This window comes from Dicentrarchus labrax, unplaced genomic scaffold (genome assembly GCF_905237075.1).
Source record: "Dicentrarchus labrax unplaced genomic scaffold, dlabrax2021, whole genome shotgun sequence".
In the NCBI taxonomy this organism is placed as follows: Eukaryota; Metazoa; Chordata; class Actinopteri; family Moronidae; genus Dicentrarchus; species Dicentrarchus labrax.
Genome location: NW_026136723.1, coordinates 7,263,680 through 7,324,627, shown reverse-complemented (window position 1 = coordinate 7,324,627; position 60,948 = coordinate 7,263,680). Strand labels below are relative to the sequence as shown.

The following is a 60,948-nucleotide window of genomic DNA, read 5'->3' as shown; positions in this document are numbered from 1 at the left end:
GCGTTCATGAGAATTCTGCTCGCTGTTACGGAAAAATATACCTGGCACAGCAAAAAAAAAAAAAGTAAAGGGCTAAAATCCAATTATAATTTTCCAGGACAACATAGATTATTTCTAGCATATTTGGTCATTTGAATCAATTTCCAGGTGTATCTATGCCTGGAAAACTAGTCCCGGAATTTCCATGTTTTCAAGGACGCCAGGGAACCCTGATCAGTGGGTTTTAATTGTAATATGAAAGACACAAATGAGGGACTGAAGAACAAGCAGGGGGGACTCAGTGGGTTTTTAGAAATATTGTGTGTGTGGGCGGTAGTGTTGAAGGTACGGTCTCTGAGATTTGCCACCAGATGTCCAAACAGGACTTCAGAGCTCCATCATTTGCCGTCGTTCCCCAACACAAGCCCTGAATGAATATTGTGAAGTATAATGAAGTGTTGTGTTCAGCCGCCCTGCTCATGCTGATCTTGTGATAGGGGATAGGGGAAAAACACATTCCCTCTGCATTACTTGCCAAATGTGTGTGTGTGTGTGTGTGTGTGTGTGTGTGTGTGTGTGTGTGTGTGTGTGTGTGTGTTGCACTGGGGAATCCTGCATTGAAGGAACACAATAAATCACATTTTAGCAGGATCATGTGATTAATGGAGGGAGGGCAGTGAAGCATTTGGAAATCCCTGCTGACCGGGCTTGATGACATTGTGTTTGCCACTTCTGAAAAAAACATGCGCCAATTCCCAAAGTAGTGTGTATAAAAAGAGCAGGTTATCACACAGGGTTAGAAATCGCACAGCACATATGCCCAAACCCATTCTACATAATGAAATCCGGCTACAAAGAAAAGGTCTAATCCGATGGGCAACGGCCCCACCTGCAGGACAGAAGTGTTGCCTACACCTGATTACAGACATTGAACAGAATGTCAACTTTATTGAGTATAATGACAAGTGATTATACAGAATATTGCGGAAGAAACTTTATAGTGACAACTGAATGTCATCAAAAATGTAAAAGATATCAAAAATGGTCCCTCAGAATAACTTGTGTGTAAAATATAATAAGGCACTGCTGTTATAAAACTGACCACTAGAACAAAGCTGTGCAATAAAAAAATAACATGCATAACTAAAATCTAGTCTGCACGATTTGGACATCCATGCTAGAGCTGCAACGATTAGTCGATCAATCGTTTAGTTGTCAACAATCAAATTAATCACATTCAAATCATTTTCTAAAGCCAACAACAAAAAAACAAAAACATTTTCGATTTCTGCTTTCTTCAGTCCTCTCTGAGAGTAGTTTTTTGTGGAAAAAAAAACTTTTGAAGCGTCACCTTGGGCTTTGGGAAACTAGTGATCAACATTTTTCAACAGTTTCTGACATTTTTTTTTATGTTTTATGAATTAATTGAGAAAATGACTGACTTATAATCGATAATGAAAATCATTGTTAGTTGCAGCTATAGTCCATGGAATCCAAGTGATTTAAAGGAAACAATATAAAAAGTATGAACAATTAATGTTAATGTAGTGAAACAAAGCCTAAACATCCATTCACCATAGGGATCAACTAAGTTTCATTTGGTGTCGTCTAATAAAAGCTGTGTAGTGCTCTCAATCAGAATCTCAGTAACAGTGGAAAGGCAAAATAACCTGAGGTGGAAAAACTGGTATGTGTGATTAAATCTCAGCTCAAACGATTCTTTTGCTCATTTCAACTCCAGCCACAAAAGGCAACATTTAGCTAACACGTGCTGCGGCTTCAGGTCAAAAACAAAACACGTTTTCCTTTCATTTCCCAATTTTAAATGTGGTGTTGCAAGCAAATCAAACGGATCGATTTAAAGCTAAAGCTATCCTGGTGCAAATAACAAGAGGCTGGCAGCCACATGTTAACAGACTTCACCGTTTTTTAGTTGAAGTCTCTGTCGGGGAGCACCAGCGGGGCCACCAGGGTCCAGAGGTAAATGGCCAAGCCGAGCCAGCTGGAGCAGATCTTCACCCACACGGCCGGCATGGTGGTCTGCATGGCGCTGTAATCGGTCCCAGGTCTGATGAGCCAAGAACAGAGAGAGGTCAGTGTCTGGAGGAGTTAGCAGAGTTTGACAAATAACAGATACTTACTTGTACCAGTTGGTGAGGGTCATCATGATGTAGAGGGAGGCCAGCAGGAGGCTGAAGTGGAAGAAGGAGTAGCTGTAGGTAACAGCCTCCTCTTCGTTGTCCACAGCCCGTCGGGCTCCGTCCTCCCCCTCAACGGACTCGACGGCGGTCAGACCCTGGCCCTCCTCAGTCTGCATCAGCTTGTTCACCTGGGCGTTGTTGGAGGAGCGGATACTGTAGCAGGTGAGAGCGCGAGAAGTCATTTTGACATATAGTAACGAATGACAGGAGAATCTGAAATGTGTCATTTATCCTGTCTTTCTGCATTTTTTCAGTTCTAGCACGCCTTAAAATGAGTGAGGAACTTTAAAGTACAATTAAACATTTCCAGGACAATGTAGATTATTTCCAGGATATTTGGTCATTTTAATCAATTTCCAGGTGTTTTCATGACTTAAAAACTAGTTTATAAACTTCCGGGTTTTCCAGGACGTGTGGGAGCCAAGTGTGAAACTATCGTGACGTCACCCATTGGTTTGTGGGCCACGTTTTCAAACCTCGAGTTTGGCCTTATGGTTGTCGCCATGACAGTTTGTCGGAGCCAGCGGAGGTGACGTACTGCAAATTGAGCAGCTCTCATTGGCTCGCCTGGTCACACACAATCTGGTATTACATATCTGGTTAAACAGTACACCACCAGTAAATATGTTTCTGAAAGGATTTTAGTCGGGTTATTTCTCTGTCTCTTTCTAAGACTGCATGGTATCGTTTTTTTATTGCAGCCAATGGAGCTGCCCCCTGCTGGCCAGTACATAGAATGCAGGTTCTGCAGAAGACACTTCAGTGTTGGCTTCACTTTACAGACCCGGAAGCTCTGTCTATTATATGTACTGTCAGTGGTGGGAATTAATGCGCAGTTTCTGACTGCAGGAAAAAGATGCAACTTGCAATAAAACTTAAAAGTCTTATAAGTTATTTAAATGTCTACAATCTTCTTGTAAAGGCGAACCATGACCATGACAGGAAACCTAAAAACCAGCAGTAACAGTGTAATACCTGGCGTAAAGAGTACAGAACAAGAAAATGAGCAATCCCACGATGCTCTGTGCGTCCCACCACTGGATGTTTTGATGAGGAGGAGCAGGACCTGGTGCTGGAGTTGGGCTGGCGGGCTGGACCAAACTCAACAGACTGGGGTTACACTGCCGATCTGAGGTTGGAAACAAACACGTTACAGCAGACAATGGGGCAACTAGTTGTTATTACAGCCACAGGGAGTTTCTTTATTGTCCTCCCCAAAGTTAATTATCCTGGTTCAAGTTCTGAATAAAATGCAGTCATGTTGTGACTCCTTGGACTTACTGGGGTTGTTGGTCATGGCTGACCAGGTGATATACATGGTGTAGAGGGAGATGAGAGAGGCCTGGAGCAGACCTGAGCTCGGCTGGGCCTCCTGGGGAGACATGGGATGAGTCGAGAAATGAATCATTGTGCCAGACAGTAAGACACAACTCTGTTCATTCCTCACTCACAGAGAGAACCAAGGCTCAAGGCTAGGACACATTTTATTTGCATATTAGCTGGTTTTCTGGATTGAGCATCAAAAAGCAAGTATTCTCATTTCTTGCAAATAAACATACATCATTGAGAGTGGAGTATTATACAACAAGAACTGGGGCACAAAATATCAGCAGCTTAGTAGCCTCAGTCCATAAATATCCAGAACATCTGGCTTTTACCTGAACTTTAGGCAGAATGGCCACGATGGACACAATGATGCAGAATATGAAGTTGAGACTGATGAAGACCTTGTGCTCTGTGCAGCCGTCAGGCTGGGTGTAGAACACGTAGAAGAGCACAACAGCAGTAAAAGCCAAGGCGAAGTTGATGAAGGTGACAGAAAGCAGAGCTGCGAGGAAAACATGAGCAAAGGGTAATGTCATTAGACAATTACATAAAACTCAAATGTAGTTCAGTCAGTGTTACCTACGTCTGCATCTTATGTAGTTTGATTGATTCATCACTACACTGGTACACAGACATAAACATATCTGTCCCTCTGGGATTTTGCAGACTTTCTTTGGGATTGTTGTGGCCTAAATTGCTGGATTTGCTGGCAGTTTTCAAAAGAATTGCGATGCATGTTGTTACATTCCAGGAGAAACTGAAAATCAGTTTTGATTATTATTAGTTTTTAGTATAATTCATAAAGGCAATTAAAGGCAACTTGTTCCAGTGAGAATACAATCCCACTGTTTGGACAGGGTAAATATAAGATGTGTACATGTCTCCATGGTCTGCATCTTCACAACTAGAAACAAGAAAGTGAGTTTGGTGATGTGCGACTCAAAGTTGCTGTGATTGGACAGGCCTGAATTTTATACTTGCACTTTAAGGACCAGTGTGTAAAATTGAGTGGCATCTAGCATCTATCTGATTCAGATCCTCCTAAATGTTATACACTGGACCTTTAAAGGTTCTTTGTGATAAGTGGAGGGTGTGCTGCCACTCTACCTGCAAACCAGCACTTGCTGTTTCCCTCCTCTGCCCTCTCCAGCCAGGACTGGTTCCAGGAATGGGCGAAGTCCACCAGCAGGATGAGCTGGATGACGATGAACATGAATGAGCCCACCACGCCAAAGTAATACCACACTGAAAGCAAAAGGATTCAGGACATTTGTTCAGAGGGTTATTAGGCATTCATTTACAGTTGGAAAGAGGCTCTCAGTACAGTGTGTGCTATTGTAGGTAAACAATGATCAGCTGTGGTTGTTATATAAACTGATGTTTCGCTTATTTATTAATGAACATCAGAATTGACAATTGAATGTTCACTTGCGTGGTTACAAGTGGTTACTTAACATGAACACAAACAAAAATTTTAAAAAAGTAAAATAAAAAATGTATAGGAAATTACTTTTGTTTGTTCAAATTTGTCAAAAGCATATTGTTCTCTACAAAACCCTTCTTTTTAAAATGAAATCTAAATGCAAGCAGTCGTACATAAACGTATGATTCCGAAACAAACTAAATTAAAACAAAAGACTTTATGATAGAAGAATAGAAATCTAAGCTTCCATATCGGCACTTTTTGTAACTCGCTTTAATTAGTTTGAAGGTGTGTGAGCTGTGTGTCAGCTTCATACCTGTCGTAAACATGCCGTCTGGAATGAAGAAAGCTCCCACAGTTAGACCGACAAGCACCAGGAACTTAAAGAACCAGAAACTGAGAAAAAAAAAAGTTACTCTCAGTATGTACAGAACAAGTTTGTTTTTTTTCTGTTTTTGATGCAGTCCCCATGTTTGGCCACCAGAGTGCAGCATGCTTTCATCACACAGGACTGTGGTGCTGATGTGCACAGTACGAACCCATTTTGGATGGCGGCTCGGGGGTCCTTGCTGCTGCGCACTCGGATCATGATGATGAAGAAGAGGAAGAAGAAGCAGGCCATGGCGAAGCACATGCGGTACACTGACTTGTAGCCAACAATGATGTCACAGTTCACTTTGTTCTCCATGCCGGGAATGGTTGTTCCGCCAACACAGAACCCTGGAATCTGACAGAGTGGGAGCACATGAAGGAAATAATGGGTGGGGGGCAGGCAAGGACTAAAATTGTAAAATAACAATCATAATGCAAGCATCCAGTCCAGCTGCTCTATAGCATCACTGTCGCTGGGTTACAGCCTTATGAAACCTATCAGAATTATTTTCCTATTTTGGCTTGAACTGGATATGACCTGTGGGTCCATTAAATGAAATGAAACTCGTGCCTATTAAAGAGTCTGACGCATATGGAGCATTACATTTTATCTAGTCTAGTCTTATCTAATGTACCTTTTTAAGATGTTCCTCCATGCCTGGGAGAATCATAATGACAGACACCATAGTCCCGAGCAGCATCAGGAAGGAGAAGGCCAGTCGGCTCACGGTGGAGTTGTACGTTGATGGGCAGCATGATGACAAGAGGCAGGGGGCCGAGCCACACAAACAGGACGCCTGGAGAAGACAAGAGGGAGAGAATTAGCAAGGCCTTCTTACAGATTCATATTTTATGAAACTCAGGGACAGGGCTCTGGGGTGTGGGATAATCAGGATAATGCATGCATGGCTTGCAACGAGTGTGGAATTGAGAAAGATTCAAAATAAATAACAGTGTGTCTGCTGTCAGGGCAACAATCTTTCTCCTTCTCCTGCACGCTTCCAGAGAAGCAGAGACAAATGAGTTACAGTGGCAGTAATCAGGCCTGTGATTAGAGCTGCCATCATAACAAATCCTTCCCTCTCTGTTTCTTATCCAGCGCTGTGAACGGGATCACAGAGGAGTCCTGCATGATTCAGATGCACACTGCTGCTCAGAGGTGAGTGAAGCGCTGAGGCGGAGACTGTAGCTGGGCTCAGCCATCCTTCACTAAGTATGAGTGTGCACCAGAGTACACGAGCCTTGGGTGTAAACACTGCGGCCGTAACGAGAGGATCCCTGTTTCCATGGTTCAGAGCGGCCTACTGCCTGGGCAACAAACAACTCTTACACACAATTCTAATCCTATAATCAGCAGGGATGTACCGATATATCGGCTGAACATTGGTATTAGCAGATATTCGCTTTGTTGACTGACAACAGCCTGTTTGTGTTTCAAAATAAATATGCAGCTAGGTTTAACATTTTCCAGGATAACTTAAGATTATTTCCAGGATATTTGGTCATTCGAATACATTTCCAGGTGTTTCCATGACTGGAAAACTAGTCTCTTAAATTTCCAGAATCGGCGCGTCCCTAAAAACAGTCAAGACAAAAACTACAAAAATACCAAAACAAAAGAATATTACAAAGAACTCATAGTGATAATAACACAGGATATTAAAAATGACGGTGCACATATAAACTGCTTTTTACATGTTCTCTTTTGCTCAACTAAAAAGGGCTGAGTATCTAACCTCAACAACCTCACAGCTTCTTTATAAAAAAAGGAGTTTTGTAGAAGAAATTATGTTAAGTGAATAAACAGAAAATGTCAAGACCCCTGTGTTCACCAGGGATGATTTGTTGAGTCAGATTTAAAAAAGGTGAATATTGTTGTACAGCAAGTACAGAGCAACACAACAGTGACAGCGCTCCGAAGGGGACGACGTAGGATCCGGAGTAAAACCCGGAAATTGCCTTTTTAGAAAAACACCTTGCTAATGGGTGTAACATACAAAGCGAACACAGTCATTCGAAAACAATAACAGACGGATTATCGTATAGGAGAACTGTAAATAACGTCAAAGGACGGCACACATACGCCACCGTTATCACACCAAACTCTATTCAACAATCTGGCCGCCTTTATATCGCCTCGTAAGAACGTCATTGTGCGAAAACATTTCCGGAATGGTCTAAGAGTTAACTTAACTTGGGTATAACGTTAAGTAAACGAAGTTGGCACAGGTTTCTTCTCTTTGAATGACTGGTCCCGCGTTTTCACAACTTTCCCGCAGTGGAGGACGGTTAACAAACTGAAAAACGTCCGAGCAAATTTAAGTAACTTTAATGTCTTAGGTTACCTGGTTTATAATAGTGAGGTAACTTACGCCGAATTGAACAACTAAGTATTTAGTAGTATTTAATTCTTCCTAAATACATATATTATGTCACATGAGACGTTTACATATGTTTGCTCATAAGCAGCAGTAAAATGTCTGATTCTAAAAGCTAGTTTGACGTTTCGATAACATAACGTAATGTTGCCTTGGCTAAACAACGCGTGAACCCAACGCTAGATAAATTAGTCAAGGAATTGTAAGAAATACTAAGTTTACGTTTATCGTGTAGCAAACACTACAGCCGGCAAATGTATACTCACACAGTTGGCAAGGCAACTCACTGCCAAACAAGCACCCATTTTGGTTTAATCCACAGTTCTGATGAAAGTCCTAAAAGCTTAAAAACTTCAGGAAGAAACTGAGTCAAGATGGCGATGTCAAGTCAATTAAAAAAAAGACACAGAAATCCGTCTAGGTGCTTCAAAATAAAAGCTTTCTCATGCATACACGTACAGAAATATAATATGGTATGCACAATAACGGGATATGACACTATTTCAGTTGATTTATTATGTATTTTGGGGTAAATATCAATATGGAATGCGACGAATCCACGGGCTATCATGAAAGGTGTTATTGTCTGCAGATATGCGTTGACGTTCTCAGTTTTATTTTGAAGGCAAATTCTATTCTATCTTCTTCCGGCTTTGTTTGGGTAAATTCGGGGAAAGAAAATACATCTGTGAGTTTTCTTGACAAAGGGCGTTGCAGTTAAAACTGTTGCTTGTTGACCAACACCTAGACTGTGATTGGCCGAGTGAGTCGTCACTCCAAAAGTTTGACCAATTGGATTTTAATGCGCAAAAGCGAAACCATCAGTACAGTACAGTATATTGTATGTAGTTCAGGTAAAGTTAAGTTTATTATGTTAATTTTTTAGACCACATATTTCACTAAACAATGACTGTCACTGAAAAAAAGTCAACATGATGGAAAAAACTCAGTGTTGAAGATTAGATAGAAGGTTTTTGCTATTTTACTGTATGAAAAACCCTTATGTCTTAATACACTGTTGTAATCAATGTAAATTGCAATCATAATAAAATGGATTCTATTTATTCCTAATTTTATTGTGTATTCTACCGTTTTTCACCTTGTTAGGTCTCGTGATGTGTTTGTGGTAATCAAAATTGTGATTACTGTGACTTTGTTGAGTTTTTGCCTCCTGCAGCATCTCATATTATTCTAATTTAAGAAACACAAACTGGTTGGTATTAAAGTCTGCAAATCAGCCAGCGTGCTGCAGTCTTTACTCCCCACTGGAGTTATGTTGTTATTGTTCTTCTTCATAAATTGAAACATTTCATACTGAAGCTTTATATCCTATAATAACCACGCTGAGCCAGTGAGGTTTGTGCATTATTTTGAAGTCTGTGCCAGGATATTTACTACAAGGATATTATAGTCATGTTGTTTCCAGTTGCTTGCCTCAGTAATACAGATTCACACTTACTTCTTGTCCTCTAAAGCAGTGGTTCCCAACCTTTTTCCTTAACAGACCTCTTGTCTATCACTCAGTAAACTGACGACCCCTGACCAAGTGACATATTTTGGAGATATTTCAAATTATATTAAAAACTGTAGAATGAACCCAAACAGTGAACTCAGTAACTGCAGGACATTTGTATAAAATGAGTGATATGGATACATTGGATTTTTAGCAGATTATTTCCTCTTAAGTAAACATTTTACACAATTCTATGTAAGTCTATGTATTTTTTTTTTTTATCATTTTTATCAATCATACAGACTTAATAGGTTTCCTTTTTGAGAAATTCTTCTCATTGTTCTATCAGTTCTTTGCTTTCTTCAGGACGAGGCTGTTTATGAGAGACTGAAGGCTCTGTGAATATAGGTTGTGTACAGGTCTTTAAAGTTTGGATCTTAAATAATAATCTAAACTAAAATATTTGTTTACTTTACTTTAAATTGACTTTTCTTCAAAGAAATGAACCAAATGCTGAGATATTGGCCTACAGTGTATATTTTCGTTTTTGTACGTTTTTGGTTCTCAGCCCCAGGTTGGGAACCACTGCTCTGAAGGAAGACTAGATCATTTTTGTATACTTTATTTTTAAATGAATAAATACAGCAGTGTAACACTCAGGATACGAGCGTTTACCATTTTAACCTGATTCTGTTCAGTGTGGTGACACAGCCAATCCATAAGGTTTTTGGATGTTTGTCTCTGTTGTGAGTCTGACAGTCATTAAAGCTGAACTGTGACACTCATTGGGTCTTCAGAGGAGCGAAGGGGAAGTCTGATAAATGTCCTCCAGTGATGTCAGAGGAGTACTACAGCCTGCTATTCCCTTCCTGTCCAGCGGTAGTCCTCAGTGTTCTCCCATCATTTGTCATCATCCACCTGCACACATGCTCCTGATTCCCTCATCTGCTACCCATAATATTCCTGCAGATTATCTGTTGTGCCATCCATCCATCTGCTTATTTTGCCTGGTTTGTTTTTTATCCTTATTTGGACACTTTCCTGCCAGCTTATGGCTCTTTGGATCTGGTCTCTTGTTGTGATTGCCTGCCTTATGCTGAACCTTGTTCTGTTCATAGACCCAGTAAAATGAACTTTGACCTGTTTGGTCTGTGAGTTGTGCATTAAACTTCGTTTAACTAAGCCATTACATTGACAGCCTCACTGTTTTTTTGTTCCCTTTTGTTTTGTTGTTGTTTTTTTCAGAACTATACAACCCTTAAAGACATACAGTATATATAAACAATCTGCTTGGAACAATGATGTGTGTCTGACATGTTGTTCCCACAAGAAAAACACAATTTCCGTATTAAAATCTCCTCCTTCTACCTCATTAAAACTTCCAGAATCTCTGAATATGCAAATGTTGTTCATTTCTAAAGTGTTGTGTTTTTTGTCTCCCTCTTCACTGTAAAGTCCATTCTCAGTGGATGTGCACTGGTGGCTTCAAGTTTCTACATCACACTGTACAAGTTCCATACTGGACCAGGACTGACTTCATAAGTATTTGTGATGTCACAAATCCTGCTGGTAGGCCCCGCCCCTTAAAATCTGATGTTTAATGAGCTCAGAGAAACTTTCCACTTTCAGCAGATGAATGTGAAAACATCTTTCTGGTGTCAAACTCTGCAAATACAGCATTCACACAGCTCACTGTAGGGACACAAACTTTTAAATATCACTGATGCAACAGAACATTTCAGAACATTTCTACTAAAGAGAAGGGAAAGGCAGTAGCAGCCCACATGCATTATAAAGGCCACTGCAAAGTCGCTGTATAGCCCAGTTATATGGCTCAAATCTAAGTAATACTGATGTAGTCTGACCAGAGGTAGCACGCAGTGAGTAAACAGGTGTGACAGGGAAGGTCAGACACTGAGTTTAAAGCAACAGGGGGGGGGCAAACCTCCATCTGTTTGTGTCTGACCTTCAGAAATACAGCGAAGGTGTTCACCTGTGAATAATCAGTGCAAAGATAAAGCTTCTGCTCCTCCACACCTTCACCTTCCTCCAGTCTAAAGAACAGCAGCTTCTAATGTACTCAAAGGAAAGCAGATTGGTTCACATTACTGCGTGGGTTAATGAGCAGTCGAATGAATCTGATGTTAATCAGGTAACAGCTTCATTACTGGTATTATGCCATCATTCCTTGAGGGGCTGAAAGGGACCTTACATGTCTGCTTATGAGGCTCCCCATCAGTCAATAGTATGATATATACATGTTCCCTATCATTGTCCTGTGGCTCTGTTGCATGTTACCATCTTTATTGGTACACTGCAGCAGTTTGATCATAATACATATATTGAGAATGTAGAAAAGCCTGTTGAGTGAAGCAACCGCAGCCTTGGATGGAATATCAGTTGACTTTGCTCTTACTGGACCACTGTTTTCTATTTTAAGGTGGTTGTGTCTACAATGCTTGGGTTTGTTATCTGTGTAATAAGAATGAGATAAAGAGATCAAGTAAAGGACCAGGGCTGAGGACACATTACTGAGTGACTGGCTTCTATCTAACCACAGGTGAAAAGGCGATTCCATTTCCTAATATTTGACTGTGTCTGTACGGTGCACCCCTTAACAAAGAGACAATGGTACAAACCTTTGAGCAGCAGCGGCAAGGCAAAACGGCCAGAGTCAGCGACAATTACACCGGAAGCTGGACCACCGTGACTTCAAAATAAAACAAATCATGACAATTGAAAAAAATGTTATCAAAAACTACCAGTAATAATAATAAAATAATAATTTCAATGCTAATGAATTAAATAATAATTATATAGGCTGTAGTATCTATTTTGAATGTCTAATGAGTGAAACTTAAACATAGGCTCAGTGGTATTATTGAAGCATTTCATTGCATTATGGTAAATGGTGTTTTCAGTGGAAAAGAACTGCGTTTGGCTGTGATAGGCCTGTAGCTTCAGGTCAGACAGAAAAGCCGGCGATGAAATGATTTAACATTTTAGACCTCTAGAGCAGGATACAATACATTATATAAAATGTTACCAAGCTATAAAGAAATCCGTTTATTTTGGGCAAAATATTCCCATCATCTTTATTGTTGCTGTTATTATTTATTTATAATTGTTTTCTGTGCATAGTCTGATAGAGTGTGGTTTATCTGCTGCTCCACTTCATACTTAGAACTAAAGCTTCTTTCCCTCCATCTTCTCTCCCTCGACAGCTTTTCTGCTTTTACTTTGAAGTAAACCCCTCCGTTTCCTGTGTCCTCCGAGCTGCGTGCGTGCCCCTTGACGCTCCTCCCTGTTGCTGCTGGGAATGAGCGCACGGTGAAGTGCTCGGTGGTATCGGCGCTGAGTAGTCACTACGCCGCGGGTCCGGCGGTGTCAGCTGGAATGAAGCAGTGTGATGTGTCGCACCGGACGGAGCCCCTGACACCCCGCACTCTCTCTTCTTCGTCCCCGCGGAAGATGGTGGCTGGCGGCTAGTTCCAACTTCGGACTCCTTGGCTTTATTCCCTGGCGAAGCGCGCTGAAATCACTTGGTGAGTGTCCGTCGTTGCGCACATACACTGTCACCTGTTCTGCTCCACAGGTAGGACATCAGACTGGCGGCTGCTGCTGCGCGCTGACGTTACCGAAACCTTTGAAACAGCCAGAGGCATGAGGGCTGGAGAAGAAGCTGCTGGTTACAGTAGATTGCAGGGCAGGCAGGGAGGAATCAATGATGCATGCTGGAGCCGTTATCTGCACTGAAACTGAAAAAAAAAAAAATAATATAAGAACAAACAACAAGTCATGATCATGTGACCAACCTATCCGCCAACACCAGTCATATCTGGCATCAGCTGCAGGCTTGTTCAGATTTAAAAGCAGGCCAGCTCTAGCAGCCTACCTGTCACCTCCATATGGACTCTCAGCATTGTGTGCATCAGCTGTTCTAATGAAAATGCCACTGGCTCCCCACAGAGAGCTCTATGGCAGCTGGATTATCTGCTCTGGTTTATTAAAAGGTGCGTAAACAGTGACCTTCAGATGGTGAGCATGATATGGTGAGCTGGGTCTAAAACATTTAACAGTTGTGATGTTACTACTACTGAGAAGCGTCTGTAATTACACCATACTTTGGGTTATTATGTCACTATGACTTACACACAGTCTAGTTGGTTCAGTCAGGATCCGTTTTTAAAGGCCACGTCTAAGAGCCATTGGACTGAACTGTCTGCCAGTGTTCACTGTTTTAAATGTGACCACTCTTCATTCCTAAAAATAGACGTCATTTTCCACATAGAGCATCCTGTGTTGAAAAACTCCCAACTGGCGGGTATAGGATATAATGTGTTATAAATCTGCTTACGGAAACTGTCCCTGAAGTAAAAGAAAAAATGTTACACTGTATGTGCGTTCATGTCCTTATCCTTAGGAGAGCATCTAGTCACACTCAGACGAGTGCCTGTTCCACGTGTGTGCAGAGGCCTTGGACGAGCCTCAGTCTCTCTGCTTTGGTGAATGTGGAGCAGAAAATGTTTCCAAAAAAGCCCCGAATGTAAAAACCTGTTCGTCTGTCTGTGTGTAGTTGTTATAATCCTGGCTTTCTTGAATGTGCTCAGTGAATCATCAGTGTGATACACAATGTCAAATGGTAAAATGAAGCCAGGGTGTGCTGGGGTACACAGCAGCTCCTCCCTGCTTTTAATATTCATTCTAGCTCCGAGGCACTTCCTTTAATTTTGTGATTTCACCCTGTGTTAATTACACATCCATGAGGTCATCTTGGAAAATCCGACTCAGTTCTTGGTCTTGGCTCAGCGGCTGCTGCTTTTACTGATGCAGTGATCACATGTCAGTCAAACAGTGTGGGCGATACTAGGACTTACTGGTCCAGTGTGTAACATTTAGCATGATGTACTGGGAGAAATAGAATATAATATTCATAGGTGTGTTTTTGTTTGTGTATAATCAGCTGAATATAGGAATTGCTGAGTTGTCGTTGTCTTAGAATGAGTCGTTTTTATCTACTTGTCCACTTTAATGGAGTCTGCCATATTGGACCACCAGGTTTTTACAGTAGTCCAGAACAGACAAACTCAACATGGTGACAGTTTTACGGCCCCTAGATGCCACTGAATCCTACGCACTGGTGTATCTATTGGTGTATCCTCTATATAGGAGGATCTACTGGCAGGAATGGAACATAATATTCATGTGTTCATGTGTTTTCATTAGTGTATAATCAGCTGAATATAGGAATCACTGTGTTTATGTTACCTTAGGTTTTTGTCTAGAGAGGGAGCGGTTCCTCTTCTATGGAGTCCACCATGTTTCTACTGTAGCCCAAAATGGACAAACCAAACAACAGTTTTTAGTTACCGTAGTTTCTCCTACATGCTTGGTGGAGACGAGGGGTTTCCCTTGTATGCAATGTGCAATCTCACTGCTAGATGTCACTAAATCCTACACACTGTTCCTCTAAAGCTACATTCATTGTTTTTTCTTTTTCTTTTTGTCACTAGGGGGCAGCAGACACAACATTGACATATTATTACCTTTTATGGTTACTGTGTTTGCCTATTCACACTTCCCTCAGACATTAGCATTCATATGAAGTTGTGTTTATCTTATCCGTTTGTGGCCGCCTGAAGAACATTCACTTTACTCCTGTTTTGGTCTCCACCAACTCCTGAGAAAAATATCTGGCTCCTTAGCAAACATGCTAAATGCTATGTGCTATGTTGCGTACAGTGGGATTATCTGAGCTTTTTTGCTGAAACCAGCTGGGAATGAGGATAATGAGCGGTCAGAGTAAACCAAAACAGTAGATTTCCAGGCGGACAAACCAAAACAATGAGCTAAAAGAAGCTAAATAGAGCTGAAGGGAACTGTGGAGTTTAACATTACACATAATAACTTGATCCATTGTAGCAAAAAATTACCCGTGAGCTTTAAGTTGACCTAAAATATGACATTATAGTATTTCAGATACACAGTGACCCAAACAGCTCTGAAGTTTGCAAGCTACAATATGGGTGTAAGATAAAGATGGGGAATCTTTCAAATGTGTCTGTGTAATTGTTTTAATGATGCAGCAATATTGTTCTTGTGGGAATTCAGCCAGTTCTGGTACTATTTAAAAACCCTTAGTTAATATTGTGTCATGGGAAGGGAAGGTACATTGCTCACACAGCTCGCTCTGTTCCGTCACCGCTGGGTGAATCATCTGACTTTCTATCAAATGTTCTTCTTCTGCATCCTGCTCCTTCTTGGAAACCAGGCTTCATGTCACTGCGAGTTATACTATGATGGCAGACAGATGATGACATCGCACCGCGCGCCCTCCGCCCACGCGTTCTGATTCTGGAGTCCCAGAGGTGCCAGACGTGACTGGCTGCTCAAGCCTTTATCACTGACCTCCTGAACAGCCTTATCTTTATCTTTCACAAGGAACAAAGGCTGCCACTGTTATCGGTAAACAGGTAACTGCTTTACCTATACAATCTGTTTAATCTCCAGTGACCTGAGCAGCTACTGAGCAGCTTATCTTCATCGGCTGAGCCAAGACAGATACATAAACTCTGTATTCAAGTAGAGTAATATGTACCAATATGTGTGATACAGATATTTAATTTTTTTGGCCTTTTCATGCCTTTACTGGATAGAGACAGCTGAAGATTGACAGGAAAGGTGGGTAGAGAGAGAGGGGATGACGCGTAGCAAAGGGCCACAGGTCGACTGAGCTAACCAGGCGCCCGATACAGATGTTTTTGACTTAGGTTGTCAAAGACTCCTAGATGGTTTGTTACACAGAACAATCTGGGAAGTCTCCTTTGTTAAAAAGGGCAGGTACTCGGCAGGTGATTGGATGATCACCGTCTATCTAGGCGAACTTCAACCAATCAGATCAACGTATTTTAATATAACGTAGTCAAAGTCTTACTGACAACAGAAGAAACGTCTTTTCTATAGGGAAAAGCCTTCAGAGCCGTTCTTTGCTCTTCTTTCAATGAAGAAATTCTCTCCAGTTCTGATAGAACTGATGGTAGCAGCATGTACGCTGACCTCTGTGGTAGCCATCATTGTTGTTTGACACCTAGTGCCCACCCCATAGCTGCCAGTACTTCCACAAAGGACGCTGATTGGTCCGGCGTACTGGCCACAAACGCAAAGATTAAAGCCTGGAATGACGGATTCTCGTGCTTCCAGCTGCCTCGCAAGGTTAGTCAAATATACAGTATTTTGTGTTGCACATCAAAAAGCTTAATAAATGACAACTTTGGTGCTGAAATAAAATTGATTAATTAATGAATTAATCATTGGAAAATAATCAACAATAATTTAGATAATTGATCTCCAGACCCCTTTCCTCTTCTGCTTGTCTTCAAGTCATACTGTACAGGCTCTTTGCACATTTTTGCCTCAGTTTGCACCACTCAGTTTCAACACAGCTTTAGAGAGACAGAACAATGTGGAGACATCACAATAAGCTTTGGGTGATTGTGGTTGGCATTTTCCAGTATTTTTTGACATTTTATGGACTAACATTTTCAAAATTCTGTAACACAGAATTCCATCTATCCCTTGGTTTAAACCCAACTACTACCAACTTAGTTATTTAACTTATAACGCATATCCAGAAAACGTTTGCAGGGGCTTGATCTGAGATGAATAAATAAATGAAAAAATGGTATCGCACCTTTCCTTTCAAGTGAAAATTACATAGGCATAAGTCAGTGCTGATTGGTTAGAGCAAATAAGTACCCCTCCAAAACAAAAACAACTGACATGAAAAATTCACATTGTAGTTAAACAAAATAGAGATTTAGTGGGATTATTGCTGCTGTAAGACTGTATTTTAAGTCAGTTTAATGAAAAAATGGTTTGTTATAAGCAACACACCATTAAAGTAAGCTTTCAAAAAGTGAAGCATTTTGCTATGAATCCCCAATCTCAGGTATTGTGTAGCATCAAACAACTTGCCCTGCTCATCCCTGCTGCAGACAGAGTGTTTGAGATGAAAAGAGGAGGAACACATGTTGTTTTGGGCCCTTTTTTACATCTGCTGTTTGCCATAAAAAGGCTTTGAAGCAAAGAAGACAAGTGCTCTACACTTTTGAAATGTGTCTCTTTGCAGCAAGATGAACGACAGCCAAGTGCCGCCTGTCACTTACAATTTTACCACCCGGCACCAAATTCAATTCCCATTGATTGCGGGCCTCGCCGCTTTGAAGATGGAAACAGTAATTTCCCAGGCTAAATTCCAGTCATTCATTATTCCTCTGTATTGACCAGTGACCTATAAGAGTTTAGTCCAAGCTGGTGCGTCTGTAAAGCGCATTGCCCTTTACTGTGACCTATGGCTGTCTGCCATTTGGCTACGGCGACTTTTATCTCTCTGCCATTAAAACGTGCCAGTCAATTCTTTCCCCACCTGGGTCTGGAGGACATATAAGACGCCGGACGTGTTTTGCAGAGATGTAAAGGACGGAGGATGATAACAGGAACAGAGGGGACCTGTTTCCTGAAGAAGCTGTGTTAGACTGTTCTGACCTCAACCTCTCTGTGCCCATTTTCCCAGCAGCCCCAGCCTTGACGAGAGGCAGCCTAACTCAAATGACTTCCCCCAGCATGCCTCTGCCCGGCTCTATGGGAAAGGACTGTGGTTGGTCAATGTCATCTCTCCTGCTGCCAGCCTCTCCATACTGATTAGATGGGAAGGGAACTGTAGGTGAGATGGGATGGGATCCTCTGCAGAGACAAAGGCTTTATTGTAATTCCCAAGGCATCCATTCAATCCACAGATCAGTGACCTTTTCTGTGTATCAGACCACACAATGGAATCAGCTGCTCTGCCCCCCCCCCGTAATTACCGCGTGGAATTCCGTCTGCCCTAGAAACAGGCACGGCATCTCAAAGCGGTTTGTCAGACATCACCCATCTGAAGTGCTTGTTCTGTCGATTGGAAAATGGAGGAGCTGTAAGAGGGTGAGAGGTGCAGTGGCTGTTTGAATTGTATTTCAACAGGGGCACCGTCAAACACGGTTTTCACTGAAGATGCCTCTCTACGGCTGCACCTGGCAACTTTTGCATCCTCAGATGGCAGCGAGAGGGACATGTTTGACAGTTCTGAGTATCACCAGTTAGAAAACAAAATAATCTTCATCCATCAGATCTACTGGCGATTCATCCAGAGTTTGGAATGAGTAGAGAACACTGGCACTAATGTGTTACGGCAGAACTTAAAGCAGCACTAATCAATATTTTTATAACCACAATGGATCAAATGACTATGTGCGGTGTTAATGGTGTGCCTCGGAATGACAAACCCACAGAGAATTATCAAACAATTTGTGTTTCTTTTAGTCCTTTTTGGTCTCTTTTCACCCATTGTTTTGTTTTCTCACATAATGAGAGTGAAAAATTTACCCACTGTACGCTACCTGCTCAGAACCAACACCAGACAGAGAAAGATAGCGACCAGCACTAATATAGAGGAGCATTTAACAGCTAAAGAGGCTTTGGTAGAGACCAAAAAAGAGTAAAAGGGAGAGCGAATATTGGACTTACATTTGTCTGGTGGAAGGGCACACAAGCAAATATGCCAAATATTCTCTAGTTCCTAGGAATTTTGAGGATTTGCCAAATTGTTTTGTCTTAGGTGATAATAAAGTGGATATCTTTAGTAAGTGTTGGTCAGACAAAACAAGCAGTCATCCTGGTTGTTTTTTGTGACATTGTGACATCTGTCCACTGTCTTCTTATGTTTAGACCAAACAATTAAAATTAATTATTTAAAACAAAAGGGATCAATTGAGAAAATACTTGTCCATCCAATACTTGTTACTTACAGCCCAATCTGATGTTGGTGGGTTAGTCCCAGAACACACAGATGGGACTGTATCTCCAGTCTGGTCTGCAGGGTTTTTGCAGGTTTCAACTTTTTAAGACAATATTGAATGCAATTTAAGATTTTTACGTCCAAACTGTAGTTGTTCTAGCATGATCAATACAAACCTATTCCCAAAAAGACATTTAAACGGGAAACTGGAAAATTCTGCTTTATATAAGTAACATTAACCATTAATCCAATCCATTTCTAATCATATTTAAGACATTTTAAGGCCTAAAATTTAGATGATACGATTTTAGACTTTTTAAAACCCTGCAAACAGCCTGGGTCCTGGAACACCTTGGGATTTTTTCAGGAGTAGCTGAAAGAAATATTGGGAAATGGATGTCAGTCCCTCTCTGTTCATTTTGGATCTGTATAAACTGCAGGATGAACAGACGTGGAATTGGACGGGTAGAGATGAAATCCTCTTGTGTTGCAGCTCCTCTGCTGAGTGCAGCTTTAATCACAAACACAAATGCAACACAAGAGCTTGACACTTGTGCTGATGCGGGGTGACAATGTGTGTGTGTTGGCTTTATAGCATTTTGTGTGTGTGTGTGTGTGTCTCAGCCGATGCCCCATTTGCCAGGGTTTGTTGTCAGAGAGTGCCAGAGGCCCATGGGCGGTAGCCAGCATGCAGGAGCAGCACGTGCAGCCGCAGCCACCCGGACCGCATCGCTGTTGACACGATGGTCTAGTTCGGAGTGCCCGGGGTAGAGGACAGCCTCGGTTACACTCTTTAAAACAACAGGCTTTGTGCTGAAATACTGGCGTGACGGCAGCACACACTGTCCTCCTGGTGTCACACATGTATCGGACATGTGTCACACATACAGCAGATTTATTCTCCTGGCCTTGCTGCAGCTACGGGGGGGTGCAAGTGATACATGGATTCTAAAAGGTGATGTTTTGGATGAATTGTGTGCTGAAACAATTTGTAAACCGACAGAAAATGATTTGTCACAATCTTGATAAAATAAACATTTCTGATGTCATTAATGAAGAAAAATGCAGAACATTCTCTGCTTGCAGCTTCTCTAATGTGAATATTTCTGCTTTTCTCTGTTTTATATGGAGGTAAATTCAATATCTTTGTGTTGTGGACTTTTGATTTGGCAACATTAGCATCTTAAAGATGTCACATTACAAATGTTGATGGGTATTTGTCACTATTTTTGACATCTTTTAGAATAAAGGATTAATTGTCAGATCAATAGGTAATGAACCAGTAATAGTTGTTGGTTCCAGTCAGCGGAGCATTATCGAACCTCCGTACTGGGCATACTTTGAATTTGGGTTGAGAGAGTACACCATTATATCTACCTGTATCGGTTCAACCAACTAATTTATCTGTATCTGTACTCGGAATGGGCGGAGCATAAACCAGACATGGAAGTGACTAACTGGAAGTTGTTTACCTATTAGGTAACAATTTTATGCCATTCTGAGCAAAGTTCTTGTATGGCTGCTTTAACATTTGAGAACTTAAATGAAAAAAAGGCTATTCTATTTTTTATAGTAACTTAGGTATCCCTTTGGAATTAGACGAATGCTTCATTCATTTAGTTTTGCACTTCCACAAGTGTTGGGGAACTCACAGTAGACAGAATAAAATGGTCAAAATGATAGAGCAAAGGCAGAGATATCCTAATTTCTGTATGGGTCAAGCTCCAATAAAGCTGGTGCCTACACTTCCCATAATGCAACTCAATAGAGCCTTTTATCAGACTTTGCTACGCTCCTGCAGAGCCCAAGAAGACATTTCCACAGGCTGAGTTGTACTCCAATTGACGAGTAATTGACTTTGATGCAAAAAATGGGAGTTCCCGTTAAGAACTGTGATTGAACCGAACAGGTAGAGGCTGGAGTCAGAGGCCACCAATCCATGCTTACTTTCTCTCAGTCTAATTAGACTGAGTAGAGACACATCAATGGCAATCAGTGCAACCACCACCAGGCAAGAGTGGGACATTCTGTAAAATGGTAAATGGACCTGTACTTGTATAGCTCCTTTCTAGTCTTCCGACCTCTCAAAGCGCTTTTACACTACGTGCCACATTCACCCTTTCACACACATTCACACAGTGATGGCAAAGTCCATTGAACAGAAACTAACATTCATATGCATTCACACACCGATGCACGGCATCGGGAGCAATTTGGGGTTCACTATCTTGCTCAAGGATACTTCGACATGTGGCACCAGGAGCGGGGGATCGAACCCACAACCTTCCGATTAAGGAACGCTCCACCTCTGAGCCACAGCCGCCCTGTATGGTTAGGACAGTGTGCTTTTCTCATGTTTGACTTCTTGTAATGGATTAAATTGGAGATCCGTTTGTGTATGGCCGGGATTAGTTGAAGTGTAAAAGTGCATCCTCCGAAACAATCTGTTCTTGCTCGTCGTGTTCCTTTTCTTCAGATCATTCCTGAGGCCTTTGCCAGCGCTTCCTGCCAGCCATTCTTTACGGCTCTCTGTCAAGTGTGCTAATTGCTGTAAATAGCTGGGTGCTCTGTTGTTGTGATTGACCCTCATGAAAAGCCGTTCAATCTGTCTCATATTTGGCAACGTGGAGGGCACTTTGTCGGCCTCATTTCGTATAATGGCTTGTTGTTGTTATTGCACATTAAACACAGTTAATTACAGAAAGGGCGGTTTGCTTTTACGTAGGTGCTATTTCAATAACTGCGACGGTGCTCTTTGGACCTGTGTACCCGCAAACAATACAGCTCAATGATATCTGTGAGTGCTTGTAACTTCCCTTTAGTGTTGTGGGGAGTTTCTGAAAGTAGGCTTTGAGGTTTTCAGCCAGTATTCAGCAGACTGAAGCTGAGAGCTGATCATTATAATATTATTGATATTGCTACGTGTGTCAAACGTTCCTTTCTTTGCTCTTAAATGAGGTAATGGCTACATACCTACAACAAAAAAAACCCCAACTTAGACACATTTTTGCTTTGCTGTTTGTAAATCAGTCTTTGGTGCAGAGTTTATGGTTGCTAAGCTAAATTTGGGCAATTGCTAATCTGGGATTGAATGATTCACTCAGAATTGAAATCATATTTGAATGGAAAGTCCTCTGAGACAGAATTTAGTGTCCTATTTACCACAGCACACTAAAAGTAATAATATTGATGTTAATAATAAGAAAATATCCATCCTCAGATTATTTGAGGGTTATATTGAAGGGTTGATTTCTAACAAAAGACCTGGAAAAATCCAGACATTTCTCCAACCCAGAGAATTACCTGGCTGATATTGTACTTGCGCACAGACCTGTAGCACAAGACCTTGACGATTTCTCTCTCAAAAGACCTCCTCCCCCCTTTTCCTTTAAGCAAATTATCTACGCAGTAAAAGCCTCGGCTGATACGGTTTTGTCTGCGAGTCCTGAAACATGAAAGCAGGCAGCCATGGTGAGAAAAAGGGCTGTGTGGATCAGCAGAAAAGACGGGAAGATGTGCCCGGGATGTTTGCAAGATCTGAAGGGAGGCTGTGATCACGCTGTCTCATTAGATCAGTCTCAGCTCTCGGCTTTTCTCCCTCTCTGCTGCTGCTGCTCAGGAAAAAAACTACAGCTTTTTTGAAAATCAACTGCTGATATCAGAGTCGTGCTTCACCTTCCAGCTTTTGTGCATATGTATGACCTCCTGTGCACCTGTTAATGTGAATGTGATGAGCGAAGCCCGTTTCCTTTCTTCACATTTTTTTTTCACAGTAGCTATATTTTGCATATAATTTCACAGTTTTGCACTGCATACATCTCATATCATTATATTTTCACATTATAAACGCTGCATTTTTCATCAATCTTTTTCTATTTAATCAGTTTTAATAGCAATGTTTTATATTATACAGTCCCATACAACAGTAATAACAGTATTTATTCTGTTTCTGCATGGTTGTCATTGCTTATACCTCCATCAACAAGCCCCACAGTTAATGTTAACATGACATCTGATATTGGGATAACAAAAGATATCTCCAGGAGCAGAAAAAACCAAATACCAATGCAGTATAAAGATACTGTGCTTCTTCCTGGGCTCCCCTCCTCCACTATATAGCTGCCTTTATAACAATGGTGCAGTTTCCATGGCAGCTAGAGCATGTTAAGCTTTAGGATAACAGTGAAAAAAGTGGGGAGAAGGACAGGGAATAATCACAGGGTATGAGGGACTAAAAATAGCAAGGGACTTAATCCCAGCCATTATTTATTCATCTAAAACTTTTCGTGTCTGCGCCGGCTGTGTAAACATCATTTCTTCTGCAGTTCCTCGTCAGGCGGGGAGGCTGTATCTGACCTAAACCACCACAGTCTTACTGACTGACTAATACCATGACTATAGGGGAGGGGAGGATACAGTAGCAATACAAAGACAACACACTCTGGATGGACATATAGGGGTGGGATTTGCTGTGGTGGGGCTGTCGGGAGAGAGAGAAACTAGTTCTATCTATTACTACTCCTACTCCGTCGTTATGAGATGAGAGTTACGAACAAGCCCAATAGAGAAGGAAATGAGCAGAAAACTATTGCTTTGTCACTGTAAAACATCCACAGTGACAACATGCCAATTTGTAATCAAACATATCTCTAAATGATGCCACACTGTGAGCAGAAAATGTGATCATGTTTCATTCAATCTTTGCCAGCTCATGTGCTACATGCACTGACTTGTAATGTATGGACGATAGTGAAGCTGTAGCGTGTGCAGTGACGGTGGATGCTTCTCTGTGGCTGTCACGCTGCCAGTGTTAGACTGATGAGACACAGAATAGAGGTCAGCCTCAGGCAGCGGGCAGGGCCAGGCTGCTTGGCTCGGAGAACTGATATCCATCATCGTCTCTTGTTTGGAGAGAAGAAAGCTTTGACAGATATGGCTTTTTAAAGGCCAGTACCAGTGCTGATATTTTTGTACTGAAGCTGCCAATTCTGCTTGTATTTTGTGCCAGTATTTTACATGTTTAAAAACAGTTCACGACCAATTTTAATGCCTGAAACCAATTGAGTAAGCAGAAGTAATATTTAATGTAAAAATATATCTTACGGGTCTCTAATTTATGAATAGTTTTCTAAGAAGTTTCCTGGAAAAAGAACTGTTTCTGAGTTAGTTACGGGGCAAATAGAGACAGTCTTCATGTGGTACACGTCCATTAAATTCCAATTTAGTGTAGCCTGGAGTGTCTTTTAGTCAGTGCACAATAGAGCTGGTCTGATAAACTGGTCAGGCGGATATATTTGCCAATATTATATTATTGTAGATTTTGCTAACGGTGTATATTTTGGCAGATAAATAACAAAGCATTGCAGAACAGAAGTGCCAAAGATCATTAAGAAACTATGTCTGTCCACCAGAGAGCACTGACAAATAGATTTTTACACTATAAAATCAGTATGTATCTTTAAACACACACACACAAATCTACGCAAGAGATCAAGATTGTTTGTCTTGTCATGTGTTGATGTGCTACTGGTCAATATAATTGTGAAAAAAATGTAAACACCTGAGTATCGATATCTATATTGGCCTCAAAAATCCAGTATTGGTTGGTCTATAGTGCAAAGCATGCATGTCACCGCAGCTGAACATGCAAAAATAAAAGATCTGTCTACATTTAATTCAACACACATAAAGAGTAAGGTCTCCAGTAAAAAACAAATGATTTATTCATATAATACTTGAGTTCCAGTCGATCCTTACTTTCAACGAAATATACATTTTCCCTGTAACTAGTGCAAAATGATATAGTTATTTATATAAAACTCCATGGGAAATTGAAACAATGAATTTTAGTATAAGATATTGCACAGTCTAGGTTTACTTACCGTCTTTTAAAAGGTTCTTATGGAACATTTGACCGTATTGCATCAGTGAATAGAAATTGATTAGTGTCATCAAGTGACCTAAATACGGAGTTTTGGTCTGCAGGTGGTCTCACATGGGAGTTCATACAAGTTCCATTTCATGCAGAAGACCATGAGATAGAGTCAAAAGCTCCAGGAAACAACCTGTGTGCTCAAAATCAAGATCAAAATCAAGAGAAACTTAAAGATCCCCTGCAGACATGTATTAAGACAGTCTGATATGTGTCTGATTGGTTTGCACATACAGTACAGGCTGATACTGATATGATTAAAACCAGTATATAATAGAAAATGTGTAAGCAAACAATAGTGAAATGATCACACCAAACTCTTTGATTATCAGCCTGTATGCACACCTTACACACACAGGGGTGTGAAAAACCACCACCAATATGCTTCACTGGTGTGACAATCTAATACATTCTCAATCCAGCGAAAATAAGGAGTGTCTGAGATTGTACATTTCACTTCCATTATGAAGTCATTGCAGTATTCAGCTTCACAAATATGTCATTTTTGAGATGAGAATCAGACATGGAGTTTTCCTGACCCATTTAGAGAGTGGCTTTCTCAGCACTTTATTACGAAACACAACGCTGTTTCCAAGAGTCTGCAATCACTCAAGGAGATGCAGAAAACACGTTGCATTAATTCTGACATAACCATCGACTCTAATGGACATGACATTTTCAAACATCTTCGTTCGTGCATTTTTTGTACCATGGTGGATCCCTAAAAGCTTCTGTTATGCACCTGAACCATCCACATGCCAAGAATGACACATATATTGAATTAGGTTTTGATATTCTAACCGATTACTGATAATAGATTTTTCAAACCCAAAACCCATAATCTGACCAGAATTTCCAAGACACTAGAATTATATTTGTTAATAAAAGATCAAATGACTAGGGATGAGTGAGTAGACCATTATCTGCATCTGCAGCCGTACCCAAAATGGACAGGGGTGGAGCTTAAAGCCTGAAATTGATACGGGTTGATCAGTTGCTATATTTATTGGAAAACTATTTATTGAACAGCTTCATGGCAACGTTTATGAGTATGGAGAGTGACACATTTTACTCATTATACTCATTTCAGTTTGAGTTTCCGGGTAATGACCTGCCTTTATTGTGAAAGGACAGACAAAGTGAGCAACTAGCTGGGGAGGATAATGTCACATTTAGAAGTTTATGTCAGGAAGATACCAAAAACAGTTGGACTTACATTCATCAGGTGGACACAAACACTGCTGCAAATAAATGCTGGATATGAACAATAAATAATACAAGTAATAAACTGTTTGCTAACACAATAGCTATACAATAGTTAGCTATTATAATATATTAATTAGGGGATGAGCAAGTAAACCATTATCTTTAAGCTATCTGTCTCTTTTCAACCAACAAAATTTGTATTGATAACCATACTGAATGCTGAAACAGGATGTGGATGGGACTAACCAGAAGTTGTTAGATCACAAGTTGCTATATTTATTTATAAGAACAAGAACAACCTCAGAATGCGTGTGTGTTTAATTCAGGTTCAACAAAGTGTTTCTGTCAAGTATCAAAAGCTGGCAGCAGCTGGTCAGATTTGTGCTGTTCTTAAACTTGATCAGAAAGTCTCTGATTTAATTTCTAATTTGACCAAATTAAGACTGTGTTCATGCAAAGTTACTGTACAATCGCTTGTATAACAACTGACGTTTGAAAAAGAAACCGCGTTCTTTGGAAAAACAAAGCTTATATTCCTCTATGTTATGTATTGAAGAAATTAACATTGTGGTATTGATAAAAAAAACTATGCATAATAATGTATCGCAAAGTTCCAAACAATATCTTGCCCAAATTATTTCGTTCACGTTACAAAATGCATTACTGTGGCTTTAAATAGTGTTTTGGTGGCAGACGTTTGTTGGAATGACAAACCCAAACCCCCCCCCCAAACCTTCAGTGTTACAAGAGCTTCTTGGGGTATTAATTGTACACTGAATTGGGGAGTGGATCCTGACTCTTCCTGAAAGGTCTCCAGCCAAGTTCAACAAGATGTGTAGCAGCGTTTGTCGATACCGATGGGATATTTACTTGCCAGCTTCTTGAATGGAGTTCGATGGTGACATTTTCTACACACAACAGAAGGGGCAACAGTATGTCTGTGCTGGCTGCATGGATGCACAAACTCCATGTTATCAAGCTCTCAGCATCTCTCGCTCTCTTTCTCTTGCTCTGTCCGTGGTGCTGAAAGCCTCCATTCTCTTTTGAGACAAGCTCTCTTGCTCAGGGTCCTTGGACTTGTATTTCCATTTAGAAAAGCAGGCGTGCTCTCGAAAAGCCAGCAAGGCTTCTTCTCAATAGAGCCGCTCTCACCGGCATTGTGAGGTTTGAGAGGTTTCGGAGACAATACCCTGTGCTGTTATGGTATAAAATGACCCTTCATCATTGAATGTGAGGGGCTGTTTAAGTTACAGATACAACAGGCATGCTCTGTTAAACACACAGAAGAACATGGGTGACATGTTTCATTTGCATGTTCAAGATATGAGGGGATCATTTTAGCTGCATTATCATTTACATAGTGGCCCTGCAAGATAGAGGATGTTTCAAGTGCATACTGTATCATTTGTTGCTATATTATAGAGGTCAGTGTGTTTAGAAATAGCCTAGGTAGCCATTTGCAGCATGAATTAGCTTTTATTTAATAGCAGTTGTCACATGTTGGTGGTTTTAAAGAAGGACATATAGGCTTTTTGTCCTCTCTTTTTACTCTGCATCTTTGCACCATCTCTGCACAAACCTTGACCTCAGACAGTTCTTTAGTCAAAAGACTTTTATAGCGCTACCGTGTTGCGTAACATACCTGCGGCTTGTTCCTGTGTCTGCCTGAGCCAGGCCAGAGCAGGCTTCATTGTATCTAGGTCAATTTTCTTGACAAGATAATCCCATCTAAACTGTTGTTGGATTACCAGCTAAAATAAACCTGTTCAGATGAGGGGTCACTGCCTGTTCAATGTTTAATCCAATACCTTAATGAACGTTACCAAACAGATGTTCTAATTAGGGCTGGACCGATGGCTGTTATTGACACTGATAGTTTGGGATTCAAGCCAGCATTATGTTGGCAATTGTTCATATTTACCCCATAAAATCTTCATTGGATGCTAAAACAAAGCCACCAACTTTTTTTGAGTTGGGGAAACTGCTTCTTAAGGTGGGCTGAGGCATCTTCCACTCCGGGTTATACAGACTAAAACCCCCGAAGCTGCTGAGGAAAATCCTCCCATATCGTATTGGAAAGCTGTCTCATCAGCAGTGGGTGTTTGAGGCCAGTATCTGGTATCAAATGTCAATACAGACCTGATATTACAGCACGTCCTTATTTCAGCCAAAGTACACAATAGTTTTAATCATCCAGATTTCACACGCAAACCCTAGCTTTTCATTGATAATCAGTTGTTCTTAGTCCTGATTAGACTGTGGCCTCTGATCCAGGACAAAGAGCAGCTTTGTCACGCGGGGCAAACAGAAACAATGTTCTGGCTTCCCGGGACGCCTACAGTAGGATCCAGCTGAAAGGCCAAGTTTGGTACAGCATCTAGAGAGCACTTCAATTCATAGACCTGAAATTGGAGGGGTCATAGAGGACACTGAGGACACGTCCTTTGTATTTTTATGGGAATTTGGGTTGTTTGGCAGACAATCAATTGTTCAACCAATCGTTGCAGCACTGCAGGGCTGTCACTGTTTATTAAAAATTCAAAACCATCATTCAGAAGAATAAAAAAAATGATTAAATGACGTACATTTTAAAAAAAAAATATGCAACAGCCTTATGGTGGACCTTTTTATAGGCTGATTCTAGTATTTTTAACTTCATACATTTAAATTTGACTACTTTGATGCCAATAAAGTAATAACTGAAAAGGCTTCAGCATGTCTCCATCAGAATTATATTTCTCACAGTGTGGAGAAGGCTTTGAAACCCCATATAGACCTTTATGACTAGAAATATAAATAAAATATAATGGAAGCGTTAACTGATAATAATTACAAAAATATATGTATCAAATGTCAATTTCGCATTTCCAAAGATGCCGAGGGTGGTGGGGGTTGGGTTGGGAGGACTCATGATCCCCTGATCGGACTGTCGAAAGGGTGTTTGACAGGGCATGACAACATTAAATGTGCAACGGTATTTGGACATCAATAAATCATTACTGCATGAATTACTGTCTGTTTATCCTATACAGTAAAGCCAATGATGCTGTGGGGGGAGGGGGGACGTAGGCTTTCTGGGCGATTTGGTCATACATTTCAAAACATTCACATTCTTTTTGCTGTTAAATAAAGGCTATCAATCATTTATGGTAATTGTACAATTCATTTGATAATTATATATTGAGATCCACAAATGCTACATCTGTCACCTTTAATCAAACACATTCAAAAGCTACAATTTCAGTGTTTCCTCCCTCTATGTGCAGCGTCATGGATTTAGTTAGCAACATGTGATTATGTGAGCGTGTTGGGGAAATATGTTTATGCTCATGGAAATCTTTTTTTAAAATAGGCCACTATGCACTACTGTGGCTTGAATGGGCTCAATGGCTAAGCTACAATAGCGCTCGAAGCTAACAGATGGCCAACCTGTGGCCCTTTTTCTGGAGATCTAGATTGTGTGTGTGAGTTTATAGCTGCAAGTACGCATTACCTCACATGTCAGTCCTTTGTTGAAAGAGAGCGATGGGAAATGGGATTTTGCTCCACAGAATGGTATGGTTATTTAAAGCGAGGCAACACAACAAAAGAGGGAGACTGGGAGAAGAAAGTGAGATAGTGAGAGAATGGATTTGAGTCATATGTTTACCTGCCAGTGGTGCTTTTTTCTGTATTGTTGCCATAGCAACAGCGGCTCGCTGTATTGGTGTATGTGCTGTGCTTGTGTGTGTGTGTGTGTGTGTGTGTGTGTGTGTGTGTGTGAGACAGGGGATGTAATTCTGCCTGTCACCAGTGTAGCCTAGAGCTGGCTCCCCAGCTGCTGGTTGCCATGAGACCAGACAGACACATCCTCCGCTTCAATGATAAATCTTTCCTCTTGACGCTCAAATCACTAAACAGATAACATTTTGTTTGAGATATGTCAGGATAAATGGTCACTGCTGTGCTCCGGATTACTCCAAATTGTAACATAGAAATCATTTCAAAAGTAATGTCATTAGAATGTCATTAAAATGAACAGGGTAAACATCGGCTTATAGGGAAAATAGACTAGATCATTTCAAATGTACTGGAGTAGAACTTGGTTACTGTACAGGGTTTTCTGTTCCCATACACGCCACAGAAGACAACAGCACACAGACCAATTTGATGATAATAGAAACAACACCCTCAGCCTCATGTAATTTATGTCTATCTGTTAGAAATCAGGCTTAAATGCACATTCTTCAACATTAAAACATCTCTGCTTTTTTTGCTAATAACTAACCAACTGTCCAGTGCATCCGTTAACTAGCTCTAGCCAACTCTGGCTAGAGTAAATTAGTTTTATGGTAAAACCAAGCAAGTAATCCAGTAATGTAACTAGTTAGCTAATGTCAATTCCTTCATGTCGGTTACTTTACTACACATGGGTTTTCCGATGCACGCTAATGGACAAAGGCAATGGAACATTGTTGATAGTAATGAGGATAAATTCATTTTCTTTCATTGTATATCAACTGCACATCCTTAATGTTCAACAAATGGCTACAGTTGTGTTTCTTTGGCTATTAACTATCAAACGTATGATTGATATCATGACTAACTTATTTTTCGACATTGCAACAACTTTTCTTCTTTTGCTATTAGCTAACCAACTGTCCAATGACTACAGTTGTGTTTCTTTGGCTAATAACTAATAATCACATTTATGACTGATATCAGGGATAACTTTATTTTTACATTGAAATATAGTCGGTTAATGATGTTTCCACTGCATGCTAGCACAGAAAGATGAATTTATTGAGAAATGTATGTTATTTATAACACACACTGTCCTTTGTGATAAACCCGGAGGTTCTGTACAGAACTGCTACTGTAAGCTAACAAAAGAGTACTCTTTCTTACTTGTTGTAGAACATCCTTTTCAAGGGCAGGCACAAATGTAACATTGTACTCTGTTTTTATCGCAGAGGGGTCCTGAGATGACAGAAGTAGAGCCTGTGTTGGACTTTGCCTCCTCGGGGCGCTCGGGGAGGAGAAATGCCCTGCCTGACATCCTGGGCTCTCCGGCGGGCGTAAACCCTGGCGACCTTCCTCTAAAGCTGGCTGAGCTGTCTCTCAAAGGTAAAGTACACAATGTTTTATTGTTCATTATTATAATATTGAGAATATTGAGCTGATATATTATGAATGTAAGGAATATGAATATTAAGGTCAATTCAAACTGTAATATTGAACTTAAACTTAAGTATGTAGTGCAAGAGAATGTGTCAGTATGGCTCGATTCTGTGTACAATGTGAGAGGTCGCCTGCTGTGAACTTCGGTCTGACTTTAACTAGCCACATCTGGTTGTGTTAGACAAGGAAAATATGATGGGAAATGATTTAATCAAACATGACAGTCACCCAGGCCTGACACTGCTACCTAGCCTCACTCGGCTGTGGGACTGGGACTGAACACTTAGGGTTGTGAATCAGCTCCAGTTCGAAACATTAGGCCAGCTTTGGGCTAGGATAGCTTCTTGGGAATTGGGTATAACTGGCTAATTCCATGCCAGAATCATAAGTCATTCATCACGACTCTGGCACGAGTTTGGCTACCGGACTTGCCAAATTTAGACCACTGTTGGGCTGAGTATTTTTGGCTACATGGGTTGCAAGCAAATTAGCATGCTGCTAAATAAAATATAATGACGCAGTTTGTCTTACTCTTTGTTCGCTCTTCTTCTATTCTTATAAGCCTTTCTTTGTGCACTCGCAAATCGTGACTTGCAGACTGTTTCCCGGCCAATTCTGTTTCGTGCCTGCACAATACTTCTATTGCCAATTAACTAACAAGTTTTTTGCAAACTAGCTAAAGTAAGCACGCACGTACTTGTTTCCCCATCGTCCCCCTATGGCCCCAAATTAGGGATCCCAGTTACATGAGAAACTCACTTGATTATTAAAGCGAATATGCTACTTTCAGTGGTTTTGAAACTGGCTTTGCAGTTCTTTTTCACACAACAGGAGCCATTGAATGACTCCAAGGCAAAAACATTTCAGCGCTGAAAGATGTAATAATCATTTAAGTCACTGTTATTGATCAACAGCTTCTGACAGTCTAATTCTTGCTTCTTGCCCTTGAAAATAACTGAAACACATTTCTTATTGTGTCTTTTTGGGTTTGTGCGCAGATGGTCCGGGAGGGGCCCAGTCACCCACGGCGGAGGAGCCTCCAGCACCGCCGGAGAGCTCAGAGGGGAAAGAGGGATCATAGGGACTCGTTTATTTACCTCCCCGGAGACCTGCAAAGATAACCTGAGAGATGGGATGAGGAGCGAGATAGAGGGCGACCTGTGGGAGAGAGAGTGATTATCTGTGGAGAGTCAGTCTGTTTGCGAAGCAGCTGAGCCATGGAGGGAGAATGACGGACCGACTCCCGAGGGACTGGAGCCAGGAGCTTTTTGGCACTCAGCGTCACTTAGTTATGAACCAATGAGTGTGTGTGTGTGTGTGTGTGTGTGTGTATAGTTGAGTTATACATATACCAGACACTACACTGAGAATCAAAGGGACCACGACAGATTGTATACTTTACACTACTATTTTTGTATGATTTATTTAAAACTAAAGAAAAACAGGAACTCGTAAGTCAAATTGTAATATGTACCATTCCGTTGCATTTCCTGCTGATTTTTTAACTCTACAGTGGTGTGTGTTATTTTACATTGACAATAGTAAGAAGGAGTTTGATAGCAGCCTGTCGTGGCTCAAAGCTTTTTAAGCCAGCTCGATGCAAGATGGCACACGTGACATAAGAATACAGTAGAAGAACAGTCTTTGTGTTGTCTTGCTCACTTATGCTTTTACACTATATGTGTATGATCTACTGTATGTTTTCAAATCTGAGGCTGTTGTACAGTATATCTCCATTGTAAATGTACAGTTTTTACCCCTCTTCAACAGACTGTTTGATCCTAGCAACAACAACCAGGGATTTGATCCATTTTTCTAGGCGTCCATATGGTGCGAGGTGATAACGTGGAAGAGCCGTCCATATCTTGAGACATTCCTTTAGAGAATAGTGTCCCACTGCCAGCAGTGTACACACTGCTTCATTATAATACTGAGAAAGTCAGATTTCCTTTTGATTTTTTTGCTCTTCACTTTCCTCTTAAAATGTGCCTAGTGGCAGTTCACAACCGAAAACCTGTGTTGTGTTCTTTCTCTGTGAAGTACTGTTATCGACTGTTTCTGGGCTACTGATATTTCCTCAGTTTTAATAGGAGGTATCATAACACCTCATCACTGCTTGAACTGTAAATGAAAGAAAACAACACTTTTGTAACGTTCTAAAGACCTGCGGCTGCAGATCCTACACCCTGTCAGGAAAAGCATTCCCTTTTGTGTAAACTTCAGCAGGGCTTTTTTTTTTTTTTTTGCAGCGCGATGCTTCTCGCACGTGCTTCTTATAGCGACAGCAGCATATGCCCGCGGTCTGGGCATGGCAGCAAGCAACGCTGCCGCCGCCGCCACCGCAATGTGTTTCGAGTGTCAAAAATGGCAGCACAGTCTCCGCACAGAGGAAAGTCTGTTCACACTCATCAACACATAAGCAGAGCTGTGAATAGGATGCAAGACAGAGAGCGCGAAACACAGCGAGAGTCCATATTTGTCAGCTGTCCGCTCACTGCTACTGTATATATATATACCGTATTTTAGTATAACCCATGTGTGTCATACATGCTGCCTGTATGATTACCAGACTTTACTCACATACTGTATCCACAAACAAATGATGTTCTGTAATTGTCTCTATTTGAAGATGTTTTGCTGGTGGCTGTGTCTTTATGTGGATGTGTTTCACAAATGCAACAAGGAAAGTCTGATGTGCTGCTGTCCAGCCTTTGTTTATGCTGTACTACTACTAATGCTGATGGGAACGTGTTCATGGTCTATCTGAAGCTGTATGATCAACACTTTTTTGGGGGGTTGATGAATCAGAGGTGTATTTTGTAGTGTCCTGATCTCTAAGTGGTGCATATATTTTACTTAGCTGGATTGAATCCCGTATGTTGATTCTATCTGGTGGTGAAAATTGCCATATTAAACCCACAAGCTTTACATATACATCTGTGTGTTGAACAGTGTGATTTCTGTGTAAGGCCCTTATACCTTGTGCTTGAGCTTTACATTTATGTATGTTGGAAAGAAGGATAATATTGAAATGATTATGATATCATTTAGCCAAGTGTTGCTAGCCGGGCTAGCCACAAGGCAAGGTCAGTACACCTCCATTCCAGACTGAAATAGCTCAACAACTACTGAATGGATGGATAGCCATGGAAATTTGTACAGTGTTGATCCCCTGACATTTCGTCTAAGCCACCAGTAGTTTGAAGTTTGTTCAACAGACCTTTTCACAGCAGCCATTTTAACACACAGGTGTTACCAATGATAATAATTGAGTTTCCATTCAGGTCAGACAGTCAGGCTGCTGCTATCGTGCCCATTGGCTCACTGGAAAGGTTCTGCTACACCGAAGCTTAGTTATTGTCATTAGTAATAACTGTGTTTGCCCTACTATTTCTTGTCACAGTGGCTGCTGTGAAAAAGGTCTATACTTCGGTTTACGAAATACCTGCCAACTAATGTCATTGCCATTAAATTCAGCTATACTTTGTGTTTGGTGCTGATTAGCAAATAGTAGCATACTAGCATACTAAACGAAGATGACCACTGTAAACATTACCTTCCAAATATTAGCATGTTAGCATGGTTAGCATGGCATGTTAACATACTGACATTGGCATTTAGCTCAAAAGCACCACTGTACCTAGAACAGCCTCACAACGCTGCTAGCATGACCATGTAGCTAACAACTTACTGGCAGGTCAAGAAGAAAGACTCGACAAAAGCCAAATAAAGAGAAAAAAGTTGTTCCAGTGGGAGCTGTGTGAATTCTGATAAATTGCCTCAAGTGATGTCACTGGAGTCATTGTCAGTTGGGGCTGAAGACTACAAGTTTGAAGAAGAAAAAGGTCTGGAGGTGTGGAGTCAGATTACCAGACGTCTGTAGCTCTTCATCTCTGCTTGAGGCTAGAGGCTCCAGGCTACATTAGCTGCAACTAGCATACCGCACATAACTCTCCATCTGGACTGTCGGCGGTCGAGTTGCATTGTGGATAATGTAGGCTCCAGGTTTTCACAAGGAAATATCTTTGGTTCTGCTGATACACTTTGATATGTTAAAAAAGTGTCCATCATGACTCTGACAATGGCTGAATGTGATGGTATTTATAATAATCAACCATTTCTTATTAGCCTTTAATGACATACGTTTGAAGGGGCCTAACATTGAAGGAGTTTGTCCAACATACAACACTGTATAAGCAAGATATCTTTACAATTCGAGGTCAGGCTGACATGAAATTTGATGTGGATATTAATGGAGCATTGCCTGTACTGACCTTTCCTCTCATACAGGAAGATCGAAGCACTATCATCAGGCCAAACGAGTGAAAGAAGCAAATAAGGCACACAATTTGGATCACTTCTTCTCACTTTATTTACGGCATTTAGATCCTCAGCAGATAAAACTAATGAATCCATGATCATCAGGTAAATCAGGTAAAGCTCAAAATACATTTTACCTGCTGAAGTTCTGAGGACCAAAATGTTGTAAATAAGAGTGATTGACAGTGTGCAAGATTTTTTGGTTCTTTCAGTCAGAGATTGTGACTGGATGAACCTGTCTATAAGACTTAAATGAAAGCAAGAGCTTTGTACTGTCACTTACTGACATTTAAATCCCCCCAGAAGATGAATCCTTCCCATTTTGGACTCTCTATATGTTGTTCTGTCGGGTTGCCCTCAGGCCCAAACATCAAGATATCTGAATATTGAAAGGTTACATATTCATGCTCTCAGGGGATAAACCATTTTGGTTCTGATGACTCATTAGCTTTCTCATTCACACTCCACAGCAGTTTCACATTGGGTGTTATGTTAGCTTGTAGTGCAGTGGTTCTCAACCTTGTTGTCAAGGGCCCCCGGACTTGATCAAACCGTGAACCCATATTTGAGAAGATGTAATCTTATAGAAGATTTCATTATTCTATAACTGTGTATACTGTAGATGGGCAGATTAACAGTGAAGAGTTTGAAACCAATGAACAGAAGAGTCATTCTAATACATTGTCTCATTGGGCTAACTATTAAAATAACAGTGAAATCAAAATATTCTGAAATTTTCTGGGGACCCCCTGGAACCCTCTCTTGGGGTACCCGGAGTGGGACAATGAAATTTCTTCTTTCTTTCTTTCTTTCTTTCTTTCTTTCTTTCTTTCTTCTGTTCTTTTCTTACTTGTTCTTTTTCATTCTTCAGTATTAACTTATTGTACCTGAATCAGCTGATCAGACATACCCTTTTTCAATAATACAGAAATAATGCAGATTTCATATTTTATACAGTAAGAACGATATGTGGCCTACTGCTGCTGCAGGTATAATAACAGGTTGACCACATAAGAATGGCCAACTAAATCAGTAAATACAAGTGGAAAACTTTCCTTTTTTATCGTCATGTAGCTACAATAATGGTGGTGGTTGTCTGCTGGCTGCAGGTGTTAAGTTTTTGGCAAATTGAAAAACAAACTATATGCAGCATTTTCTGCTCAGACCTATATGGCTCTGTTCCATTGATTGCAGCCATGACCTCTGATGACAGTCACCTAAAATGGCTCCAGTCATTTTTTTACATCTTTTGAAGTGCAAAGTCCACTTCAGAAGATATAAAAAATGATAAGGAGCACTTGAAGGGAGCATCTATCTCTCCCTTCCAGAATAGCCATGTTAGTACACTCCTGTTACATAATGCAGCAGTTCCTGTGGGTGTGCAGCAGATGGAGACATTCACTAAATTATCATTCACCTCACATCATGCTTCTATACCGACAGAAGAATTTCTTTGTTATGTCTGGTACAAAGAAAACATCTAAAATACAATTCTTAAAACAATATTTATACGAACATCTTAAGTTACATAATTATGGTGACTTAAACCATGATTTGGTTTCACATTCCTGCACATAAGTTTCAGTTAAAAACCCAGTAAGGAGTTTGACTAGGACACACCCTGTGTTTCCTCGATGCTCACACAGCGGTAGGGAGCCATTCGACGAAGATTTTGAATTTGTCGGTGTAATCGTCTCGAATGCTGCTGCTAACCTGTGGAGGTGGAGGTTAACAATGAATGGGGGTGTGCTGCACAGAATGTGTTTGTAAAGCCATGAGTGAACCTTTGTGATCGTGCAGGCTGGTTGTCTGGCTGCGTCCCAGCATCCCTGCTGACAGGAGATGAGACCATCCTTACACCCAAGGGCTCTTTGTCTCTCTGCAGACACAACCACAGTAAAGCACTTGTGTGTAATACATTATGTCTGTTAGCTGATTCTGTGGTCCATAGATTATGTAACGGAAACATTATTTATTTAAAACATAGCAATGGCACTACTGCAACATTAATGCTGGTTATTTTTTATTCAAACAAAACCCAATGTGTAATCCAGTTGAGAATTATTGTTTTTGCTAAAACATCCCTGTTAGTCTCCACCTCCACTCTCAGGCATCCTCCTCTCCTCTGAGGTAGCTCCTTTGCCCAGACTGCTTCTACGTAACTTGTTGCTAGGGTAACCTAGCCTTGAGAGATGCTTAGGTCTGGTTGCATTGTATGCAGTCATGTTCTTCTAGGGCATGAGGGAAGGGGGAAGAATGAATTTGAAGGAGTTGGCTGCAATGAGGGCAGGAGGCTTATGCATGATGTAAACTGCAAGGTGTGAGGTCTTGAGCGAGGGCCAACTTGACCTTGTAGTTTAATTATTAGATTAAAGATAGAAAAAGAAACCAGCAAGCAATATCTAAAAATAACTTTGGATGCAGTGAATTGCCGGCTCTAAATGCTAACATTAATCTCTGGTACTGTGAATTTGACAGCTCACACTTTTACAAATCTAAAATAACAAGACAGTATGTTTCTAATTCCACAGAGCAGCAAAGCAGTTGAGAGTAAAGCTCTCTGTCTGCTTACATAATTGAATAGCATGGTATAAGCGGTTAGCATTGGCTTTCCTCAAGGAAATTGTCGTGTAATTGCCTCACAGAAATGCACTGCGGTTCCTCTCACAGACAGGTTTGAGCTCTGTTATCAATCGAAGCTAAGTGAATGAGCAGCAGCAGCAGCGGGCTATAGGTATCCAACTACTCTCTCCTTTTCGACCTCTATCTCTCTTCGTCTCTCACCCCCTGTGACCGGGCCAGTGAGTGAGTGATCCAGCTGCTGTTGAGGAGACAGCGAGTGTTAGAGAGACGTATAGAGAGAGACAGATAGAGAAAGGGAAAGAGGGAGGGCGAAATGATAAGACTGCCACTGAGGCCAATGCAGACGTGGGTCACAGATAGGATGCCAGGCAGGCAGTCAGGCAGGCAGCCCAGCAAATAGAAAAGCCTTCACGTGGAAGTCAACGTGCCATTTCCGACACACAGGAGCCTCAGGAGGAAAGATGGAGAGAAGAAGAAGAAAAGTAAGATGCGAGAGAGAGCGAGCGACAGACAAAGAAAGAGGGAGAAGGTGCCAGGGCCGCTGGAGCATGCTCCATTCAACAAACTCCTAAGTCATAGCACTGTTGTAACATCTTTAATCATTCACCACCAAAATATCCACACCTGCTTGTATCAACTTAAAGGAAAAGACTGGCATTTTCCTATATTTTCATCAACAAATCCATCCAATATTATAGGAGACCAAAACCAACAATGCATCAGTCTGTCTGTTAAATCTTTAATAACTCAATGAGCATATAGTTTCAATTTTTAAAAAGGCTGAGTCATTTCCTGAAACAGCTGGGCCTTTTAGTATTTAATTAATGTTAGTTAAACAGGAGGAAATAATGAATTTGTTGGGGATAATTTTCAGCTGCGGATTAATACACATTTGGTGTGCTATAGTGAGCGTTTCCGGCAGCAGGAGGGTGTACGTATGATTGATTCAAGGTAAATACAGTGTCCGTGTTCATCGTGGCTCATTTATGTGTTTTTATAGTTTTTGGACAATAATGAAGCTCTATGGCACGGAGGAATAAACTATATATCCAGCTTTGACAACTGTTGTTACATATATGAAATTTAAAATGTGAATATAGCAGCAACAACTATCAGCTATGTAAAGATATAGTGGAGTCATGGTGTCACACTCCCTCTGCTTGCATTGCTATCACAGCCTCTCTGTGGTTTGTTTACAGAGCCAGTCTGCTCCATCTGAGCGACTGAAATGTTTTTATCATCTACGTCTGTGAATTAAGGTTTCAAAGCAGAGTTGGTGATTGTTGGAACAGTGGAAAGACTAACAAAGACCGGTGAGTTTTGTTTCTTTCCACTGTGAATTGAGTTACTGTGATATGAAATGTGAGGTAAAATTATTGTTATTGTCTATGGAGTCTGGTTGCGAGCAATAGCGATATTACGGCTGTTTCTGGTTAAACAAAAGGTCTATCTCCTGTCCATAATGTTATCAGATACTTAGAATAACAATCTGAGCCTGTCCCCACAGATTAGCTTACGTTGCAGCGATAGCAGGCCTTTTCATGAATATTTTTGCATCTAACTCTGTGAATCAAGGGTTTATTTCAACTAAACCAGCTTTGGAACATTGGAAAGACAGTGGAAACACTAACAAGTATGGTGTTGGTGAGTTTTATTTTATGTCTGTCTCATTGTTTTGGTCTGAGAAGCTGGTGCCATAGTGTGATGAAGTGAATTTTTTATTAAGGTTGTACTGTATAATGATTCTCTGGGCTTTAGGTAGGCAAATGCTTGTTTTATACTTATACATAGAATTCACTTAACATTTCCATTTTTGTTCTTCTCTGTTTCAAACCCTCACCTCACAATAGTTGGATCAACCACTTAGCTTGTTTAAGGGCTTTAGAAGGTGTGGAAAGAAACAACAGACAAATATAAATAAAGTGACACACAACAAAATGTATGAAACTTGCATGACTCACCATCATTATGAGTAAATGTCTGTTTCTGTTCAAATCACATGGAATAGCTCAGAGCTTTTAAGGCTGGCCATGATCTATATTTTTCCTAACATCAACTAAATGTACTGTGTGTGTGTGTGTGTGTGTGTATCAAAGCCTGATATATGATTTCCTCTGTGCCATAGAGCTCCATTGTTGTCCAAAAACACATCAATGAGCTGCACCATGAACACACACACTAGTTTATTTTCAATCCCACTTACATTGTTCTGCTCCCACAAATACTCACTAGACCACCAAGTATGTATTGGTCAGCTGCTGAAAATAGTTCCTAACAAATGCATTATTTCCTCCTGTTTAAGAAACATTTATGAAAAACCACAGTGCCCAGCTATTTTAGGAAATGAGTGACCTTTTTGTTATAATAAAACTATATATGTATGACTAATTTTTAAAGATCTATATGTTCAGCAGGACCAAATGGTCTCTGGGTTGAGGGCCAAAGACAGGGTAGGAAAGTCAGAAAAGTATTTAAAGATAGACTAACACGTTGTATCTTTTCAGAGGATTTCCTGACAATAAGACAAATAGAAAATAACGGCAGATTTATTCTTCATAGAACATGAACTGTAAGGTGGATGACAATCAGACTCAGCATTAGGTGCCTGACGCAGACCGAGAGTAAGTTATTAGAGCTTTCTCGTAATCTATGAACAGGCTGCTGAGCGGTGGCCAAGCATCAATCGACTTGAGTAATTGTAACCAAAACATCATTCTAATCTCCAATCAACGTATGGAAGATACCAAGAGTGTCAAGAAACAAGGGGGGGGGATGAAAATGAGCGAACCTAATGTGCCTAGAATGAGGTCAGTTTGTTCATTTCCCTAGCAGATCTTTTCGACGGTTGCCTCCCCTCTTCCTTCCTTTCATCCAAGCTTGGCAGTGGCTTCAGTCTTTGTGCAGCGATGGATCACAAGGCTGTAAACGCACACATGCTCACACAGACATATGACATCACCCGAGCAGTGACGGGGCGGAGACTGGCAGCGTAAGCCTGGCATCACACACACACACACACACACACACACTACATACACACAGTGGCGTAGTACAAGTCCTCTGCCTCCATAAGCTCTCTGTCAGACAGCTCAGCTTGGCATCACTCTCGCCCAATAAGATGAAACAGGCATTAGCCTGACCCCGTTCTCACAGAGACCCAGTCACTTTGCACAAACAGCATGTGGTGCTATCTTATGTCTGGCCTTTCTAATATCCCATCTCCCTCCTCTTCTCCGGCACATTCTTCATAAAAATATACTCAGATGAAAGGGGCAGACATTCCCCACCCCGGACAAGACCTCTACTCTGTCTTTCAGCTGAGGTCTTAATTGGTTATCTTCAACTCTGTCCCCGTTCCATCTCATCAATATTCTCTCTGCACAGTAATAGGTCAGTGGATTCACGGTTCCCTTAGCTATCCTCTGCAGACCGCCTTTTATAGATATAAACTACTACTAGCAGTTATTGTTTGTATTTTATGGCATCTAACTGTCTAAACTGGCTGCAGTGATCTCTCAAAGGAACTACAAACACCTCCTGCAGGACGTCAAAAATCTGTGATGTCAAACATGATCCAGGAGCTATTTTGGGATGTGATGAAATTCAGTTGTCTCTTAATTGCTTTGCCTACATCTGCTTAGGTTAATGAGTACTTACATTTCCCATAATGCTTTTCAATACCCAGACAGTGTTCTAGAACATGCCAGAGCACCATGTCAGATGGGAGTTTGTGGATGTAAAGATGAGCTCCTAACGGATTCTTTTGGCTGCCACCTCTGTCATCAGTTTAATTATGTATGAGTCTTGATGAAATGCAGTCAAGCTCCAATGTAACAGCGCTGCAAATGCATCTTGCTTACAGTTCGACAAGTGATCCACCAGTATAAGAATAAGACTAAGAGTTGGGTTATGCTTGCGCAACCTGATCCTCACTTCAAATATGTAGATGACGGCACACAACTTTCTAGCTTGTGAGGTTTTACTTAAGCAGTGGTGCTTTGAGCTAAATGCTAATGACATTAATGCATGAATGTTTGCACCAAATTTCATGGCAATCTATCCAATATATTCTGAGACATTTCACTCAAAACCACAACCCTGTTAACCCCCGTGGTGGCACTACAGGAACAGTCAGGGAATAAGTCCTAAGGTTTCATCCTCTTGGGACCATGAATGTATGTAGCAAATTTCATATAGTTGCCGAGATATTTTAGTCTGGACTAAAGCGTTAGACCAAACAACATTAGTTACTATCCCTAGAGCAGGGGTGTCTGAGAACAACAATATACAGAGATTAGTGTTATATGATGAATGGAAATGTCATTCTCCAGAAAATGGAGTGTGTGCTTTTTTGATGGTAGATGGTACATTACCGTTTAAAGGTTTAGAATTGCCTGCCACAAAAGCTTGATTCGGTACAGTCAGTGGACTACTTCAAATTTTTGAATGTTCTTTTGTTCTTTTAGGTTGTGGAAAGTCCTTTTTACAAATAGATGTTATTTGTGGGATGGGTTTGCAAAAAAAGTAATGTTTTTTTAAGATGGAGAACAAAATGCTGTACAGTGGTTCAACCCTTGCACCGCTGTGGTTCAATAATGAGAACGCTTTTCTGGACTGTAAAATATATTCAAAATAGAGGGGTATTTGGGGAGACACTTCGATTCGTCCGTAGCAGGAAACGATACAATGGCAGCTCGCCTGGTTACACACAATCTTGTATTACAGATAAACAGTACACTAAAATATGTTTCTGAAACAATCTTTAGGTGAGAAATAGTCAACAAAGTAACAGAATCTAGCTTTGCATTTGATCAGCACCGCCTAGTTTGACAGTTTAATCTGAGTTTAGGGCACTGCACTGGACAGACTCACTGAGAAGTCAGTCACAAGGTAACCACACCCTAAAGCATACCCTGCTTTATGGTCTATTTTACTCTAAATGGGATCATCATTTACTAAAAGAAACATCATGCTGTATGGAAGAAGACTGAAACTAGAGATTGAGACTATAAACTCACTAGGAAACTGTTTACTGAGCTCATAAATCAAGTCAGAAGTCGGGTAAGACTACATGGTATCTGTGTTTTATTGCAGCCAATGGAGCTGCCCCATTATATATACTGTCAATATTAAATATGTTGCACAATAAAGCAAGAAAAACAACTTTGACACAAACAGTCCATCAACTCCGACCCCCTCCATATGAGGAGTCTTTGCACAACATAAGTCAGTACAAATGGCGTTAAATGCCACGCGGAAATCAAGAAAGGCATTGTAATAAGATGTAAAATGACGTCAATAAAAGTTATTCATATATTATTAATATGCTATTTTGGGGATAACAGGCTGGGAATGCTACCTCTGTTTGATTACTCAAATTGATAGCAGTAGCAGAAGTAGATGTCCTGATCAATAGAGTCTGTTGCAGAGACTCATATGGAAGCAGCAAAGTTATCTGTTAAGACTGAGATAACGAAGGCCACACTGGCTCCTCCTTCCACACCTTTATTTCACCCCTTTCATCAATTATAGACAGCTGTATGGAATTCTCTACATCTCACAACATGGCTAAAAAGATTAGTGTTATGTCTAAGAGATGAGCGCTAAGGGCCGTCAGAGATAATACTCCAAAAAGAACTGAGCTGAGCTTTGCTTGCAGACATCTGGCTTGAATGAGTGGATGTCGGTATGATATTATCGGGATAACACTAATCGCCCAGATTGGGATTATGATTATCACTCACCAGGACACAAACAGAGTTCCCTCCATACATCAGGACTAATCTTAACATGTAAAGGCTGAAGTGTGGGAAAATCAGTGACATGTAAATAAATGTTTTAGGACCACCTCATTAAGCCACTCAGTGTCATTCAGAAGACATCAATAACAAATATCCTTCTAGTCATAAAACTAATTTCATCATGGGAGAGAAGAATCTGATTTGTATCCCTCTAATACATCTCCACTGACATCCAGCCTGCAGCTTTCAGCAGCCATCTGTGGATCATCTTTGCAGGTCTTCTTTGTCAATCCCCCTGTGGTTTCCCCTCTCCCCCTCCACCCCCTCTCGTCCTTCTCATCCCTTTGTTTGCCTCTCCTCCTCTCTCTGTCCCGCGGCTGACATCACGGTCCCAGAGGAGCCCTGTGATGGTAACAAGCCCTGATTCAGCACAAAGTAGTCCCATCTATGCCCCCCACCCTGCATCACTTTTCAGTCACCGGTCACTCCTTATCTATATTGCATCCCTCTCCTCATCTTTCTTTTTATCCTCCTAACCCTCCTCCCTAAAACAGGACACCCCTCCCCAAATAACCCCACCCCTCCAGCCTTAAGCAGGCTCCTGAGCTCAGACTGCTTTTACTGTGCTGAAAACAAGCTCTCCCAAGTGGGCAGGGATGTTTTTTTCACCATAGGCTGTGCCCGGGATGGCTACAGTACATCACTAGGGAACATCAGGGGAACACCAAAAATGAAATATTTATCTAAAGCATGAATATGGAGGAGAACATCAAAGTATTACCTTCTACATTTCACCTTCTTTTCAGACTAGATTGCTTCTCGTTTTTGAGTGAGAGCATTTGGGTCTCACTCGCAGCAAAGAAATGTCGACCAAAGAGTAAAACTTGAAGTTAAAAGGTCTCGAGCTGAATTTTTTAAAATGCTGCTTAAAAGCACTGTCAAAATGGGAAAGGATCCTGCTCTCTGGACACAAAAGGCCCCAACCTGGCAAACATGAAAAAAGATTCCTTTAATGTGACATGATGCAAAAAATGAGAACAAATAAAGACAAAGAAAGTCAACAACAACACTTAGGGCCAAGCTGTAAACCATTATAACTATTATGCATATTTTAATTGTATGGAAATATAGTAGTAATGCAGTAATTGGGTGGTTTAATTGGGGTGCAATAATATTCAGTGTATTAAAAAAAGATTTAAACAAAGTTTAAACTATTTGTTCAAGTTCAATTAACTAAATTAAACTGATACAATGCATTTAATTTACGCAAGTTAGCTTAACAACAAAGACTCGAGTTATAAAAACACTTTGGTCTCCTCAAACAATTTGAGTTGAACTAACTCAACTTTCAGGTTTTACAGTGTGTTTGATTGTGACAGTGATTTTTTTGTATTTTCTGAGATTATTTCCTGTGAATATTTATCAGTTTTTCTGATATGTTTAGGAACCTTTTATACAGTCCTCTGTGTTATGTTTTTTTCAACAATCATACATATTTAATAGGCTACTTTTTTGACAAATTCAGTGTTTCCTTCTCATTGTTCTATTAGCGCTTTGGTTGTTTCAGCTGCATACTTTTCTAATTTTCTTCAAAGTTTATATCTTGAATAATAAGCTAACCACTGAACTACAGCATAACCTCTGGTGTAACCTTTGAGCCTATGCATTTAACTAGGTACGGCATAATACTTTAATGCACACGTATGAATGAAGTTTAGGTAGGAGGAAACAACTAGCTCTGTAAAATTGTTTGGGGGGAATACAGTGACTTCCTGGAGTCTTGTTGTCACATTGAGGTTTCCAATTGTCCCTGCACAGACACCAATGACTGTAGAGATGTATACTAAAACCTGGGCTCACAACCTTCACAATAGCTGGACAATGCTATACAGAAGCTACTGGTGGATGCGCAAACTTCTGTTTGTCAAGAAATCTATTACATCTTCTAAAATAAACAACAACTGAGTGTACATTTGAAACTTTGCCAAAATGTTTTATTGGATTGATTACTCATAAAGAATACTAATCAATAGCTGTCTTAAGGCCGTGTTTTTACACTAAGACTTCAATGTCTACTTTCAGAAATTGCTGATGAAGCAAAGCCAACACAGTGCCATTATCATGTTCCATGCTGCTAGCATGCATTATTAATCCAATCATTTAAAGCTCATATCAACCACTGCTCGATGTTTTGTTCATGCTCAATGTTCTCTCTCATAATAGTTTTAAAAAACCACTGTACAGTGACATGCTGCACTGTTGTTCTCTGTGGACCAGTGCAACAAAAACGCTAGATGCTGCTTCAGCAGGTGTGAGTCCCATCTGTTGGGCCTCATTAGGGAGAAAACCCAGAAACAGGACTATTGTGTGCAGTCTGAGGCGACAGGACAGCGGGAGGTCGACGGCAAGGTGGAGGGGTGGGTGGTGCTGGAGGGGTAATGCAGGAGGAATATTGCAGAGGCCAGAGGATTAGCTAATGGGACAGCTTTACTGCAAGCCACTGAAGGAGGGGAGGTAGCTGAGGTTGGGGATGGGGACCACCAACACAGGGCTTACCATTTGTTTTCTTGGCTCTAGTGTACAATGCAGTCTTTATATTAAGTATGAAGTATATAAATGTTCATGTTACATAAACTCGTGCTTGTTACAGCATTTAAAGTCAATATTGAAAAGCCAGCATACATGCAAGGGTATAATTAGGAACAACCTCTGGGCCTCATGATGCCCCTCTTGTTTTAAATAATATAAAACATGGATATATTCATATGGACATTTAATACCACCTTGACAGCACTATATGTCCACAATTCAGTTACATCTGTTTGCTAGCTCGCCAAATAGCTTGTGGTTACTGCATTCTCCGGGATAAACATGAACATGGCTAAACCTAAAGCTGCACTAGTCACTCTTAGTGACGAACCCACAGACACTTATCCAACTCCAACTCCAAGGTTCCACTCAGGTCTGTGGAGCTTTTTAGCTTCTTTTAGCTCATTGTTTTGGTTTACAGACTCCACTCTCATAACCTCATTTCTAGCTGCTGTAGGCAGTGGAATAGCTCTGATAAACCAATTGCCTGCCACCAGACCGGCACTCAGTAGCAAAAAACACATTTGGCGACTACCCGGTGAACATAGTGAAACATTTAGCATCTAAAGAAACAGAGCTAAAAGAGTAACTACTGGATTCATTAGGTGGTCAGACACGACTCCATCAGATTATTAATATTGCTTTGTGTCTGCTGGTTTTGCAAACACGTCTCTGTTTGCTAGTATGTTGGCCACAACAGTGTTTTAAGCTATATTCCATCACACTGGCACCTACGAGTACTTTGCAAGATGCCATGGCCGTGCCCCTTTTTGGGGGGGAGAGTAAATTTCAATAGATTTGACATGTGTTTGGATAACAATTTTGTAAAAAGTTTGTATACATTAATTTCATACTAAACAAGCCTTTATTTTATAGATGTGTATAGATAATTATTTTGCCTGAACCTTAGCGTTTGTGATATGTTGATAAATGAAGGCTGATTGTCATGTTCCACCACTCTTCCCCCGCCCAAGTGAATCAATGACCCAAACAGTGGCTGGACATTGCTTATCCAGACATCTATTGAGGCTACATATGTGAATCTCCAGGTAGCATTAGGCTAAGTGTTGTCTGTAAATAACCAACCTGTGAATAACCAACTGTTCGATCTGGGCTGAGGTTTAGTGGGAGGTGACACTCATGTTTACTGCTGCCTATAACTGTTCTCCAGCATCCTCCCACTCAAGATAGCATCCATCAGTACAAACTGTCATCAGCATCATTTTGTTATTTACCACACTGACAGTGAATATTCATGTATCTTATTTGGCTGAAATCACACAGTGAAAGCTGTGGCTATTGGTGCGGTTGTTTCTAGTTGTACAGTTTCTAACATTACACATGTGTGAAATTGCTATTCGGTTGGCACATGATGATGTGATCTGTACATCAGATTTGTGTTTTCAAAAATAATAAATGCAACTTTAAGGAAATGTTGTGTCTCGTCAAGTTTGTTAAGTTTAGTCATGTTCAGTGTTTTCTGGTTAGTCCTTCCTGTTTTATTTTGTACTCACCTTTTCCCTCACTGTTCAACCCTGACTTCCTCCCTTTGTGTGTTTTCCCGCCTTTGTAATTGTCTGCCCCACCCCTGATTGCTTTCACCTGTTTCCACTCTCACACGGTATAAATAGTCCTTGTCTCCCTTTTGTCTTTGTCTATTCGTCTTGTTCTGTAAGTCAGTCAGTATTGTCAAATGTTGTAATTCAGTGTCCACGTTATTCCATGTAGCAATCAAAGTTAGACTTTTGTTTGCATTTTTTGAAATCCTCCTAGAGAGCGCCTTTTGTTGAAAAAATAAATATCTTTTTTTCTTCTACTTTGTCTGTGCCAGAGTTGTGCATTTGGGTCCACCTGTATAGTGTCAGAGGTTGTGACAGGAAACCTGTAACCTGAAGTCACAGTCAAGCAAGTCTATGATTATTGAAGTCTGTGAATGGACCATAGGGCTGTACAGAACTCATATCTGTGTATTACACTCTTATCTAGACTAAGCAGACTTTATGGTCTACAGCCATCATGCAACTCACTGGTGAGAAAACCATAATGTTCAATTTCACACTATATTTGTTCATGTATGTATCCCATGTAACAACTATTATTCACGTGTTCCTGTCTTCTTGGTCGACATGCTGGCCTTGTTATTATCTTCCTGCCTCTGTTTCCCAAGTAGATGACACTGCTTAATGACACTCCTCAAATATGACTCTGAGAACCAATAATACAGGTGTTGATCCGGTGGAGTTTTTTTGTTCAGAATATCCAGCGAAAGAAGCCATATGAAAGGCACAATGTCTCATTTACAGTATACACCGTTTTTTCTTGGAGGTGCTCATGTTAAGCAGAGAGCAAGAGTCCAGATCTTCTAAAAAGGGAAATTCCTTTAGGTCTACCTGATGTTGTATTCTTAATAACCAGGTTATTAAAGGTCCAGTGTGTAACATTTGAGAAGTAATACAATATAATATACATACGTTTTCAATAGTGTAAATTATACACTATTGAAAATGTATGTATATTAATATTGTATTACAGTATAAGTTTTGTTTTTGCTGCCCCCTAGTTTCTCCTTCATGCTAGGAAGGTTTACGATCTGCAACTCAACCTCTAGAATGCCACTAAATTCTCCACACTGGACCTTTAACAACAGTATGGGGGAAAGACCACAACCCTGCTGTATGGCTGATCCTACTCATATTATCACTAATATGAGTCATAAAAACTTATTTGTGATGTGTTAACTGTGTTTTTATTTTTTTACTTCATCAAACAATCTTGCGGTTTTGATATATTCAAGGAGAGAAGGGTATTGAAACGCCCCCAGTTCATTATTTACATTGTTACTTATTTACAAGACAATTATTGTTTGTATAGCAGGTCTTCTAAAATTTTATTTTAAATATGCAAATTAAGCATTATTTAATTAAAAATGCACTATTTTGTATATATTTCCAGAACTGAAATCTGAACATTAATTAAAGCCAAACTCTCGTCTCCTTTTGTTGACACATTAGAGTGAAGGGTTTATACAGAGGTTTTTATGAATAAAATGTGATATAAATCAGGCTATGAATGATATGTAAACAAACCCTTCAGTATATAGATAGGAGTAAAACAGCAACATAACACAAAGTAATAATTATAACACAAAGAAATAAAATAAACATTATAATATGTATTACGTTTTCTTTCTTCTCTCTGAAAGAAGACATGTTATGGAAGCAAAATAGCCCAAAATCTCAAAATTAATCAGTGCATTAAAAAAATGTTTTTTACCTGTAGCTCCTCATCTTAAGAAAGACTAAAAGATCAAGAATCAGAAATATAGAAAGCGAAATATTATTTGACAGGTCACGAATGTAGCCCAATGATATATTGAATGATTTTTGCTATCCACCTACAAGACAAAGACAACACAACATATTTCAGCAGTACATTCTACACATGAGGATGCACACAAATGCACTTCTGCACACACACGGAATACACACATGCAGAGCAAATGGGGGGTGGGGGCGGGGATGCTGAAACCACTTCTAGACAGCCTGCAGCCTCCCAGAGAGGAGAGCAGCTGAGTTGGTGATTATGTAACTCACAGTTACATAAAGGTTATCACTACACTTAAACATGACTGCCCTATAGATTCAGCGTCATGGTAACAGGGGACATACTGTATCGTCTTGCTGCAATATTTACAATAAGGGCTTTCGTGTGCCTTGTGAATCAGTGTTCGATTACTCAGCGGGTTGAATTCTCAACCGTACACTATCAGCGCTCATCCCAGGCAGCAAATGTCACTGTTTTTCTTCACCTACGCCTCCAATTGAAAGTCAACACGTAAAACCTCAATGGGGTACATGTAGCTGCTGTGTTGTGGCTACTTGCACATGTAATCCCGAGAGACAAACAGATAGGAAGATAGGAAGTGAGCAGATATCTGCTCATAAGCCTGCCAGGCTTCCTATCAAGACAATTACAGCATAAACAGATATGGAGGACTCCCGGCCCCCCATTCCCTGATCTGCTCACTGTTGGATCCCACTGCCTCTGTGGCTGGGGAAGGAGGGAGGGGGTGGCCTGCACCGTGTTTGTGTGGACTAAAAATGGGTCAGGCTTCCAGCTCCAGCCACAGCACACACCAGCATGGCTGAGTGCTTCTGAAAGGAGGGTCCCACTCATCTGCCATCTTAGGAGGAGGAAGGCTTCCTGTGGATCAGCTGCTGATGTGTGTGTGACACAGTGGCAGCCCAGTAGGAGATGCATAGATTTATAATAACCCCCTGTGTTTCCCATCATGCAACCATTTGTCCTCTCTTTTTTCACAAAGCTTTGAAATCTCCATGCAGTTAACCCCGCGCACCTCTCCACAGCATCCATCTTTAGCATGAAAATGTTTTCCAATTCTACAATGCAGGAGACTCATTTAGCGTGAGTAGGTCAAAGCTAAACTTCTTGTAAACATACATTTGAAGAAACCTCTGAGCAAGCAGATTTAACTCCCCAACCATTGAATTGGACCATGGAGCGTCTGCCAAGCTGTTTTTGGAAAAGTGAGGCGTAGAAATGTTTGGGTTTTGTTGTGGAAAACTTATCGAAACATGCAAATGAGTAAGCAAGTTTCCCTAATTCAAAGGAATGACCTGAATACCAAAACTGACTTTTTTCAGTATAGCCACAAGGCTGAATGTATGAAAAGATAATCAGCATTGCAAACACAAACACACACACACACACACACACACACACACACACACACACACACACACACACACAAACAAACAAAGTCTAAAACCTTGCTCACCAAGCTTCACCAAGACCCAAATCCTCTCCAACACACACACACACACACACACACACACACACACACACACACACACACACACACACACACACACACACATCTGCAGATTTTGGCTGGTTCTGCCACTGGACTGTGCTGACAGACAGCCCCCCTGTCCTTCCCCCCGCCCTCCCCATCTCTCTGTCTCTGCCTCCCATTCGCCCGCCTTTGTCCTGTGAAGCACCACAGATCCAGTTAGTGGGGGAGACTGATGCTGGCAGGCCGTGAACACCATCTGCTCCTCTTCAATAAGACAGAGCAGCTCGGCCACACATTGAAAGGGGCTAAACACACACGAAGCTACAGGCTCCTATTGATAGATGACAAATACTACATATGACACCTTGCATGCTAATGTGAATAATTTTGCATATCAGCAATGGCAGTACAGCTGAGTCAAAGCTAACATAGCCTACTGCAGAATGTTCTAGAACACTAGTTTCACATTTTCTTTTCAAGAGTCTCATATCTGTACAGTAAAAATGAAGCTGAATCCAGGACAGTTAGCTTAGCTTAGCATAAAGATTCAAAATAAGTATGGCTCTGTCCAAAGGCAACAGAATCCACCTGCCAGCATCTAAAGCTCAGTGTTAAACAGGCTGTGTCTTGTTTGTTGTAAAAACGACAAATTGTGGTTTTAATTCCTGTTTCCATCACTCTTGAACAATTAGATATCATCTGTGAATGTGATCGGACTACGAATGATGTCAGTGATTGGTGCAAGAGACTTTTTTAGTGATATTCATAAGCCTGCTGTGAAAATGAAACCTGACTGAAAGATGACTTGACTATAATTCGCATGAACAATTTTCAGTAAAGTAAGTTCTAAAGTGTATTATTTAGAGGACCAATGTGTAGCATTTATTGGCATCTAGCAGTGAATTTGCAAATTGCAACCAACTGGAAACTGCTTGCATTCCAAGTGTGTAGAAACTACAGTGTTTGGTTTGTAGAGAAGCATAGTGGTGGACTCCATACAGTGGTTAGCACCCCCACTAAATGTGTCAAAAAAGAAGCCTATTAAGTCTTTATGATTGTTAGGAATTATAAAAATACACAATACAGACAGAGAATTGCATAAAACGTTCCCTAAACAGGAAATAATCCACTCAAAATGTGTAGAATATCATTCCTTTTAAACAAACGTCTTGCAGTTGAGTTCACTGTGTGGGTCGATTGAACAGTTTTAAATACAATATGAAATGTCCATTTAAAATGTCACTTAGACAGGGGTCATCAGTTTACTAAATTATAGAAAACGGGTCCCTTGAGGAAAAAGATTGGGAGCCACTGGTATAGAAGATGACCTGCTCCCTCTTAATAAAAACAGCTGATTCTAAGGTAACAAAAGCACAACAGTTCTTATTTGTAGGTATTATACACTAATGAAAACATACCTATGAATATTATATTCCATTTATGCCAATAGATCCTCCTAAATGTTATACATGGGACCTTTTATACATTTTAGTTTTTAGTATTCAAATATTTAATTCCCATTTTGCCTTAAAATGAAATGTCATATGTTCTTTTAGAATCGTATAGATAGATGAGTTTGTGGCTTTTTGCTCACAGTATCTCTGACTAAATCTGGTTTGGTCTTAGTGTAAAAACTTTTATTTTGTTGTATATTTTATAATTTAATCCCCCATCACCTACCAATTTCTGATATCATAAGCAATTTTAAAAATGTGTCCCTGTTAGTTAAAGATTATAGGAATTTGCCACTACAAAAACAAACAGTCGTTTCAGTTGCTCTTCTCAGTTGTACACGGAGGCACTCACATGCTGTTCATACCTGGTCTGGCCACGCCTGCATGTTAGTTACAAACCACCTCTTACAAACCAGAGAGACTGGGAGCAACACAGGCAAAGGAGTGTGACATTATTCTCTGCTGAGGACACCATGATTCCACTATATCTTTACATTGCAAATAGTTGTTTGCTGCTATATTAACTTTTTTAAATCTCACATGTATCCTTTAAAATGATCAGGTTCTGCTGATGAAGACTGTGGGATGTGATGGGAGTTTTTAAAAAACTCTTTGGGCTTTGGATTTAGTCCAAATGATCAATGTATCTAGTGATTCTACTAACTGAATCAATTCTAGGTTTCCATTCTCTTTTATCAGAAATATGTGCATTACACTCATTCAGTTACCACATTCACACCAGAATCTGCCCACTAAACAACCACGCTCTCCCATTGTTGACCGCTGCTCAGGTCCTGCAGTAACAACTGCATTAACAGTAGCATCTGCTGCACTGAAAGGCACCTTGCCCCTTATCTGTGCAAGTGTGTTATTCTCTCAATTCTTCCACCCAGACCCTGGAGATTTGTACCAGTGACCCTTGAGGAATAAAGAATCATGTCCGAGTGCTGATGTGAATTATATTTCCCCTCACACTGTGAAACCATGCTGCCCTGTTGATGACTCTGCTACTGTAAAGTGTGAGGGACTGAATCAGGCTGTCCAATATCATCTGATCAGTCCAGCCAGAGCTCCACTCAGTGACCTGATGGAGGAGAGGATGTTATACATGCCTCCACTGTGTAGCACAGACTTATTTTCTCTGTGACTTCGACAAAAATATCAATCAGTGGCCCAAATCACAAGATGAAATGATGTCCACATGGCAACAGTAAAAATAGATCTAACTGTAGGCCTGTGGTTACAAATATTTTCAGCACAGCATCAATGTGACTGAACAAACACTGATCTGCTCCTCTTGTTGTCAGAATAATGTTAAGCTAAAAATAGTCTGAAATCAAATAGCCTGGGTTAGGTCGATTGAAGCGGAATTCAGTCCAAGCATTGGCATTTACATAACGACTGGCAGTTTAATCGGAGAGCTGGGTGGAAATGTTGAAGCTGGAGCCATAAAGATTCTGAGATATCACTTAAAACCTGCAATTTAATGCTAAATTGGATCTGCACATAAATAAATTAAGAAGAAAGCAGCATCACACGAGGTACTTTAACTTCTGGGAAACGTACATAAACAACAGCTTCGATAATTAATCGCATTAAAGGGGACAGAACATTTTATCTGAGAGGGACCAATATTAGGATTTCTGGAAACAAAACAGCAACACACAGGGTTGAATCCTGCTTATGAACAATTCTTTGTCTGTATATATACAAATAAAGGAAAGGGATGATAGCAGGAATAAAAAACCTCACCAAAATATGATTTCAAACAAGGGAGTTGCCTTGAATTGTTTAGCTGTTTCCATGACCTATTATCTGTTTGTTTAAAAGTTATATATATAAGATTTTAAAAAAAGGAATATAGAAGACAACAACTATTAGCTATGTAAAGATTTAGTTGAGTCATGGTGTCACACTCCCTCTGCCTGCTATCGCAGCCTCTCTGTGCTTTCTTTACTTAGTACTGCTGCATTAGCGTTCAATACAGCCATCGCAGCCCTTTTCACATCTAACTCTGTGAATGAAGGGTTTATTTTGACCAAACCAGTGTTAGTGATGGTTGGAAAGACTAACAAACATTATATTTTATTTCTGTCTGAGATGTCGTGCGATAAGGCGGGGTCCTGTGGCAAGTGAATTTTCTATATATAACCTTTAATTTATTGGTTCTCAAGATGAAAAGGCAGAGATTCTAAGGTGAATTTGCTCTTTCCCTGTTTAGAAATAATTTCACCAGAAGACATTTTCAAAACTCAATATTAGCTTTGCCTCCACATCTTCTTCTATAAAGGGCAACTGCCAGGTTACGTGAAAATGACATTAGGCCTGTTTCTCCAAGGATGCAATTTTTGTTGTCCTTTAAACCCCTGACAGCTTATAAATGTGACCTTCACACCTTTAAGCATTAAAATGAAATGCCTGACAGACTGAGCTATATAACTTCTCCACTTCTTACACTGTTCTGCATATTATTCCTCCAAATGCAGCAGTACAGCCCTTAGATCATGCACCAGTTGTTATTGCTAATTCAGCGTTGTCAACTTAAACAGTAAAGGCTGTGTGTGCTGATGCCACTGGCATGTATCAGCAGAAAGGGAACAGAGGGTTGCAGCAGACTGCTCCCAATCGATTCCTGTAAGACAGTTTCAGCCCCTGCTGTCTGCGTGTCTCATTCAGACAGAGAGAACATAGCAGCACGTCATTATTTCCTAAAAAATCTTCATATGTTTCACTGTTGAAATTGTCACCTACATTATGTCTCAATTTACCTCCAATAATTTGTATGCAGCAGTATAAGATATTTATCTAATCATATTTCTCCGACTGACACTCCTTCTTTTCCCTCTCTCCTCAGAGGGGTTTGAGGTCACAGTCAGAGCTGGTAGGGATCAAAGCGCTTTACCATGGTGAATGCTAGAACCTGCATGGCCTGTCTCAAGAGTGGTGGTTTCATCCATTTGTCAACCCAGCTTGTCGTCTCTTCTTACTGACTGTTCCAACATGTAGCCCCTAAATTACTGGATTGTTTATAGGGGAAAGGCCTGAATTTCTAAATATTTTAAAATATGTATTTTAAGGAATAATAGGTAAAGCACCTTATTTAAAATAATGAGTAGATTTAATGGTAAAGACTGAATTTTATGAGTCTACTTGCAAGCTTGGTGGTTTGGAAGTTGGGATCTGGATTCTGAACATGTGTTTGTTTAGATTTCATTCATGACTAGGAACCGTCTGTGTATGTGATTGGGAAATATGTTATCCTTGTTTTTATTTTTATGTTATGTGTAATTTATTTATTCTAGTTCCTACAACCTGTGCTATAGTGATGTCTAATCCTGTTACCCTGACATCATGAAAAGTTTAACTTTGCTGCCAAGAGACATTTAATAACAATCTGCTTTGAAAAAAAACCCCCAAATCTATGATTAGTACGGAAGCCCTAAAGGGCCATGCATTCATACATTTTATTTCCTCCGTTTTCCCGTGATAACGAGTTAATTTTCTCGAGATCTCGAGATAACAAAACTTTGTTTTCCCGAGATAACGATATAATTAATTCGAGATCTTGAGAGATAATGACTGTGATATGATAACTGCGGTAAAGCCAGCCGTTACTCCGATCTCCGTGGTCAAATCAGCCGCACTTAAATTTACAACGTAGTCACTTCCGGTTTTCAAAATGAAGGTATTAAGAACAGTAAGCTAAAATAAAATATGTTACATTAAAGTGTTTCATGCACCCATGATGAATAAAAAACATACTTTATATCAAGCATTTCTACTGCACCAATGTGGAGAAATGCCAAAAAAAAAGTTCCATATTTGTATCTCCAAGTGGCATCTTTTCATATATTTGAGGTACAGTAAAAACACTTTGCTCAACAATTCCTGGCTATGGATGGTATATTTGACTTCTACACATATAAAAAGTACACTTAATATCAAGCATTTTTACTGCACCAATTTGGAGAAATTCAACAATAAAATTCCATATTTGTACCTGCTTTTACTGTACCTCAAATATAAGAAAATATGTCACTTGGAGATACAAATGTGACCTGCTCCATCATTTTGAGTCACTTTGACCCAGAAACACATTTTGAGTTTTCTTCATGGCTGTAAAGAGGAAAGTCTCAGCTTTATGGCAATACCAAAATTATTTTTCTACTCCAAAATTGTATGAGACACGCTCTTCCAAAGGTCGACTGTCACCAAACCTTGTTTTTGAGAAAAAGGGCTCTAAAGATAGCAATCAACATTCCGCCATATTCCAAATGAATTGAAAGACATTTATAAACAGTTTATATTCAAATAAATAAACTTACAATTCAAAGTGCTTTACATCATTATAATCAGAGACATTGTTGGGTCAGGAGGGAATATCCCTCCTTGCCTACCATCACCCTTCTCCCATCGAGCGGCGGTGTTTCGGTGGCGCGAAATCTGAGTCACCTGAGTCCTGTCACTTTCCCTCAGCTCCGGTGTGGTTAAATGCTCCTAATAAGCTGTATCCAGTTGTCGTCTGATAGCATGTCTTACAGGAATTAAAAATTCATTTTTCTGCAATCTGTCAATCTGTCAATCTGACTCCGTGTCCTCTATCTAAACTGAAGTTCAGAAAATGACAAACACGCTAGCCGGTGTTTTGAAACTGACACCTGTTTCGTTTTATTTATCTAGCTTATTTGTCCTTTGTATTTTACATTCATTTTGACATTGTATTAAAGCTGAGACTTTATTTAATTAGAAACATGTAAAAACTGAAAATAGCCCAAAATTTTATTTTCTTGTAAACATCCGACTCATTTTGATGGAATGCGTCACAAATATGGAACTTTTGTTTTGGCATTTCTCCACATTGGTGCAGTAGAAATGCTTGATATTAAGTATGTTTTTTATTCATCATGGGCGCATGAAACACTTTAATGTAACATATTTTATTTCAAATGTAGATTCGAATTATAGCTTACTGTTCTTAATACCTTTATTTTGAAAACCGGAACTAAATACGCTGTAAATTTAAGTGTGGCTGATTTGACCACGGAGATCGGAGTAACGGCTGGCTTGACCGCAGTTATCATATCACAGTCATTAACTCTCGAGATCTCGCATTAATTATATCGTTATCTCGGGAAAACAAAGTTTCGTTATCTCGAGATCTCGAGAAAATTAACTCGTTATCACGGGAAAACGGAGGAAATAAAATGTATGAATGCATGGCCCTTTAGGGCTTCCGTAGTTATAATATATACACATATATATTATATAATATTTATACTTCTGTAAGCTGCATGTTGAAAATAGCTGTGATGTCACAAAAATACTGTGATGTAATCTAAATGTCAAAAATAAAACCATCTGTGACAGTGAACTTCCCAAATCCCTTATAGTAGGCACTGGGTGGAGCAATAACTACAATCACTGTATGAAGGAACAATTACCCTAAAAATATCCTTTCTGTGCTCTAAACTGCTTTCCAGTACACCCCTGCGTATTGCTGCCTCGCCCAGTTTTCTCTTCACTGTAACAATAAACACTCTTTATCCATTTTACCTCGTGGAGTAGTTGAAGCGCATTGTCTAAACGTTAAATAGAAATTAAACTACAATTCCCAACAGCACCTAGGAGTGAAGAGCCAACCAATGATTGGCAGCAATCGGCGTGACGGCACTCGCTTTGGTCCATTTATGCGCGAGCTTGGCACGCTCGCGCAGAGGGCTCGCTGTAAACCGTGTGAAAGAGGAGCACAGCATCCACAGCTTGTTGAAGGTGGGTGTGACAGACAGCATCTTTACAACCGAAAAAGTCCACAGGAATTGTTATTTTCCTCTGTCTGTAAGTACGAACATTGCTGAATTTTTACGTTATAAAAACATTTAGGCGAGCCAAGTTTAATATTTTAAACGGAGTTAGTATTTTGGGGTTTCATTTCTCTTAACCGTTTTTTTTTTTTTTTTTTGTTGTGAATGGAGAGCTTCTGTTAGCACGTGAGCTTACTAACATTATGACTGACAGGCTGTTGGTGGATATCTTCGACCTCGTGAGGCTTTTTCTGTTGGTTTGGGATCATTTCAACGCGAAAATGGGACAGAGACGTCGGTTGTTGCTGCTCTTTGTGGCGGCGGGTTGGCGGGTTCTTAGCCTATTGTATGGTGGGAGACACTGGCACAGTTGGCACCGACAGACAGACAGACACAGACCCAGACAGACAGACAGACAGACAGACGAGGGGTAGACTTGGAGCACTTCTTTCATGTCGGTGGGTTGCGTTGGCATTTTGGCAATACTTATTCACCCCTCGACGGCGCCAGTGAGCGAGCAAAGCTTTATTATTCGACATTTTGTGTGGAAATAACCTGCCTTCTTTGTTTGCAGCTGCTCGTCACGTTGCTGTCAAACGCGCCTTTGTTTGATGCTGCTTGTTATGCTCGAGCTAATGACACCAGAAAGCTGACTGAAAACTGCAGGAGATATATTGTCATTGTCAGGGAGGACATTGTTAAGGCGAAGTCAAGTCAGCAGTTCACTAAATGCCAGCCGTGGGTGTAAATGTGGTATGGCAAGGTGTGGGCAATCACCAAATCTCTAATTCTCCAATTATAGTCAAGTAAGGAGATTTCTGTGGTTTTAGCATTACAAATGCCACATTTAAGTAGTTGGTAGCCTTTCTAAAATGCTAGGGGAGGGGTCTTTTCACTCAATAAGCGGGTCGTTAAAGGCTCCCATTAACCACCTTATCAAATGACATGACAGCTGTTGTCATTTCTCCAACGGGTTTTCACATGTAAGTCGATATTAAGCTTTCAACTGATACTAACATTCCTGATTTTTATATTTGAGCACAGGGATCCAGCTATTGGAGCTCGCCTTGTCTGTTTAGTCTGCTGTTGTGGTATACTTGTGTATCACCCCCTCCCTCCCTCCTGCGGCTCAAACACATGGTGCAAGGAACAGGTGCTCCCCGATGATCATTTTCCCCAGATATGCTCACTAATCTCATTTGAGATGGTACATATTGGCTGTTTGGTAGGCCGAGTCCAGGCCTGTCTGCACCTGGCACTGTCTGCCGTACCCACCCTGATCACAGCCTTTTGTTCCAATGAAATATAGCTTTGTTCATTAACTAGTAAAGCAGCAGTAACTAGGCTTCTGAAAAGCCCTTCCCTCCCTTGTCTGATGGGGTGGTTCAAGTGCTCAGACTGATCTGAATGCCGTTTCTGCCATAAGTTAAAAGAAACAATGGTGTGTGTGCGCGCGTGTAACATGCAGTGGTGTTTTGTGTGGATTGATGGGCGGTGGTTGCTTGCAGTGCTGAAGACGGCCATGGGGTGTTGCCACTGTGCCTTGTTTTTGTCTTGGCTTATTTAGATGGATGTTGGAAATGGTATAAAACATCCGCTAGAGGTCACTAATTTAAAGCCATCTGCTGATCTGAATTACAAAAATCTGACCTTTTTTATTATATTTCCCCTTCAGGTAATTTGACCTGCAGCGCACTCTTAAAATGGCAGCCTCTGAAGGTGATTTATAACTATAACTTTATCTATAACTTAAGATTTTTAATGTAGAATATTGCTGGACTGTGGTTTATTGTGCCTTACTTCATTGGTTTACCTCTTTTGTGTGCAGATATCCAGGTCAAGGAGCTTGACAAGCGGGCCTCTGGCCAGGCCTTTGAGGTCATCCTTGCTGCTCCTGCCCCAGATGCCAAGGGCGACTTCCCCCTGTCTCCTCCCAAGAAGAAGGATGTCTCACTGGAAGAAATTCAGAGGAAGCTGGACGCTGCAGAGGAAAGACGCAAGGTGAAAATGTGTTTTTTTTTTTTTTTTTTTTGTTGTTGTTTTTTAACCATTATGAGCTTTTTGAATCTTGCACAAGTCTCTCCACATTAAGTTCATCAGCATTTTAATGTGGATGTCGGGTGGGGGATTAAAAATGTGTTAAGATTTCAGTTCTCAATCGTCCTTTTTCAGAACCATGAAGCCGAGGTTCTGAAGCACTTGGCTGAGAAGCGTGAGCATGAAAAGGAAGTGCTGCAGAAAGCTATGGAGGAGAACAACAACTTCAGTAAGATGGCAGAGGAGAAGCTCAATCAGAAGATGGAGGCCAACAAAGAGAACCGCACAGCACTCATGGCAGCGATGAATGAGAAATTCAAGGAGAAGGTTTGTTTTCAGATGATG

General features: G+C 40.5%; 3 protein-coding genes across 5 annotated transcripts in view; 2 read left to right on the top strand and 1 right to left on the bottom strand.

Moving 5' to 3' along the window:
- Positions 1 to 898: 898 nt before the first annotated feature.
- On the bottom strand, positions 899 to 8,081 carry serinc2 (serine incorporator 2). The gene is made up of 10 exons (XM_051390139.1): positions 7,946 to 8,081; positions 5,937 to 6,098; positions 5,469 to 5,656; positions 5,246 to 5,325; positions 4,614 to 4,751; positions 3,839 to 4,008; positions 3,462 to 3,552; positions 3,156 to 3,309; positions 2,121 to 2,333; positions 899 to 2,047 (listed from the first exon to the last, which is right to left on the bottom strand). The coding sequence occupies exons 1-10, from the start codon at positions 7,982 to 7,984 to the stop codon at positions 1,909 to 1,911; spliced, it is 1,374 nt and encodes a 457-aa protein (XP_051246099.1). The 5' UTR covers positions 7,985 to 8,081; the 3' UTR covers positions 899 to 1,908.
- A 4,375-nt stretch (positions 8,082 to 12,456) lies between these two features.
- Positions 12,457 to 34,196, top strand: pkib (protein kinase (cAMP-dependent, catalytic) inhibitor beta). Its single transcript, XM_051390154.1, has 3 exons — positions 12,457 to 12,677; positions 31,055 to 31,208; positions 32,261 to 34,196. Exons 2-3 carry the CDS (start codon positions 31,067 to 31,069, stop codon positions 32,341 to 32,343), a joined length of 225 nt encoding a protein of 74 aa, XP_051246114.1. The 5' UTR covers positions 12,457 to 12,677; positions 31,055 to 31,066; the 3' UTR covers positions 32,344 to 34,196.
- A 24,241-nt stretch (positions 34,197 to 58,437) lies between these two features.
- LOC127357942 (stathmin-like) overlaps positions 58,438 to 60,948 on the top strand; it is a 3,397-nt gene continuing 886 nt past the window's right edge. Inside the window, exons 1-4 of one of the 3 annotated variants that reach the window (XM_051390560.1) lie at positions 58,465 to 58,534; positions 60,242 to 60,285; positions 60,395 to 60,567; positions 60,739 to 60,930. In XM_051390560.1, the coding sequence (XP_051246520.1) occupies positions 60,270 to 60,285; positions 60,395 to 60,567; positions 60,739 to 60,930 (381 nt within the window). In that variant the 5' untranslated portion in view covers positions 58,465 to 58,534; positions 60,242 to 60,269. Of the gene's footprint in view, positions 58,601 to 60,241; positions 60,286 to 60,394; positions 60,568 to 60,738; positions 60,931 to 60,948 lie in introns of all 3 variants that reach the window. The other 2 variants (XM_051390559.1, XM_051390558.1) reach the window with 2 other exon arrangements.

Coding starts and splice junctions, on each gene's coding strand:
- serinc2 (XM_051390139.1), bottom strand. CDS start 7,984: ATGGGTGCTTGTTTGGCAGTGAGTTGCCTTGCCAACTGT. Junction 4,009..4,613: donor CAGCAAGTGCTGGTTTGCAG/GTAGAGTGGCAG, acceptor TTTTCCTCGCAG/CTCTGCTTTCTGTCACCTTC. Junction 2,048..2,120: donor ACCCTCACCAACTGGTACAA/GTAAGTATCTGT, acceptor TTGGCTCATCAG/ACCTGGGACCGATTACAGCG.
- pkib (XM_051390154.1), top strand. CDS start 31,067: ATGACAGAAGTAGAGCCTGTGTTGGACTTTGCCTCCTCGGGGCGCTCG. Junction 31,209..32,260: donor GGCTGAGCTGTCTCTCAAAG/GTAAAGTACACA, acceptor GTTTGTGCGCAG/ATGGTCCGGGAGGGGCCCAG.